Raw genomic sequence first — 62,549 nt, forward strand, 5'->3', positions numbered from 1 at the left:
TGGCTGAGGCCAGACGTCGCCCAGACTGGGCACAGTGGGAGGAGGGTATAAGGGAAGAGTTAGCGACTCTCCAGGCAGCAGGAACATGGGAACTGGTTGACCTACCAGCCGGCGCTAACCTTGTGGGCTCCAAGTGGGTCTTCAGGGCGAAGAAGGACGCCGCTGGCAACATTGTACGCCATAAGGCGCGACTCGTTGCCCAAGGCTTCTCCCAGGTCCCAGGGATCGACTTCTTCGATACTTACGCCCCAGTCGCGACCCTCGCGTCCATCAGAACGGTGTTGGCCTTATCAGCGCGCTTAGACTATGAGCTGCATCAGATTGACATCAAGGGTGCGTATCTAAACGGAAAACTCACCCAGGACGAGGTCATCTACATGCGCCAGCCACCGGAGTTCGAGTCAGCCACACACCCCCGCAAAGTCTGTCGCCTCCGCAAGACGCTGTATGGCTTGAAGCAGAGTGGGAGGAGGTGGTACCAGAGGTTGGTGGAGATATTGGTGGACGGGCTGGGATTTGTCCAATGCGCGGTGGACCAGGCGGTATTCTCCAAGCGACGGGAGAAGCCCGACGAGCACACGATAGTCGTGGTGCACGTCGACGACTGCACGATTGCAGCGAGGACAATGAAGGAGATAATGGAGTTAAAGGAGCAGATTCGTAAGCACGTGGAAATCACTGACCTCGGCGAACTCCATTGGCTTCTGGGAATCGAAGTTGTTCGAGCACGTGACGAACGGATCATCTCATTATCCCAGCGTACCTACATTGACTCCATCATCCGCCGTTTCAACCTCGACGAGCTTAAGCCCGTGTCCAACCCCATGGAGCCCAGCACCAAGCTCCACTCAGGTCAGTCCCCTTCAACTGGACCCGAATTCGCGGCCATGCGCCACGTACCTTACCGTGAGGCAATTGGCTCCCTCATGTACGCCTCGTTGGGTACACGCCCCCGACATCTCGTACGCCGTCACCACTGTCTCCCGTTTTTCCAGCAACCCCGGCACGGCCCACTGGGACGCCGTCAAGCGTATCTACCGCTACCTCATCGGCACCAAGGACCTGAGGTTGACGTATGGAGGAGTGGAAAAGACGCTGGTGGGCTATGCAGATGCAGATGGGAGTATGGCGGAGGGACGGAAGGCAATATCAGGGTACGCATTCCTGATTGACGGTGGTGCTGTTTCGTGGTCGTCTAAACGCCAGGACATCGTTTCGCTCTCGACGACCGAGAGCGAGTACGTGGCTGCCACGCACGCTGCCAAGGAAGCCTTATGGCTGCGCTCCTTCATCGGCGAGCTCTACGCTCCCCTCACCGATCCCACCATCCTATTTTCTGACAACCAGTCCGCCATTGCGCTCACCAAAGACCACCAATATCACGCTCGCACGAAGCATATCGATATCCGCTTCCATTTCATTCGCTGGGTCGTTGAACACGACAAACTACGCCTTATCTACTGCCCTACTGCCGACATGGTCGCTGATACGCTTACCAAGGCGTTGCCCTCGCCCAAGGTCAAGCACTTCGCTGTCGAACTCGGGTTGCGTCCGACTTGAGGGGGAGTGTTGGAGTACGAGTATGCAAGTCGTTACGGCCCGAGTAGCCGTGACGCAAGTACGATACCATTTTCTTATGTCTCGTTTCACTTTAGTTTACCTTTGACAGTATCTTGTTGCCACTGGCCAGACGTGCGACGTCTGGCAGACGTATATGATGCGCAGCTCGCGTCATCGTTTTCCCGCTGATTAGCATTCACTATATATTCACAGTAGCTATCTACCAGAGACCTCAGGCGTTGTCACTCAGTGTACGCGATCTGAGGTCAGTATATCCCTTAGCGCTTAGTCCCATTCATTTAGCTCACATCCTACTTAGAGTTCTATCTGTCCTACAGGTGAATATATAGGCGTTGTCACTCAGTGTACGCGATCTGAGAGTTCTATCTGTCCTACAGATAACGCATACACTAGGATACTAATTCTATAAATTAACGCCGACAGCGGTCAAAATAGTAAGCCCTTTCTCTGAGTGCATTCTTGGTCTGATTTATACCTTATGAAGCTCTTAAAGCGCACATCGCATGTGCGCGGCGAACTTAAGACGAAGATGCGAACCCTGACTCATTCGTTTTTTGGGTTCCGGTCAAGTGATTCGAGGGAGGTGATAAGGCATAACCGAGATCTGGCGGAATCTCTGAAAGAGGGTTCGGCGTTTGTTTTCAAGGTACGCAGCGCAATGATCTACACTACCTTTTGAGTTCTGACTGTTGGGTAATAGGACTGGACAATGAAGAGGGGGATCTACAAAACCGAGTTGCTGCAAGAAGGCATCAACATCATGTGGTTTGTGAACCGAAAAGACGAGGGCATCATCTACCATGAGTATTTCAACCCCATGCCTATCAAGGTTGTTGCGCTCGTGCTTACAGCCGTGAGTTGTAGTATTCTTACATTAAAGTCAACAGCGCTGATCATTGATAGATTGAATGTTGTATCGACGAGTGGTTGCAAGGCCTGAAGGAGGATATAAAATTCACATCGGCTGCTTACGGATCTGTCTACAGAGGTCATTTGGGATCGTTGCAGCGCTTTCACGAGCGCACGGCTCCTTACAAACTACTCGAACGAATTTGCGACAATCTCCTTGACACGGCTCGGTACGTCACACTTAACTTTCACAAGCCCTAGCCTAATGTTTCTGCTTTAAGCTTCCATGCAGGTGTTGACGCACCCACTGCGTCGTCGGCCGCCTTCTGTATCGATGATAAAGCATTTGAAGATGCGATTCGCGAGCATCAGCTTGAAGAAGAGCGTGGTGTGGATGATAACGAGAGTTGAGGAGTAGTAGGGCTAGCGAGAGCAGCAGCTGAGGGGAATGACGAGGAGGATCGAGCGAGAGCAGCAGTTGAGGGGAATGACGAGGAGGATCGAGCAAGCTATTAGTTTTGTTAGGGCATTTGAATTTAATTGTTTCCGTGCTATTTATTTTGTGTGCTACTACTGTCCCTACAGTGTGCTATATAGCTGCTAGGAGCTGGTGGTTGTTGCTTGTAGTAGTTCTCCTACGAGCTACAGTAGTAACTGGTAGTGCTACATGATTCTATGTAGCACTACGTAGCACCATGTAGTACGACATAGTTGCCTCACTTGCTACATACTGGGCAGGTGGCAACCGGGCTACACGGACTACCCTGACTATATAGCACTACATAGTGAGCCGGCTTTTTCCTGATGTGGCCGGCTATTGATGCGTGGCGTGTAGGAAGCTATGTGATAGGTTCGTGGAGAGCCAGTCGGACAATGACGACGATTCTCGATCTAACGTTTCGCAGTTGCCGGCTCCGCTGGGGTAATGTACGATTGGGGTAAGTAAGATCACTCTTAAGAATGGCCGATATTTTTATGGTTTCTGCAGTCCTGACTTTCGGACAAGAGGTAAGTTGATGCCATTGTCGGAACATCCATCTCACCCGGAATGGTTTATATAGATTGAACTCGTCTGGGTGAGCAGAGTCACCTCATAAGAAGAACATGAAAATGCAATGAATTTGCGGCAGAGGCAACGCTGGTCACTTATGACCGTTCTGTATCTCAGTGTACGTAACTTGCGTTGTAAGTGTGGTCGGCAAGTCGGGCTGACTCGAAAATAATCTAGACACGCTATCTTGGAATATCATATGTTGTGTATGTTTGGAATGCTAAGAAATTGACACTGCACTAATAAACAATCTCCCATAATCAGCTTCCAGATTTTAGGTATGTCTCCTCATATTCACCATGTTTATTTCTTCTCACCGGCGGCATGCAGGGAACATTCAGACAATACCGCTGACAGATTCAGTGAGTATTCTGAACCAATGCTTGCCATTCCCATCTTAATCAACTGCACTCCAATGCAGGGGTGAGTCTAATTCTTGACCAGCTGGTGCAATATAATGACTGCCGCAGCTGTGAGTTTCTTTGAGTGTGTGAGTCTCCGAGGCTGATTACAACTGGATTTGTCAGGCCTGATTGTATCCACTGCACAAAATTGGGTGGGTATTGTTGTGAGTGCGATGCTGGGCGGTGAGCTATGTAGCTACAGCGTGTCAGTGATATTGACTTAACAGAAACATCACTCAAGTCATCATGGTCACTCGATTACACGCCATGTATCAACAATCCAGAAAGGTGCTGATACTTCTCGTTGTAGTCTGCCTGGCTGCCAACGTCGGCGGCTGTGTTCTCAGCGTCATAGTCACAATGGAGTCTTCAGCGGGTAAGCTTGATTTTGGATGAAAGACTTACATGCACCAGGCTTATTGATGGAATGCCAGAGGAGCTCATTCTCTCCGGTAGCTATCTGTGCACTGGTCACGCACTTAAAGGAAATCTCCGACTTCTGCCTCCCATTACTTGGATACTCGCCATTGTATGGGAGGTCCTTGCGTTATGTCTCGCAATCTGGATTGCTGTAAAACACTTCCTTGAATTGCGACGACAGTCGACAGGAGGAATTATCGGAGACTGTTTCACGGTGTTGATAAAATCACACGTTGCTTACTTTGCGAGGTGAACTAACAATGCCAATGCGGTCCCCCTCTTCCGCTGAAGTTCTGCACCTCTTAGCTTTCTTGCTGTTTCTTGCTTCATGATTGGCGGAGAGTTGTCTCCAACGTTATCAGGGGTATGTTATTCTGTCGATGACATTCTGCATGCAACGGTTCATCGTTTCTACAGGACATATATTCCCTGTACACCCAGATTTATTATGGTTTGCTTCAAATTTTCGAGGTCGTGCAGCTTTGTGTGCTAGGACCACGCCTCATCATTAGCGTTCGAGAATATCACGCCAAGCTCGTGGCCGACTCCGACGCAGCAACTGGCATGACTTCAATTGCTTTCCAAGAGCGTGTGCATGTGTCAACTAGCAGTAGCGTGTAGGATGGGAAATGTTCGAGGCGATTACCACTGGTCGGGTACTCCTGATCAGGTGCTATGTGGGGAGCGGGGAGGATTTCTTGTGGTTCCAAATCTCGTCACTGTACTTGTTTATTTATGTAAGTGATATTCACAATATTTGACAGAGAGGTGGGTCTAGACAAACCGACCCATACATTGTTCCATCGCTACGTCTTTGTTCCAAGTTTCGTCGCAGTACTTATTTATTTGATGTTCCTAAGTATACTTAAGAAGGCGGTATGCATAGACAAACCGATACATATCTCGTCACATCGATGCGTAACTCCCAGCGAGTTGAATTAGTTAGCCACTCACGCTCGCACCGAGCGGTAAGCTGAAATTATTTGGAAGGGTCGCAATCTTACTTGAAATACAGTCGTTGAACTAGTTGCCGTCCCATCTTTCCTGTGTTATGACACCGTAATGCACAGATTCATAGTGGAGGCGAGTTACATGCCACCCATCAATCTCGACTGTGAGAAGGGTTGGGAGGGTGGAGAGATGTCACCATGCAGCCAAGTCGAGTGGTGCACAAACGGGCGTAGTCGGACACCAGGGATAGCTCATCTGCTGTGTACTCAACAAGGATCTTGACGGATAAACTCTCCAAAGCAGCCCAACAGGTCGCAATAGCTTTCAAATCCTGATAACTGACGGTTGACCCATAGCACTGTAGATAGCAGAATCAATTGATTTCAGTGTGTTTGTGAATCAGTAAACGCAATATGGATTGAGATGCTCAAATGACAGGAAACTATGAGGTAAATATCTACTGGAAATCAAGTACTTCAAAGCGCTGTAGATGTTCACACTTGACGATGCTCTCGTGACCCGATTGCGACATCGTATAAGTGGGCCTCATTTCGAACATCAGCAACGTTACCCTGTTTGCCTCCATGTTCATATCCGTTGCAACGAACTTCTCCTCAGTGGTCGTCTGAAGATACGGAAGACCAGATCCAAGAGGCTCCAAAAACAGATTCGAGCTTGTTGTCTCCCCTTCGATAAGTTGCTGATTGAGTCTAGATCCGTTCCCAGCCTTGAAGTTCGCCACTCGATGAGGGTTGAAGTCGCGAATGCGTAGTGGTCGCGGCTCACGCTCCGACATCCGGTCCCCGACCAAAGATACAGACCGAAAGCCAAGTACGGAGTGTTTGCAAGGATCGCGCGAGCGCTCCACGAATGACTGGGTGTGATTTGGACCCCAGCTGGACCAAGGAAGACTAGGGGAGTCTTCAGTTGCTTTTCCATAGCGACTCGTATAGGTTGACTCGAGTTGCAAGAGAGTATCGCGCTCGACGAAGAGTGTGAAACAAGGATCGATGGCGAAGCCCCCCCCTGAAATGTTCATGCTGAAAGCGATGATTTGGTTGTGTGTGTGGGCGGGGAAAGGAATGGGGGTGAAGTTGAGATCGCTGTATTCAAAGGGACTCCGCAAGGGTGGGAGGGAGAATTTGGCAGTGATCTGGAGGGAATTGGAGGAATGGACAAGGGAATATAACGATAGTTCCCTGGCGTTGGCGACGAGAATGTTTTCGTTCGTCAGGAAGATGAAGTCCTTCGTGTCGTCAAAAGCTTCGATGCACTACAAGTCCAGTTAATTCGTAAGTCACAATAACGACGTCAGGAGATTCACTGACCTGAAAGGCGTCCTTTGACTTCCAATTCCAGATCTGCAAAAAATGGGCCGCTCCATTCGCTCTGATGGCATTTCTGAATAAAACACCATAATAGTCCCCAAAGATCGAGGATTTTTGAATGAAGAAGTTGAACAACTCCAGATCAACCTCGTTGTTGAGTGCTTTGAGGACAGGTGATGCCGCTTCCGGATGGACGTTATCCTCTGAAAGGGATCTGAAACTGATATCAAACGCGTGATTCGCCCTTGACGTCCGTTATATAGATTGTCTGTGATACGACTTGAAAAAACCACTCACCCCTGGGGTGCTTCGGCAGTGGAAACCACGAGATCCTGCGCAGGCGAAAAATTGAAATGGGGGAATGGGCTGTCGACTTGGCAGCTCCACTGACGCATTGTTGGGGCACTGGAGTGGCCATCTGCCGGTTGGGGCTGGAGAAATATTATTCGCTCGATTTGTTCGACTTGGAGTCCCAGAAATGCGACTGGGAATCCCAGAACGCCGGACGACCATCGGTACATAACCAGAGGGCACTGGACAGGGTCCAGGGCGTTCGATGAGTACTGAGCATTCTGCCATGCAGATTCTCTTTGTCGAAGCGACTGACGGAGTCCTTGGACGTCAGTATCGACCGAACCACGCACAGTGACCGGAATTGCGTTAAAATATACGAGGTCGATTGAATACAGAAACTCCGAGGAAGAGTCAATCGCTTGTTGAACATAACTGCATATCTGAAGAGACTTGAGTTAATTTTTAAAAATATGAAATTTTGCCCTTACTTGACGAGCCCGTACGAGTTCGTACACATCTAGATGGCCGAAAATCTTGAACAAAATTTCGACAGGGCAGTCTAATAGTGTTAGGGTGGCTTGATTTAATTCGCTCATGGTTGATGATTTGGTACTGCCAGTGACCCGGATGTGAGATTCACTTGCAAGAATGTAGGACAGATCACACGAACCTTTCAAGTTGCTGGGTTGCAGTTTCGGCAGAAGCAATGACGAGGTCAAGGATGTGCAGTTAATAAATCGAGTAGATATCGACGACAACTGGGATGGATTTCTTGTGGAGGTGGACCATTTTATACGCTGTGAATGTAAACGCGGATAACCGTCATCGATCGTTTATCCGCATACCTTGTTTAGGAAATCCGGGTAACACCACAGGGGCTAACAACACGTGAGCATGGTTTGAGTATGATGTCATCCTTGAACTTGAGGGGTATACCGTAGACTACAAGTTCATCAGAATGAAACACGATAGAAATGCTGAGCTCTGGGAATGATATTCATGCTGGAAGCCTCATCACTACGTGATAGAGAATACAGTAAGTGACCAACATCGGTTCCTCGTAGCGCAATTAATTGACTGCGTCTTCAAATTCTTTGGGGTCCTTTGCAATTTCAAAGCGTCCAACAGCCACAAAAAGATGATCTGGCCAGTCCTGTGATCATTGACATATCAATATAATAGCCACTGAACAGAATGTGGCCCAGCGTCGGTGGCGTTCCGGGCCGTATTTCTTCACCGAACTCTTCAGCTGCGTAGAGCGCAGGTCTGCCAAGCCAGGGTTGCTGAGTTGGGCCGCTGAGGAGTAAAAGTCGAGGGTATCGTCTATGAGCGAGGAGCAGTGTGAGTGTTGATCGAATGAAACAGGAAAATGTGGAAAAAGTGCGTGTCATAAGGCAAGGCGAGTCTGAATGTGCAAAACGGAATGAATACTGCAAGACGTGTGCAATGACGAAGTAAAGAACGAGCGGACAAGTCAAAAAGTATACGAACACACACCTGAAATGCAATTCCTCCCGTACGCATACCATATTGGCGCGATGGTGTTGCACAACGTTTTCTAAATCTGTCGGAACCTTTCAACAGCGCCATGGGATAACCACGAACCAGTCATCAATGTTACCGGAGGCCTGCAGGTGTATCTGTGGTATCTCAGAACCAAATTGTGAAACTAAAATTGACGCTTACCTTGGCACCAAAAACCAGTCATCACTAATATCTGCAGCCTTTGTTCAAGGCTGTAAATTTCGCTGATTTTACACGACCCGACGAGCATCTCGCAACTAGCACAGGAACTTGAGCACTAGTGCAATACATCCAGCAGCTGCTGGCTCAGAATTTGAATATTTTTATTTTAAGCCGCAAGATTGAGTAGACTCATCCCCGGGAATTTGGGCAGATGTCGTCAGTAACACAAGACTATATAAGGGAATAAATTCCCACTCTGATGCTTCCAACCACCAGAAACCTTGTGGGAGACATGTCAGACGTCCATCCTTTGTCGATGATCTCGGCTATAGTCGTAGTCAACAATTGTCGCTTTTTTCACAACTCTTTACCAAACCTAGGGCCGGCTGACAGACTGTAACATGCATCAAGCGGTTAGTCGTCCTCGTTTGTTGGTACCTGCGCACTCATTCCCTGCCTGTATATGCAGCGTCTATGAGATGTCACGCTAGCCTTCGATAGGACATGCTGCGCACGTCAACTCAAGTCTCATGTCATGTTGATACACCTTTATACGGCATGTACTAGGGCTAGAAATGTGATAATTAAATAGATATCCACCCTCTGATAAAAATCGGGAGGTCATCATACTTGACCTTCTTCACCATGGACCTAGCACACGGAGCTTTGGTTGTGGCTCTCCTTGCGATAATCAGTATCACGACAAGTTTTAACAAGAAGAAAGCGCGAAGAAACCTCCCTTTGCCCCCTGGTCCAAGGCCCCTGCCTATCCTTGGCAACTTGCATCGCATGAATACAGTCTTTCCTTGGATCACATACAAAGAATGGAGTGATATCTATGGTCTGTTTTCCCTTTTTGTTCGACATACGATATCTGACAGAGTTTCAGGCGACATTATATACTCTCGTATCCTCAACCAGGACGTAATCATCTTGAACTCTGAGAAGGTAGCACGAGCGCTTCTTGAGAAGCGCTCTGGCAACTATTCTGACAGACCCCGTTTTGCTACAATGGAATTGCAAGTAATACGATGCATGCTTTTCAAACCTACTCACACTATTTGTCTTAAAGGTTTGGTATTGCATTCAGGACAGTGATGCGAGGCTACGGTGATGCTTGGCGCAGGCACAGGTAAGCATATATTGTACACTCCTTGGCTTGCTCCTGCATTAAATATTTTAGACGAATATATCATCAAGCCTTCCGCCCTGAAGCCGCTGTGATTTACAGACCTATGCAGCTCCGCAAGGCGCACCAGCTCTTGCTCAATCTTTTCCATGACCCCGCTAAATATGAAATGCATCTGGAAACTCACTCGGCATCCATCGTCATGTCTGCTGTTTATGACTATGACACGAAGCCCGATGATCCCCTCGTTTCCATGATTCAGGGGGCAATGCATAGAATCATTCATGCTGAGACTCCAGAAAAGGCGGCTATCATTGATTCCTACCCTGCCTGTAAGTATTGTTCACATTGCGAGATTACCTTGATAGAACGCAACCGTAGTGACCTTAATCCCTGCCTGGTTTCCTGGAGCATCATTCAAGCGACATGCTTTGGAACTGAAGAGCGTACTCAAGGATATGGTTGAGAAACCATTCGAATATGCGATTGACAGAATTGTAAGTTCATATCTTTCTTGGGCGCGTGACGCTCTGCTTAGGTGTTTAGTCCTCTGGGTTGTCTTCCCCCTCCATGGTCTCCGAAGGACTCGCACGATTTCAAGGCGATCCGTCCTTTGAGTTGGCCATTAAAGAGTCCAGTGCAACTGCATTTGGGGGTTGGTTTATTTATCCTCCTCATGCAACCTTCGACTGACTGTGGTATCAGCTGGTTCCGAGACTGTGAGCTCGCAAGCAACTTTGCTTGGGAGAAACCTCGATTGACTTTGCCTAACAGACACATTCGGTCGTACTCGTCTTTGTACAAGCGATGGTTCTCAATCCAGAAGTTCAGAAACGTGCTCAAGCAGAAATTGATCGTGTCGTAACAGCTGACAGACTCCCCGACTTTGGTGATCGTGATTCTATGCCATACATCGAAGCTATCCTGCGCGAAACATTGAGGTTCTATCCGATTGTACCTCTCGGTAAGGCGCTCGTGGAAAGTGTATGGTTCCCGATCCCTTGACGAGCATTCCCTTAGGCGTCCCTCATGCTGCTGTGAACGACGACGTGTATGATGGATACTTTATCCCCAAAGGTGAGCAGGGAGCTTGAGTGACAATTCCTTACCTTACATTGTCTCAATCAGGAACATCTATCCTGACGAATGTCTGGTACGAACAAAATCAATATCTAACTCTTCCCTCTCACAATCGCTGTGTTCCCAGGGCAATGACACACGACGCCACGAAATACCCTGCTCCTTTCGAATTCAAGCCCGAACGATTCTTCACACCCTCTGGCGACCTGAACGACGACCACGTTACTCCCGTTTGGGGATGGGGCAGACGCATATGCGTGGGGCGTTACGTTGCAGATGCGACTTTATGGTCTGCGATCGCTTCCACGCTCGCTGTCTTCGATTTCTTGAAAGCCACGGACGCAAATGGAAAAGATATCAATTTTGAACCTCGGTGGACTTCCGGAATTATGTCGTATGTATCTCCTACAGGTACTTGCGCGCATGGCACTGACAACTTGCAGGCGTCCCGTGAGCTTCCCATGTCGGATTGTCCCTCGACGACGTGACATGGATGTGGAGAAACTTACATCCCTGATTAGCGCCACTGCGTGATTGTGATTTCTACATGTACATTTAATTTTCTGGCATGTAACAATCTGGGTTGTAACATATTCTCTTGGTTTTATATTCGCAGAAGTGCACAACAAGTGCGCTGTCTATATCGGCGTCGATGAATTGCAATGCTTAGCTAGTGGCGTAGAGTTCCGAAATTCGAAGCAAGGTGATCCAGTGGATCACACCAGACGTGAGTCAATCGGAGGATAACCTTTCGGTCATTTCTGATCATTGGACATTAGCAGTCGTGGTGTTCATTGAGATCCTCGCTTATTCGACTTGCAAGTTCACACCAAAAACATTCAAACTTTACACCTCTCCTTCATGATTATTCGCACAACAATCATACAATCGGCTCCGGTCAAATACCGAGACTGGATTATACATGGCAGGCGCCGCAGTGTTTCAGCACTTGCACTCTCCTGGCTTGCATGCACACCTGCACATTATGATTCAGACTTCGTGCACAAGACGAAAAGACAGTGTTACTCACGAGTCGCCGCAATTGCAGCTGCTCGAGCCACACGAGTTTTGAGAAACAGGGACTTGAGTGACCTGAAAGATTGAGATAAGATACGAAATGCACTGCGAGAAGCCAAGCTTACAGCGTTCATGTTGTAATGGATGGGTTGATGGTGTTGGATTGTCGTTCCTGCTAACAATACGAGTCCTTTATAGTTCGACGTGTGTGGTCTTGTTGGCGATTGCTTATAAGAAACAATGTTCGGTTTCTGTGGTGTCTTTCCCTCCCTGGTTGATCTCTGCCATCATCCATCAGATTGTGCAGCACACGTGTATTGATTTATGTGCTTCCAAGGAGTCACTCGTGTCCGCCATCATGAACTTTAACCCCTAAATGAGACGAATCATTTGTGAGGGACAGGGATCAAGGTCATACATACATGCAAGGCTTAATAAATACGACATCTCCCCTAATTTCCCCTGATCCATGCCATCACAAAGTGACATCTTCGCCACCCTGAAGCCAAGGTTGGCGCCCAGCATAGCAAATTCAACACAAAGCAAAGAGTCATGAGGTCGTCCTTATTACATATAATAAAGTCCGCCGATTGCGCCCGCAGACAGAGCGAAGCGCTGAGTGCACGAAGACCATAGCTGAGTAGGTGATGGTGAGCAGCGCACTAGGGTAAATAGCGTAGTACAGGCCCCGTGGACGGTTGTCTGTAGGCACGAAGTTCAACATCGAAATGATTAGATGAGAAATCGCGCAGCCACATAAGCCGCTTCTAGTACGGTAAATGAGCGCACGAACCACCAAATGAAACAAAAGGCCTACATACCAAGAACGTCCAGACTCCGCTCGTTTACATATCTTGGATTCTAATCGTTCGATACGAACAGAAAGCGCAATTCGCTTGTCCGACGCTGCGGTCTAGTCCTCCTGCAGGTGTTTTCGTCTGGCCACCTGGTAGCACGGCCGTGGAATATTTTACCAGCGGGAGTTCGTTACTGACATAAGACACGTTGCAGCCTGTCGAGGACCATACTTGAAAGAGCCTGAACTTGGGAACAACTTTGGCGAGTCACTGAGACTGGACGACGACCGTCCGACAACCCAGTCCGAGCTGGATCTGAAGTTTAACACGCTATAAAAGTATTTGAAGTATGTGTGCCAGACATTGACATTGTGTACATAGAATCAACCTTCTTGCTAGTTTAGAAGACAGCGACGGGGTGTGGACTCGGACTTCTGCGTAAAAGCCGTGGGAAATTAGAATGTCAAAGTTCAGCGGAGCGGTATGCAACATCGACATCGACATATACTGTTGCTGCCCAACAATCGCATATCAAACAAGGGTTAAACAAAGTTATCTATAGTTGGTTGTTGAAATCGCAATTCCCCTCGAGAGTGTTGTTGTATGAGCTTCGCAGTATCCGGGTCGTGTACGATAAAGCACCAGAGCTCTTCAGCAGCTCCCGTCATATCCCTTAATGTCTGTGTGAGCTCTTGCGCTTGGAATAACAATTTCCTGGCCCCGTTCTCTTGCATGAGTTCTGCCTCCAACGTTCGGGCTTGCAAACTATATCCTTCTAAATGTTTCAGAGCGTCTGAAATGATTGATAGGCGGAGTTGATAATCATGAGAGTTCTTCGTCAGAGTAGAGTAGAGATGTTCGAAATAGTCCTCAGCATGAAGAGCCGTTGTCTCTACCACTGCCGTCTGAATGTCTTGTATGCGTTGTCTAGAAAATTTATTGATCATTGTTGGAATAGGGAAGCAACGGGAGCCCAAACACATACTGTAAATCGATCCGATGGACAGGGCTATCAGGCGGTGATGTCTCGTGTTCAGGAACTTGGTTCTGGCTATCGGGCAGAGATGTCGCTTGTTCGGTGACATGACTCTCAGGCTGTGGGGAATGTGCGGAGCTTGGCATTGATAAGTGGAGACAGAACTACACAAGAACACTGCGGTAACTCACAGCTGTGTGGCCTTCGCAGGCTCAGACTTTGATCTACCGAGCTTACCCGCACGTCGTGCTTTGTATTTGGCTGCCATTTTCACGCTTATTGTTTTTTTGTTCCTGTAACGAATGTCAGTTGATTACGACACAACACTAGACTGGTCTCTGAAGAGTGACCTTTCATAATAATCCTGTCTATATTTTCGCGCAGCAGCTGCCCTTTCTTCCGCCGTTGCATGAAGGCGGGGTCGACCCATTAAAAATACAGGGCGATGTGAGATGTGGAGTCGACTTCGGTGTGGGTTGCAAATTCATGAGATGCACTACATTTAGTTATGGGAGATTTATACTATAATTTGTAGGGATACTACAAAATGTCGCCAGTCACAGAATGTGACAGTGTGTCACAAAAAACGGCATGAAGTTCGAATTTTGAACGGAAGTCTATGGCAGGACTTAGTTACCGATTGATTAGTTCTCTTAGAAGATCTGATCAGAAACTACAGCTGTAAATTTACCAGGAAGACCGACGCCGCGACTTGATCAAACAACCTACAAAGATGTACCCATTTTGCTTGGCATGACCTGTTGTGGCATGCCGCGTTGCCCTGGTGTGTCCTTGTTCCAATATCCGTGCCCTCGCTTGATGGTCGATGAGGCTCCAAGCTGATGCAATCCATGTGTCGTCTTGGTTGGAGAGCTGTGTGTGGGCTGTGACGAGCTGTGAGCGCCAGCCAGCTGGGTCTTTCGGGCTACCCCGGCCCGTGGAACTGCGAGTTAGAACGCGGTAACCAAGTTGAACTGTACCTCCTCAACCTCCTTGACATATCATCCCTGGCTAGGATTTGATGCCCATGGTCATCCTTTGACCGCTCCAATTCGAAGGGTCTAGCCCCACCATACCCTGGACAGGTTGAAGAGTGGGGAAGTTGAAAACTTGAAATTGAGTGTGTGTCGAATATCCTAAGGTGGAGTCGTCAGAGTAGGCGGTGCTAAGCACAGGAGGACAGGCCGCGCGTCATGGCGAAAGTGGAGCACCAAGCAATCTTTGGAGGTGTTAATCTCCTGGAGTCGTAAAGGAGCAACAAGAAGGTAGGAGAATATTTCTATGACATCATGTTTCTCACGGCGTAGGCTCTTCCAGACTATGACATTTCAAGGCGAGCTGGACATAGCAAGGTACCTGTATCATTCCCATTGCAATCGTTCGAACAGTTCCAGTTCATACCGCAGCATATCCCATCAAACAGAAACACGAGCTTTTATCCTCTGTGAGTAGCATGTCCCCTGCAAATTCCGTAATTCAAGGGGCTTTGAGCTAGTTTGTGCCATTAACATTGTCAAATACGCGCCATAGGGCTACCATGAATACTAACAAGATTCTCGATAGTGAAAATCGCATGCAGACGCCTACCCAGCAGCAACACCAGCAAAATCAAGTTCACCCCCCTCCCGGTACATCACGCCGTCCACTGCCATCCATACAAGCTGGCCATCTCCAGTTCCTCCCTTCGAGCTCTCCTGGGGTCCAGACAAAAGGCCAAGCTCCGCATGATGCGTCTGGGACGTTTGTTGCCATTAGTCCTCACCCAAGCGCATCGCAAGGAGGCAACATACCTCCATCCTCATCCGTAGGAAGTCCGCAGCAGCACTACCCACCATCGTCATTCCAGCAGAATCAATATCCGGGACAATACACGTTATCCCAGCAGCCCCCACAATTCCCAACCGCGCACCCACAACCTTATCCATACACACACGCTCGTGGATATGCACCACACTTTCCTCTAGAATCTGGCCAGTATCAACAAAATCCACTAGGCTTCCGACCCATGATGCAGGCGCACTCACCACATGATGCGGGTGGGCGTTCCTATCCGTCTGGTGGTAATTCGGGAATGTACTTCACTGCACATAGCCCCACGGGTCACTCTCCGCTACCTGTACAGCAGCCTCCTCCGGGCGCCTCTGGTTCACATAGTACATTGCAGTACCAGTCTGTGCGCTATCCCAGTCCATACACTCCTTACCGTTACAACAATGCATATCAGCCAAATCCATACCAGTGGTACTACAGTTCACCTGTCCCACCTGAATTTAACGAGAGGATCCACATGCATTATCAACATCAGTACCCAATACACTTTCCACCTCTGCAGGATTCTCCTTCGACAGACTTGGAGACACGTTTTTCGCAAGCCTCTATTCATGGCGGACCTGCTTTACCTGTGCAGTCGACTGCTCCACCCGCGGTTCTGTCGGCAAGGCATCCACCTCAGGTACCTCAGGCTGTGTCAGCTCCCCCACCATCATCGGCTCCCGTGTCGAACTCTCCCGCTATGGTCACCCGCTCCGAACGTGCCCCATCAACAGTTACTACTCCACCTCGCCCTCGTTCTGAACGTCCCATTGTACGTCGAGTTTATCATCCCAATCCCCCCTCCCATAGATCCGAATGGGTGATGTGGATAGGGAATGTTCCAGGTGGTACCACCCATGACGAACTCTGGAAATTCTTGAAGCGCTCTCCTTCTATGGACAATGACTCGTTTGAGTCTGAAGACAATGGTGTTCTATCAATTTTCTTAATCTCCCGGTCAAACTGCGCATTTGTCAACTTTGACACGGAAGTGCACTTACGGTGCGCAATTGTGCGGTTCAATGGGCAACAGCTCCATCCACATGAACGGCGGGGTCCACGACTTGTTTGTCGAGCACGTCGCAAAGAGGATGATCTGCGTGCTGGGGTAGGTGGGCAACGGGGAGTGGGTGTGCACACTCGCTATATCCGTGAGCAATCTCAGCAGGGACAAACGGATAAGCAGGTTGCACCAAGTGAAGACGATCAGTCATCACCTACCGATCGCTTTTCGAACATATCGAGTGAGTCAGGACATCCACTAGCCGTGCCTGTGCCATTACTGTCAAGTGATGAGGAGGCTGCCCGAGCCCGCCCAAGTTTGCAATTCGGAGGCAGTGTCAAGGCTCAATCAAATAGTTCCTATGCGTCGACGAACTCTAGCTTTTTGTCAAGATATTTTCCGAAACGCTTTTTCATTCTGAAGTCTTTGACGCAGGTTCGTGTTTCAAGAGGATTACAAGTTGTGGTTTGTTTATGATGTTTTTGACCTTGTAGTCCGACCTAGACTTGAGTGTTGAAAACGGATTGTGGGCAACTCAAAGGCATAACGAGGCCATTCTTGACCAGGCTTACCGCACTAGCAATGAAGTTATCTTGATATTTAGTGTGAACAAGAGCGGAGAGTTTTATGGATATGCACGGTATGTAATGTTCTCTGTTTTTTCCCAGTACTGATTTCAATGACCTCAAAAGGATGGCCAGTCGGATATTACGGGGCGAGCACAAAGTTTCGTGGGCATCGCATGCAGACTCTTCGACGACCTCTCTTTCCTCGTCTCGGCGCGAGCACGGCAGTCCTAGCCTAGTTGCTACTAATCAACCCTTCTTCACGCCATCAGAACACCGTCTCGTCGAGGAGTCGCCGATGCCTTTCACTCCATATTCTGGAGGGTTGCTGAGCAATAAACCTTCTCCCATGGAGCCACACCGAGCATCTGCACCAGCTGCACTCGGACCTCGCCCGCGGCGGGAATTTTCGGCAGAGCCACCAACTCCTCTCAGTGACAGCGGGAATGTTAGGTTAACTGCCAGATTAATATCCAAGGATTTTGCAGATTCGACTCCCGACATTGTGCTCGACAAAAATGCGCCCGTCCGGGCGGTACGGAATAAGGGGAGCACAGATGGCACGAAGTCGGTGGGATCTGCCTTGCAAGCTGTGGAAGAAGAGAATAACAGTATAAGTAGCGATGATGGCGACGCTGGGGAAGAACAGCTGAAAGATGACGCGATGCCATCGATGACAAAGAACGTTGGGGACGAGGAGCAACAGGGTTGGGGACAGGCATTCAAGGTGGAGTGGCTCTGCACTGACCGTCTTCCTTTCCATTGCACTCGACACCTTCGTAATCCTTGGAACCATGATCGGGAGATCAAGATCTCGCGGGATGGTACGGAGGTTGAGCCAGGGGTGGGTCAACAGCTTTTGGAACAATGGCAGACACTCACTGCTGCGCCAACGGTAACGGACACAACCAAGTCGACCGCCGCGATACATTAACGTACGGCCAAGCCCATGTCAACGCTCTCATCGACCGCGGTAAACTCAGGGCACAGTGGGGAATCATTATGATTGACACGTTTACACGGTCTCAAGACCACGAGAAATCACAGCAGGCGCTGCAAATCATACGTAGACATACACCATTCATTTGACTCATTCATTCTCATCTTCACTTCATCTTCAGACATTTTACGACACAAATATGTATACTTGAATATTCACGCGACAAGAATTATCTGTTTTTAGTTTAGTAATCTTTGTGGGGCTTGTGTTTTGTGATACTGGGTCCAGTTTTCCTATCACGCCTGTCATGCAGCGATACTTTCTTATTAGCATATGTTATATACGCGTATGATAAGGGTCTCCCGTAGTCCGGCGAGCGGGTTTGGCGGGGTGATCGCGTTTGAGTTTGTGTGGTCGCCATTGCACACACCAGGCGAAGGCGAGTTTAAAACTCAGCTGGGCGTTGCCATTTCGGTGTTGCTTTGTCCAGCTGAGGTAACAAATCACTGATCACCAACCGCTCTTTTTACCTCTCATGCGATCTCAGCTGACTGTGCTACAAGCTGGGGCCTGGGCCGCCCAGGTTCTAAGATTGTCAACAGAACGCACACAACTTGGGACCGATGATCACACCGAGTCTTGAGTCCCAACGAGCTGGTCCAGGCGTCAGGTCTTTACAGATGTCACCGAACGAAAACCGGTCCGTAATCTACCTATGACGAGCCCTAATGGCTACATATTGATCGCGAACCTACCTCTTACAAATAGGACCCACAAGTTGGTCTCATGTTCACGATCTCCATTTGATATTTTAGCTAGTGTGCGTTGCAGGCTATCCTAGGCTATAATCGGTGTCCGATCGCCAGGGAACAACTTTGACGGAAGGCGTCTAGCAGATTCACTGCCCATTCGATCGGAATTTAAAAGCAGTATCACATTTAGGAGTCCTGCTCGTCGTAGCTCCAAGTGGCATATATCTGAGGTACGTACGCGAGCAATTAGTGCAGGTGAGACCAACCATTATGCAAACGCAGCCCTGAGCATGCGTTGATTATAAGGGTCCACGGCATGTACTAACATACTTCTGATATAGTATGTAATAATGTAGACAAAGGTAATGTCCAACGATCCATCATGACAGACATCAGATCTCAGACACCGACCTTTGCGATATCGAATCGTGCCAAGTCTTGACCCAATCCGTCACTCGACCCGCAAGTAACTTACCCTCTTCGTCTCGCTTATCCATATCGATACCTAACCTACCCCTCCTACGCATTTCCGCTTTCGCATTCTTGCCCAGCGACCATGCGTCCTCCACAGCAGAAGCCCACTCGCCAGTCTCATAAGCCTCTCGAGAGATTTCGATTCCAACTCCTTCCCGTGCGAGTAGCAGCTTCAGGCCATGCTCTTCCACGAAAATTGGACGTGCGACATAAACGAAAGGTGTGCAAGAGTCGACGCATTCCGAGACTGTCCCATATCCCTTTGGAAAAGCCATTAGCCAAGGAAAACAGCATCAAGGGGCCACATGACATAACGTACTAGTTTCCCAAGCAGAACATCTGCAACAGCTGTCAGATCGGGCATGTAGACGTATTTTGGGGCGACAAAAAACCTGTCGGGCGGTTTTTCGTCTGCTTCATCTTGCCCCCATTTTGATACTCCACATACAATCGCGATCCAAGACGAGTCCGGTAACAGCCGTGCATCGAGGTTGTCTATAGCATGATCGAGCGTTATATCCGACGCAAACGCATCGAAATATGAACGGGCGACGTTGTTCTTGAAACAAGACTCTGTTTTGGTCAACATCGCGCATATATTGTCACATGTAGGGCTAGGCACGGGCTTGATGACAGGAGGGCGAGATGGCGTTTCCATTTTCCTGAGAGCGTCACCACAAGGAGGGATCTCGGACAGTGGACTATCATGGATCTCTGCGGGAGAATGGTTTCGAGGTGTTCTGCTCCCTGGACTTGAGTGACCAGTGCTGCTCCCGCGACTGGAAGTTGGCCTCCGGAAGACCTGTCCGCCAAATGATACAATTAGGATCTTTGTCTCATCCGGATTGTGTAAGTGTTCAGGGACACCAATCGACGAAAGAAATTGGGATCGACCAACAGGGGAGTAAACTGTGTCTGGACTATTGGTAATACCACGAACAAGAAGGGGAGCTTGGATAATGCTACGCGCAAATGGTTTCTTCGTGTGCGAATCAGCGAAGGGTATCGAAGAATGGAGTGCATATGCAGTGGGTTCCTGGACAAGATGAGCCACGATATCATCTAGGATTGTATTGTTGTCCTGGTCAGTCCAGGGTGGCGCCGGTAATGACGGGGAGATCGAGAACGATGGAATAGGTATGCATCCAGGAAGTCGAACGAGAAGGTCTGCGCAGCGATAACCATAATATATTTGTTGAACCAAGGGCTTAAGCTCTTCGTCTGAGATCGGATAGTCCGGAGCGAGGTTATCAATCGCAATTTCTTCTCCTAGAGGCGCATTGACATCGACTTGGTCCGTAAATGTTGTTGAAAGGTAGCTGTATACGGAATCGAATGTGAAATTTGAGATAAGGATGGATGGCAAGCCCGCGGCATTTGCGGCTTCACTGGATAATTGATAAGCACAGGGTATGCTATGTGGAATTCTGAGCTCACCATCCAAGGAAGGCAGCGTCACTAAGGACACAGTCAACCTGTATGTCAAAGAGCCAATGCTTCTCTTGCGCCAGAAGAGATTCCTTGCGTGCTAGAAAGGACCTGAGAGCTTCAACACTCCTGTGACGGTCGACTCGGTATCTGATGGTGTAGCAATGAATGGGATGAGCTAATTGTAGGTTAAACCCACTCACGCCACGGGCTGCACAACGACTGGGTCAATCTCGGCGAAACGATAGAGGACCCCAAGACTAATACTGTCGCTGAAAACATGTTTTGGAGCAGACGAGATTATGTGTATCGTCATCTGAGAGTCGAGGTTAAGGAGGTGGCGAGCGAATGCAGAGACCCGCGTCGCATGACCATAGCCTATAGAAGAAAGAAGTGAGAATCGGTCGCTAGACGGGATTGAATACATACCATGCCCAGAGCAATAGTACGCGAACACGAGTGGCTTCTTCATGGGGTGGATTGTTGAGGACTGAGTACCCAGGAAAAACTTGACCTCGGCGTCTAGACTTTATAGACACCATACTCGCTAGCCTCGATCCTGATAGCTAAATGTCGAGAGGAAATTTTGGTTTGCGCTTAGACTGAGGCAGCTAGTGCTTGCTTATCGGCGGCTTGGCATGAAAGTCTATGCAGTTGAATGACGTTCAGAATCGCTGTTAGGCGACGAAAGTACTTAAGCACATGCCAGGCTAGGCCCGATGGTTCTGGACGAGCGTTTTTACGTTGACGCTTAACGGACCGAGTCCTCTGATTGGTGGGAAGGCCTCGGTTGTGATACACTAATACAAATTTTCGCGAGCAGCTCAGCGATCCAGATTGAGTTATTCAAGCCTCAGACGCGGCCGTATACGGTATGTACTAGGTCGTACATGAGTAGCCGGTTGCCAACTTGCACAACGCGGATTGTATGGCGTCCTCGAGGCTTTGTCCAATTGTTGCCTCCATAGTCAAGCCCTCGTCCTATTTACTACTTAATGATGAACTATCTGATGAATGATGAGAAACACACGCTTTTAGGATCTTAAGCTTCAAACTAGGCTCTCAAGGACCGTCGATGAGCGTAGATAAGAACGTGGTTAAACAAGAGCATATTGTTTACCAAATTCTCAACCACGTCCAACACTCAGTTCGCCCCGGCGCACATCTGTCGATTTGCTGGGAGTAATTGGGACTTGGTCCAGGCTTGTCATAGGACGGTGTGTCAAGCAACAGGTTAGACACGACATCAAGTCATCGCTTACCATACGTCATATGAGGGACCCTTTGACAAGTTCACGCCGACTGGTTCGCAAGTCATCATGAGCTTCATCTTGACTAGGGAACTTGATACATTCGAGTTACACGCTCTGTCACGGTGATCGTAAGATGTTAGCGAGTACCACATCCCGCTAGAATATACATTCCGACGAGAGGTTGAACTCGCGAAAATCTTACTAGATATTGTGATCAAGGCCGCGAGTAACCTTGATCGTTGGGCCCATCTCATTGCTTGTGCAAGAATGGTCGAGGAAGATATGCGGGGTTGGGGGGGTGCGACAGCAAGTAACTAATTAGCGACAAAAGACTAATCAACAACAATCAACAACACACAGTAGCTGATTAGTATACATACGTAAGCTATTGAGGTCCTTCTTTGTGGAAAAGTGCCATCATGATAGATTTCATGCCTCGATGCACTGCTCGAGTAGAAAACGTGCTTGACGCATGTCTAAGGGCATTAGTTCATATTCACTTGTTTCTCCCGAAACAGCCCGAATATAGTCCGAAGTTAAGTTCGAACTGCTTGTCAGTGTGCGGAATCAGGGTCAATTACAAATTGGACGTATTACACATGTCATGTACAAAAATTATGTGCTCCTCCGTTTAAATATAATTATACAGCTGGTCAAGCAGCTCGCTTCATGCGCTGAGGTTGATTATATCTGCGAGCTTGTCTGCTGTCATATCCCGGTGTCGGGGAACGACACGGCAAGGGAGAGATTCGGGGTGTCTGATTTATCTCATCGGTTAGCTCACTACTCCGTGAATTAAGGCATGGAACACGACACTCACGAAATTAATCCAGTGGACCATTGAAAGATAGGGTCTACTTCTTTGCCATCACTGTCCAATGGTCTCATAAAACGGAAAGTTGCTAGCAGAGACACCATAGCAATCCACAAGGAAGCATCGGCAAAATACCTCCCAACACATACTCGGCGCCCGAAGCCAAAAGGAAATTCGACAGTGTCGTCGTTCAGTTGTCCATTAGCCATGAAAAACCTCTCCGGCTTGAAGTCATTAGGATTCGGGTATCGAACTTTGTCTTGTGACATGGCCCTGTAGCAGTCACTTTAACACAACTCAAGACCAAGCGAGTACCACGACACACCAGATATTTGCCATAACAATTGCACCTACGTGATGATTAGCATCAGAAGTGACGAGGTATAGGAGATATCAGACCTTTGGGTATGTAATGATCATTGTATACGTCGCTGTCTGCAGTATAATGTGGCAAACCTGATTTTGCCCCATGTCAGACCCTGACATACGATGCAGGAGATCAACCCACCAAGAGGGAATACAGGATGCCATCTAAGCGTCTCACGTAAGACTGCTTCTACATACGGCAACGAAGATCGATCTTCAAAGGTAGGAAGCCAGTCGGCGCCTCCAACGGCCTCAATCTCCGTTTGTGCACGTTTCTGTACATCTGGATAGAGCATCATAGCAAGAACAAAGACAGTGAGCGTTGACGCAGTCTAGATACCCGTCAGTTCGTGGGAGGTACGTTGATGTAGATAAGCGGGACCGACCGTTTCAACTCCAGCTGGATACAAGCATGGATCAGTGTCGTCACACTGTAAAACGAATTGCAGCATACCAATGAATGCTGTAGCAGAAGACGACTTTAATGCAAGCTCGAATTCATCCGCATTACCGTGCGTCTCTATCCGCTTATATGACTCCGAGATCATACACGGATTCGAAGTTGCGGTCATCTACACCTCATGTTAATATGGATTCATTCTTATTCGGGATAAGATGCTTACTACACGTTCTCGTGCATACCGGAACGGGATGTCGACCATCGCGGTAGCGTTCTTTTGCGATTGGACAGCGAGTCTTTTGAAATTTGCTCCAGGGAACCAAGAAGGCAGTTTTAACACTAAGCTGAGTCAGAGATTATTTTCTGGAGACGTAAATTGATAATAACTTACGAAACGGAAATGTCTCCAGAATGGCTGAAGTTTGGGGGCTTGCCACCTCTAAAAAGACCTTGATCGCCTTTTCAGCGGTAAGTAAAAGTGGGTCGTCATTCCGCTGGGCCTCGTAATCGTATACAGCAGACATTATGATAGATGAGGCGAAACTGGGGTTACCGCGGTTTTATCATTACGCTTGCCGAGGGATAAGCTATCACTTACAGTTCGATGTGGCGCTGGTAGCGATCAGGAGTTTCTATGATGCCCTGCAACATCTGACGAGCTTTGCGAAGTTGAATAGGTAAGTAATCCTTTGCAGCCTCGGAACGGAATGATTGATGGAAAATTCGTCGATGCAATCTCCATTCATCGGAATACCTTAACTGGGCACTATTAAATTCAGATCCAATTCTATGAGGGCATCAGATGTAAATTTAGAAAGTTGACTGGTTCCCTTACGCCTTCATGGTAGAGATCGGTGGCCTGTCAGAATAAATACTAGAGCGATGGTCCAACAGTGCTTTGGCGACTTCCTGCGATTGCAGAACAATGATTTGGCGTCCGAACAGCTTACAGTAGATGATATTCCCTTTAAAAAAGTAAGGAGGCTTTATTCTTGGAAAAATGACGGACCTACCGCGTGTCGATGCCCACTGAGTGAAGCTAACCCATGGCTGACTGCCGTTGAGGTCGAGCAGGTTACCTAGCACCGGCAAGCCCTTGGGGCCAGGAGGAAGGGAGAGATTGGATGAACCTTTGCGTCGAACTCGGTAAATGGCCAGAAAGAGACATATGATGGCAGGAATATAGATCATGGGAGTGAGGGACATCTCAAATGATGATAAAGATCCATGCATCACAAGCAGCTTTAATATCTTTGAAGCATGCTATTTGAGTCTAGAAAAAAACAATTGTCGCCATATTCATGTTAACACCATGCCCTCCTGGGACGGGAATTCAATTGCCCATATTCTGTCATGACGGCTTGCGCCCTATGAAGGAAAGGCTAGGTCAAGTCTCACAAGGAGTTGTCCCGATCTGTGTATTTTCTTTTTGCACGGCATGCACAATTGAATATACGTGAATACTCGCATCAAAGAGATACGTCAGCGACGATGACACCCGTCTCCCACGAGATATCCCTGCGAGTCCCTACGGCGGTTCCGCTGTCAGTTGGCTGAAGCTTGGCTTGACACTTCATGAAAGGAATAAATGAATTACTTACGATGACCAAATTGAACACAAATAGTAGATGAAAACCGAAATTGTGGCAAAGTAGATGTGCGAGGCGGAGGGGCGGTGAAGGAATCCACAACAAGCCTGTCAATACTCTCGGTTACCGCTCATCGACCTGGCCGAATGAGTGGTAACCGATGATAGGATCGTCGCCGGAAGGCGATGTATTCGGTCCATACCGAGTAATCTGTAATGATACGAGGTGGAATGAAACCGAACTGAGATCATGAATCGAGCAATAAACCTTGTCTGCAAGATTCGTTTCAGATTTCAGTTAACCTCCACAACTGAATCTTACCAAGTACCCATCAGGCAGCCTCGGGCTTCCGCAAGGTAGTCGATTGAAAGGTAAATGAAAAGAAATGAGAAACTTTTTAAGTATCAGCTGAGCTTGCGCGGAAATGGCTCAAAATGGCTCAGCGAGCCCACCACTGGCAGTATTCAACTATTCTCACGCCTCACGTGGACGTGAATAGACCGTTCCTCAGAGTCCGAGTCAGTGAGTCGTGTGACCCACTAGCAGCGAACCTTCGATTCGCGACATTTCAGCCAGCCAGTACTTAGTCTCTGGTCTCATCGCACGATGAATAACCAAACTCCCCGCTCTGTGTCGCTCGAAGTAAGCACTATGCGGCACATCAACCAGCTTCCGATAACATCACTGGACGATGCGACCGAACGGCCTGCATCAGTACCTTTGGTGAATCGGCCGGCTCTCCAGTTGCCATCTAGAGATTTAAAAGCTCTCAGAACATCTCGTGTCGCGAGCGAATCGAAAATATCAATGACAGGGAAACAAGCTGTCGCAGCTCTTGATCTCATGGGCAATCTGAAGCGAGCAGAACCATCCGTTGTCAAAACGAGAACAGGAAGCGTGTTGTCCCGAGGCTTCATCTTGAAAACCGATTATTATCCGTCTGGTTCGCTTGATTATCATTGGTTGTTGTGAAGTTGGTTCACAAACTAATGACTTAACAGGCCGAGGTCTTGATCTCGATTTGAATGTCCACGGTGCCCCCAACTTTAGGGCATCACGGCCAGGCAACACAAACGTTTTCGGAGTTGCACAACCTCGCACACAAGGTCTTCGAGCGATTCTATCGGTTTTACGCTGTCGACCTGGCACTGTCGGTCCGTCTCACGTCGTTTGGTTTTCTACGCGGGAAGAGCCGATCGGTAAGTTTTTCTTGCAGTCTTCAAATGATCATTATGCCCAGGTTAATACATGAAATTTCGCACGTCCTATTCATGATGTTGGGTGACGCATTTGTTCTTCTGTCTCTCCGTCTCCATCGTAGTGTATATATCAGGACGACCCTTCGTGTTGCGCGATTCCGCTGAACCAAGAAGAACCCTATCATTATCCGATCGCGCCGAAAATCTAGAAGCCATAGAAGAACGTTTGAAAAACGACATTTTACAGGAATCAACAAAGTGATAAAATATCCGAAATCGCTTTAGTGGCGCACAGCACTGATTCTGTTTGACCAGGTATGGCGGCCTAATATTAACTCACAATGAATTGCGTGAGCAATACAACATTTTACTTCCACCGGACGCTGAATGTCAACTTTTACAGCTGCCGAGAGCGGCGATGGCGCCGTTTTGCCTACCTGGACCCATGTTGACAAGGTCAACGTAAGAACATCACGAGAACTTTGGGACCAAATGCGTGCAGATGGATGGAATGTAGAGGTACGCTTTTGTCAGTCTTTCATCTACTCTCCTGGTTTCAAGCCTCGCGCTATACTCTCTCCATCATAGTACCACCGGTATGTTGACTATACGTCCTGGCACCCGGGTCACATTGTTGATCTACTGTTTCAGTATCCCTATATCCCCCGACCGTCCCATCGAAGTGAGCACGTCATACTTCCGACTAAGACTTGCCGCTTACACCACCCAGGACAACTATTTAGATGCGTACCTACGTGTTATTAAAAACACAGATCCGGTCCGAAGTGCCCTTGTATTTTCTTGTGGTATGGGTGCCGTCCGAACTACATTCGCTATGGTTGCAGCCGTGATCGTCAGGAGGAAGATGTTGCTCACTAGGGGCTTAGAAGACCCATACGCGAGTAGGTCATCTTTGTTGAGCAATTTGGGTAACGGCAGCTCCGGAATCAGTACGGTAAGTTGACAATCTTTTCCTTGTACACAATTCTGTGACACATTCTTTAAGCCTACAAATCAGGTATGGCGCGAGTATGTCAATCAATTACGCTTGTGTCTTGATTAGCTTGTTATTTCCTAAGGCATCCACTGATATCAAGCTGGCTCAAGCGCTGGAAAATGCTAGTGCGCAACAGGACCAAAACAAGTCGTTGCTGAGATTGACATATGTGTTGCAGCGACGTACGTATCATCGCGACCTTACTCAGGAAATAACCTTATCTTTCGTAGATCTCCATTCGCAGTCTGTGATTGCCTTGCTCATGGCGCAACCCACACTCTTGGAGAACTTACGCAAAGCGCACCAAGGCAACTATGGAGTAATACTGAGTTTACTTGGGTGTTTGGATCACGGCTTACGGGCTAAAAGACTAGTTGATCGCGTAATCGATGCATGTAGGTGCACCATCATGCTTCATTCCGATGTCTCAGATCTCGCGCCTTAATCATGACATTGTTGTATATTGGGAGTTGGCTGCTAACCATGTCTTTACGCCTTAGGTGATCAGGTCACGAATCTTCGGGAAGACATCCTCACCCACAGGGTCAAGTATTCACTCACAACAGCCGATAGTGATGAAAGCAAACAAGAAGATCATTTATCCAAGGCTCGCGGAGCGCTGGAGAAATAGTACGTGCCTGATCGTGACTATACCGGAACTTCAATAACTGCTACCCCATATCGATTAGTTTCTTTATGATTACCTTCGCGAGCTATGTTGATTCTGTCGAGGACTTTGAGATAACCTTTTCGGATTGGCTGAAGGTACGTTGTTCTCTATCATTGATAGAATATTCCCAGGTTGACGTCATGTTGGCATCTTGATTGCTAGGCGAGAACAGAAATTTGGAAGTAAGCTGCCACCAGCATTCAGTGTCTCGGAAGACATTGAATGACGACCTACATATTTACAGTCAGGTCATGTTCCTCCGCAAGATATACGGTTCGAGACTCAACATCTTCGCGCCCGTCAACGACCTTTCCCTTTTGTCGAGATCAGGAACGGAAGATAAGTCCCTGGTGGCTGGACAGAAGAACGATGTGGAGATTGCCGGAGGGCAGCTGCTCGGCGATGAGTATAGCGACCACGTTGTTAAGGTTCGTTCTTTGGAAATAACGTGTACCGCTCGGCCTTATTAATTGCCGCAGAATCGGAGTGGAATCATTTTGCGAGAGAGGTACGTCACATCATGCGTTTGCAGCGTGTCTGACTTCTTATTTCTGTCAAAAAGCACGCTTCTCAAATCAGACCAATGGCTTTCAGAATCTCATCGTGTTTCCGACTCAGTCCGCGGGGCTATTAACTTTCGTAATATACCCGGGACTAACATCTATGCGAGTGGCCAACCGACTGAATCCGCAGTCGACGAGGTGGTGCATCGTGTTAAAGAAGCGCATCCCGATGTAAACAAAGTCGTGTGGGTGACATTAAGAGAAGAGCCCATTGTTTATGTCAACGGTGCACCTTACTGTTTAAGGCGCGAGCGCTTCTCCCTCAGGAACATGAAGGGTTCGTCCCCAGGTTTCAGCTCTGACATTGTTTCTGAAGATCCGAAACGTTGCAGATTATGGAGGAATTTCTGCATCGCGGCTGGAAGTCTTGGAAGAGCGCCTCAAAGATGATGTCCTCGCAGAGCTTGAAGCGTTTGGGGGAAGGTGCGTCTTAGTTCTCACAGTTTCAAATTATAACTCACATACCCTGAAAAACAATGAAGGCTGCTTCTTCACACAGAGACCCCAGATGGATCTGTGATTCCCATATGGGAAGAAGTACACCCTTCAAACGTCGCAGTGCTAAAGGACATTATGGCATCCCGCAAATCTAGACATGGCTTGGATCTCCAATACGTTCGGATCCCAATCACATCCGAGCGTCCTCCCGATTTCGCAGACATCAGTGAGCTCATGGACCTTGTTCTTCGCACAGACTCTTCCAGTACGGTTACGGTCGTCAATTGTCAGCTTGGACGAGGAAGGAGTACTCTAACTTCCGTGAGTACAGGTGGAAGCGAAAGGCTGTTATTTATTGATATTTCTTGCAACGCAGGTGTTAATTGTCCTCATTCAACAATGGCTGCAGGACAGTCGGACGCTTTCTCAGTGGTCGCCTCGAACAGAGTCTCGCTCACTGTCAACGTCGATGACTTCTGAAACTTTTCACGATAAGCCTACAAATAAGCGCCTTTCATATCAGGTCATCAATAGTGCGTCTTCAGCCTTTCCTTTTGAGGCATACCACTGAAATATGTATAGATCTCCTTCGAATCGTCCGAAAAGGTTCTGCAGTCAAGAATACTGTTGACGAGGTCATTGATCAATGCGCGATCGTCATGAATCTCCGAGACTCTATCGAAGACGAGCGTATTTTGGCTGAGGAAGCGACTGAAGAGAAGCAAAAGCGCGTTCATGCCTCAAAAGGTAAAAAAACAACATTTTCCCTTTATGCTAGTATTGAACAAATTCAGGGATGCACAATTTGCGACGCTACTTTGAGCTCATTCTGTTTCAGGCGTACCTGCGATCTACTGAGCCAGATACGATGCAGTCATTTGAGACGTTCAAGAGTTTCATTGAGAGTCGACCAGGTATTTGTCATTCGTGTGCCTCACTAAAGCGTTCCACTTACCAATACGGCATAGTCATCAAGACGTTCGAGAAGGAACTCATTGCGGAAGGTTTGCACGCCCTCAAGCCACTCGAGCGTGCGGACATTGAGAGTGTAGCTCGTCCTGATGAAGTCAAACGAGTAGTAGTAACCCGATCTGGCAGCATTCTCTCTGCGTCTACCATCCTCAAGAGCGACTTCTTCTGCAATCTGCAAAAGATGTCGCTCCCTGAGTGCGTCCTTTCATAAGTTCAATGGCATGAATTGAAGTGATTTTCTTGTATAGGAGGATCGAAGGCTCTCCTAATTTCCGTCGCGTGCCGCTGACGTTGAAGCTGGCTTCTTCTCGGACTTCTTCTCCTGTAGATCCGGCTGATGAAAAGATGGTGTGCGGAAGGTGTGTTTCTTTGAGATATGTCATTTGACGTTCGTTAAATCTGGTCTGCAGCGGAATGCCTACAGTTCAAGGGTAGGTTTGTAGCGTGTTGATGGAATGAACTCTCACCGCGTCGTGTCCATAGTTTGCGGCGAGCCCTAGCACGCGTTGATGCTGATCCACAAGGACACAGCATGGTGTATTGGACCTCCTTGCGAGAGGTAAGGATAGGAATGTCGTTGTTTGCTTCATAATGGCTGAAGCGACATAGGAACCGGTTATTTATATTGCAGGCCGCCCGCATGTTCTGCGGATCGTAAACAAGCCACTCGAAAACGTAGAGTAAGTGCTTATCAACCACGTTTGACAGCAGGCTGATTTCACGCAGATCAACTGGGGTCACAACAGCCATGGTGGAGGCTATGGAGGAACGTTTCAAGAAAGATGTTATACGTGAGGTCAGAATGGGCGATGGACGTATCCTTCTGCATGATGAGGTGGAGGAGCGCCCTGGCGTGTTCACTATCATACCCATATGGGAGACGGTGGATGAGGATGATATTATGACCCCAAGAGATGTTTTCGATCTTATGGCTAAGGAGGGGTTCAAGGTCAGTGCGACAATCTTCAACTCTCAGGTCTGCTGTCGCTGATTATATACGCCAGATCAATTATGGTCGAGTTGCTATCGTGAGGCACCAGGATTTCGTGTGAAATAAGCGCTCATGGGAATTCACAGACCGACGAACAAGCACCGTTGCCTGATGCTCTGTCACAATTACTGGAACGTGTCCGGTTTGGATACTCAGAAGCGGACGACTTCATATTCAATTGTCAGATGGGCCGTGGTCGCACGACCACTGGGATGGTCACAGCCTGCTTGATATCAACGACGATGAACTGGCAGGGCGAGGAGAACTGCATTGACACACAGGAAGACCTCAACTCTACTGAATTTGACTCCATTGATGGTCCCTCAGAAGAACAGGCTTATCGACAAGGTCTGATTACCAGTTAAGCCCGATTATTCTGTCTCTGACGATATGTTGTGATAGGGGAGTACAAGACAATATTACAACTTGTCGGCGTTTTGTCTCACGGCAAAATTGCAAAGCGCCTGACGGACCGCGCCATTGATCTTATGCAGGACGTACAGAATCTTCGCAAGTCAATATACGAGTAAGTGAAACACCCGTATCGTGCCTTGTATGGCGCTGATGAACTACATAGCTACAAACTAAAGGTAGAGTCTCTGGAAAAGGGAAGCGCGATGCAACGGAAGTTGATGAACGTTGCGGTGAATTACCTGTGAGTTGTTTCCATGTGTGGTCCACGTAGCTACCTGACGCGCACCATGCGCAGATATCGCTATGGCTTGTTGATTGTATTTGCCAATTATCTCATTGAAATACGGGAGATGCAGGGAAGGGAGACGAGAGGGTTTTCGGATTGGCTCCGAGAACATAGAGAAATTGCGAAGCTGTTGGGGAGGAGGTCATTGGACTGAGGATGGGCGCCCTCTCCATGATGATGATGGCAACGACGACTTACTTATAGTATCGCACCGGTTTTGTTTTGTCTCCATAAATATCCATGCCCATATGTTGTTAACGTGTACCTGCTGCGTGCGCAGCACCGGACGGTTGAGTTGTCACTGTCACAGTAGGTCACGAGGGAAGAGTGGCGACAGTGAACACTGCCACCGGTTGTTCCATCAATCAGTTGCTCTGCTTTTTACCAGACTTTCTTTCATTCACATTTACCTGCGTCGTCGTTAGTTCCCTCTTCGTACGACACACCTCTAAACGGCGACGACGATACCACCTACGACGTGCTGACCTCAAAAAAATACCATAGAGAACGCTCATTAATCTTCGTATCACACGATAGACAGTCCGCTTCAGCCCGCACGATGAAGAGCGCAATGAAGAGCGCGACGTCGCGATGTCTGTTGCTTCTTGCAGTGGCATCTTGTTTTTTGCTCTCAGTCGCACATGCTCCACATCAGCTACTTGAAGAGCGAAACCCCAAACTTCATGTGCGCCAGCTAACTCTATCTGGACCTCCCGTGGGGGCCACGACTACGACCCCCACAACCACGCAACCCACTACAACCCCTACAACTACAACACCGCAAACGACGTCGACACCGTCGACCGCTTCAACACCTCCTACCACTACCGCCTCCCAAACGACGACTACGCCACCGGCGGCCACCACCACCCAGACCACTTCTACACCACCCCAGACCACCCCCACCACTCCTACCACGGCTGCTCTTCCGCTGTCTACCTCGGTACAAGTCACCACCAACTCTGTTGGTCAGGAGATTACCAGCACCATTGTTGTTACACCCACATCCAGCGCGACCTCGTCGAGCACACCATCTTCTTCTTCTACTGCTAGTAGCTCTAGTGGTCTTGGCACGGGCTCCATTGTTGGTCTTTCTGTAGCGGGTGGTGTTGCAGTCATTGGTATCATCTCATTCTTCATTTGGAAGTTCACTAGGAAACGCTTCTCAGACTTTGATGACAGTGCGTTTTCTGATTTGTGACTTTTAAATCTATCATGATCTCACGATGTAACAACCGCACTAGATGAAGCAATCAAGTGGCCAGAACTGAACACGCATGGTTCCGACGTTCATGCGTTGCCAACCAAATCTACGGGTCGGTCAGGTTTCGGTGCAGAAAATGACTCTGAGGTGAACCTCGCACGTGCACCCAGTCCCGGTGGATACGCCCATTCCGTAGCCGCCAACTCACTTCCGGAAACCTACACCAATTCACCAGACCCATACGCTGTCCCTCCTCTCCCACACCTCAACCCCAACCAACCCTACCACGACGACCCTGGGACCTATGGCCAACCAGGCTACTATGATCCTTATAGAGGCCCAGTTCCCAATACGTTTGGCGACGGTTTCTCGGATGGTCATACTGCAGAGGCCATCCAGATGACGCGGATGGCCCGGACCAGGAGTCCGGGTCCACAGATGGCGTATGATGTGCAAGGCCGCGCATCCCCAGGTCCGCAGGCGGGCATGGGATATGCCCCCGATATGCGGTCGGCAAGTCCCGCAATAGGTGCTGGCAGGGTATCGCCGGGCCCGCAAGCCGCATATGGGTATGGGCCGCGATGAGCGCTTTTGGGGGCAAGGCGGACGTGGGGAAACGGGGGTGAATACGAGAATAGGACAGAGTTGCTGGATATTTGCTAGATGTTTTGCAGAACATGGGAGGAGGGGAGATTTTGTGGATGGAATGCTAATGCACGGCTGTTGCCGAATCGACATGGACATACTACGACGGACTGTTCCTGGTTCGCCATTATGTGGTTGGTCACGTTCCAACACTCGTCTACGACATGTGCATGACCTTGGGTTTATTTTTGTTATGTTTCATCTAGCGTTTCGGTTTTTATTTGCCGTGTTCCGTATGATCATCTTGATTGTTTCACGCAGACTACTGGCCCCCGGACTCGTCAGCGCCATCAACATTGTCACCTACATCATGCTTTCGGTACATCTATCTCCATCATTTTTACTAAGACGCTCGCTGCAGCACATACGAATTCCCTTTTATTTTTCTCATCATGTGTTATACCGTCCATCAAATCCACATCCGTATCCAAGGAATACCGATTTAGTGATCCCAAGCATAGCTTACGGGAAATTTTTACCCCGAGTGATTGCATGATAAAGAATGCAGGAACCGTAGCTATCATCCGAGTGGTAAACCCGACTACATCGCTTGGTAGGTGCATTCTACACACTTACAAGTACGGTACCACGACAGAACTTTAATCAAAAAAATTACTGCTCCCTCAAGGTCGCGTCTTTCTCATTTCAGAATGGAGGCCGCTGCAATGGCCTTCGGGTCAGTCTGACTGAAGCGCGTGAGCAAATCTCTAGCTTAGAAGTAACAAAGACAGCTTGTGAGTCGGCCATCGCCCGTTTATGACCAGGGGGAAGAGAATGCGAACAGACTGGATGTCTGGGATGGAGAGTAGGTTTGCTTCTGCCCAACTGGCTTTGTTGGCACACGCGCAGCGATGTATTGACCTGAACTACCGCCAAGTCGATTGCAAACTCGGAAAGATGGTCCTCGTATGGGCGATGAAGGTTTTATTTGTTTCGAATTCTGGTCCTGCGGCCAATTCTCAAGAATGGTATGCTTGAGACTGGCGGATAGGAAGCTTGTAGTGGAGTCAATGCCCTTGTGAATGTAACATTGAAAGCGGGCCCACGACTCCTTCTGTTAGTTGTGCACGTGACAAGCAAGTCCAAGAGAGGAATTTGAAATTTGTTGCAATTCGTTACTTGCACGTCGAGACTGTCCTCATGAGCCATTAATGCTCTCAGACCGTACGTTACTTGCGTGACCACCCACCTTTATCGCTGGCTGCTCTAGAAGCTACCTAAAATACTCTTACGTACGAGCGCCCTGTCGATAAAACAACGCCAGGCAATTCTCAGAGCTTGCGGTTCTTACCAGTGTGATGCGAAGTGCCGCTTATTATGCAAGTACAGGTTTGCACGGAGTAACTGCGCGCCCGAACTTTGAGCGTCCCTATAATCACCATCTCATCGACACCGTCTTTGGTATCCTTCTGGTATCGCCCCATGATGCTGATTTCGGTTAAAAACCCTGGGTGGTGGTATATCTAGTATGAACACCATCTTCATCTTCATATTACGTCCACCGAGTTCGCTGCTCCCTCACACCCATCCTCTAAAAAGATGACTCTAGTCTTAAACGATCCCAGTCTCTGGCCGGCCATCAATGCGCACCGTATTTACAGCTATTTTGCAGGTTCGTGGAGAGTCAATCGGACAATGACGGCGATACTTGATCTAACATCTCGCAGTTGCCTCCTCTATTGCGGTCATGTACGATTGGGGTTAGCAAGATCACTTTCAAGAATGGCTGATGTTCTTATGGTTTCTGCAGCCCTGACTTTCGGACAGGAGGTAGGTTGATGTTATTGTTGGAGCATCCATCTCACTCCGAATGGTTTATAGATCGAACTCGTCTGGGTGAGCAGAGTCATCACAACATGAAAATGCAATGAATTTGCTTTAGAGGCAACGCTGGTCACTCATGACCGCTCTGTGTTTGAGTGTAAGTGGCTTATGTTGTAAGTGTGTCGGCAAGTTGGGCTGACTTGAATATATTTAAGGTGCGCTATCTTGGAATTGTATTTGTTGTGTATGTTTGGAATGTGAAGCAATTGGAAATGCACTAATCAATGACCCACCACAAGCATCCAGATTCCAGGTATGTCTCCTCATATTCACCGTCATTATTTCTTCTCACCAGCGGCATACAGCGGATGTTCCGACAATATTGCTGACAGATTCAGTAGGTATTCTGAACCAATACTTGCCATTTCTGTCTAATCAACTGCACTCCAATGCAGGGGTGAGTTTAATTCTTTACCAGCTGGTGTAATATAATGACTGCCACAGCTGTGAGTTTCTTTTGATTGCGTGATCCTCCGATGCTGATCACCACCTGGATTTGTCAGGTCTGATTATAGCCATCTTGCAAACTTGGGGGATTATCATCGTGAATGCAATACTGAGCGGTGAGCTATGTAACTACAATGAGTCAATGATATTGACTTGACAGAACATCACTCAAGTCATCATGCTTACTCGGTTACACGCCATGTATCAACGATCCAGAAAGGTGCTGATATTTCTTGTTGTAATATTGCTGGCTGTCAACGTCACCGCCGGAGTGTTCGGAGTCATAGTAACAATGGAGACTTCAGCAGGTAAGCTTGATTATGAATGAAAGACGTCCGTGCACCAGGCTCATTGATGATTACTAGAAGTGTTTATTCTCTCCGGAACTTACGAGTGCACTACTAGCCACAAAGGATATCAAATTGCCTCCATCATTTGGATACTCGACGTATGGGAGGTCCTCGCACTATGTCTCGCAATCTGGATTGCTGTAAAACACTTCCGTGAATTGCGACGACAGTCGGCAGGAGGGATTATCCGAGATTGTTTCACGGTGTTGATGAGGTCTCACGTGGTTTACTTTGCGAGGTGAGCTCACAATGCCAACGTGGTCCCCTTCTTCCACTGAAGGTCTGCACCTCTTAGCTTTGTTGCTGTTTCTTGCTTCATGATTGGCGGAGACTTGTCCCCAAAAATAAAATGGGTATGCCATTCTGTCGATAACCTCTGCATGCAATGGTTCATCATTTCTACAGGGCATGTTTTCCCTGCAAACCCAGATTTATGGGAGTTTACTCCAAATTTTTCAGGTTGTGCAGATGTTTGTACTGGGACCACGCCTGATCCTTAGCGTTCGAGAATATCACGCCAAGCTCGTGGCTGACACCGACACAGCAACCGGCATGAATTCAATTATTTTCCAAGAGCATGTGCATGAGCCAACTAGCAGCAGCGTGTAGGACGGGAAATGCTCGATGCGATTACTACTGGTGGGGTACTCCTGGCTAGGTGTTATGCGGGGAGCGGGAAGAGTTTTTGTTAGTTTTATGGCTGTACTTATTTATTCAAGTTGGTGATGTTCCGAAGGTTTGAAAAAGAAGTGGGTCTGGACAAACCGCAAAATAAAGCTTTTCATACATTGTTGTATCGCTAAGTCTTTGTTCCCAGTTTCGTTACGGTATCTATTTATTTGATGTTCCGAAGTATATTTCAAAGAGCAGTATGTATAGACGAACCGATACATTCACGTTACATCGATCCATAGCTCCCGGAGAGTCGGATTGGCCACCTACCCACCCTCGCACCGAGTGGTAAGCTGAAATCATTTGGAAGTTTCGCGACCTTACTTGAGAAAGACAGTTCCTTCTTTCCTGTGTCATGGCATCGTAATCCACAAATTCATAGTGTGGCAGGTCCAAATCGTGAGGAACTCTATTTGAGGCCATCAGACTTGAGAATATAAATGATGGGGGCGTCCTTGAGTTGATCGATCGTCAACATTCAGGTATGAGATACTTGAAATTCTAGAGTGAGCGAAAGGTCGAATTGGAAATTGGAAAGACCTACGATTGAACGAGGATGAGGGGAATTCTGGCGTATACAGTAGTGTGTCGCATCCGACAGGTTCCATATCATTTTGTCCCACCTGGGGGGGCGATGTCGATGACTTGGACCGTAGTTAGTACTCCTACTTACAAGTTTCAGTGTCAGACAAACTAGATACCAACGGTTCACACCACATAGCGAATCTCTGGGACAATGTAGCCTTAGCGCTGGATATCAGTCTAGTGAGTGTTTGAAATGTACCGATTGACAAGTGCGCGCTGCATACTTATTTCACACGCTCACGTATTCTTCTCCAGCACATTCCGACGTTTCCTCTGACTCTCTATTTGAAAATTTACGGTTGTTGCTGGTCAAATGATCGCTCTGTGCTTCATGGTTTGAGGATGTCGCAACCTCTTAGAAAGGCGGTTCAAACCTCGCAAGGTGATCAAGCGTGAATATTCGAATGCTGACGGCAAATTCCGACTTCGGTTACCGTTGTGACAGAGTATTTGTTTTGCCACCAAGTTCCTACTCCGAGTCATTTCGGCTATAAAGCGGTGGACCTTAACGTATCTGAACACCACCACGTCATACCGCGGGAGAATAAGGGCAAAGACGCACCTGGATACACGCTACAGGATGGGGGGAGAAAGGCATAAGTAGTAATTCTCCGGGACTTCTATAAGGCTAATAGTTGAGCAGATCAAGCAAGCCGGCAGTCATACTTAAGGATAGTACTACAATTTGACGTCCATCAAGTTCGCCGCACGCTCACATCCATCCTCAAATAACATGACCATAGTCTCAAATGATCCTGTTTTGTGGCCGCTTATCAATTCATTTCGTATTTCTAGCTATTTTTCAGGTTTGTGGAGGGTTAGTTGACCGTCAAGTCTTGATCTGACGTTGGCTGCGGTTTTGTAGTTGCCGCATCCGCTGCGGTGATGTACGATTGGGGTGAGCAAGATAGCATGAAAAAACCGCTGACATTCTTATGGTATTTCTAGCAATAACACTCGGAAAAGAGGTGGGTTAATATACTATCAACGGATTAGCTATCTTCCCAACGATTTGTTTTCACAGGTGGATTTGATCTGGGTGAGCGGACTTCTACATCAGAAGACGACGTGAACATATCAATAATTCGCGGCAGAACCAACGCTGGAACCTGATGACCGTTCTGTATCTCGGCGTATGTAGCTCGTACTGGCATAAGTATGATTGACAAGTTGTGCTGACTTGACGATACTCTAGATACGCTATCTCGGAATATCATACGTGATGTATGTTTCAAAAGTTAATCAGCTGGTGTTGTGCTAATCGGTCGTGTATTACAATCAGCGTCAGCATACTGTGTATGTACCCTCACATACACCTTGTTTCTTCTGACCAGTGGCATGCAGTATTTGTTCCGACAATTCCGGTGACAGATGTAGTGAGTGTTCTCCATTGGTGCCTGTTATTCACGTCCAACCAACTTCCCTTCTATATAGGGGTGCGTGAGATTCTCAACAAGCTTCTCCGTATAATGACTGCCACAGATGTGTGTTTCGAGTATGTTGTCCTTCGAGCCTGATCACTAACTGTATCTGTCAGGCCGTGTGATGTACATCACCCTAATTTGGACAGGTGTGGCCGTAAATGGAATGCTGGGCGGTGAGCTACCCAGCTGCAACAATACCTCAGTGATATTGACGTGACCGATATACCGTTGAAGTCGTCATGACCCTTCGGTTATATGTTCTTTATGAGCACGCCAGAAAGCTGCTGATATGTCTCGTTGTCATCTTACTGGGTAACAACATTGCTGGCGGAGTGGTTAACGGAATATTAACGAGCCGTATTTCATCCGGTACGCCTATGGCAGACAGTGCAGCAGCTTTATTTAACGAGTATCAGTGGAAATCATTCTCTCCGGCACCTATCAGTGCAATACCTACTTTGAGGGAAAGGACACTCAGATGGCCACAGTGACATGGACGTTAGGCACTGCATGGGAGGTTCTCGTACTGTGTCTCGCAGTCTGGGTTGCCGTAAAACGCTTCCGTCAATTGCGACATTCACCGGCAGGAGGGGTTATGGGGAGCCTTTTCACGGTTTTAATAAAAACTCACATGGTCTACTTTGCGAGGTGAGCTCACAACGTGAATGTGGTTCTCGTTCCCGCTGACATTCCTTATGCAATAGCTTTATTGGTGTTTCTTGCTTTTTGTTGGTTTATTACTCTCCAAAGTTCGCCACGGTATGCTGATCTGACACTCACCCCTTGCATGTAATCGTGGTTCATCATTTTAATAGGACTCGTATTCCTTGGGGACTTATATTTATCTTGGAATTCTTCAAATTTTCACAGTCTTGCAGTTTTTTGTGTTGGGACCACGTCTCATCCTTGGTGTCCGAGAACGTCACGCTAAGCTCAAGGTCGAATTCAATACAGCAATCGGCATGACTTTACGGCGCACGCATGTGTCTACTAGTAGTAGTAGTAGTGTGTAGCACGAGTAATGCTCAACACGATTAACAAATTAACAGTTGTCGAACACTCTTTGGGAACTCTTTTGTTACATCACTTCAGGCTTTAGTGGCTTGCCCATACCCACACTGAGTAGCAAGCTGGGACCATGAAAAACATTCTCGCAACCAATCAAGTACCTTCAAGTGACGCGGTATGTCGATATCCTTCTGCGATCAAACCTACTTACGAATTTGATATGCCCTATGTAATGATGCCCAGCATGTAAACTCGCTTTCACTATGAATCTGTGCACTACGGTCTCACAACAAAGAAAAGAAGGGATGACGGTTGAACGTTGAATGACTGTCTTTCAAGTAAGATTGCGAACCTTCCAAATGATTCCAGATTACCGCTCGGTGCGAGCGAGCGTGGGTAGCTAGTCCGACTCGCTGGGAGTAATGAATAGATGCAATAAAATATCAATCGGTTTGTCGTAACATACTTCACTTTTAAATATACTTTGGAGCATCAAATAAATATGTACCGCGACTAAACTTAGAACAAAGACGTAGTGATGGAACAATGCATGGGTCGGTTTGTCCAGACCCTGTCGAATCTTCAGAACACAACCAACTTAAATAAGTACAGCGACGAAATTTGGAGCCAAACAAAATCCTCCCTACCCCCACATAGCACCTGACTAGGAGTACCCGACCACTGGTAATCCCCTCGAGCATTTCCCGTCCTACACGCTGCTGCTGGTTGGCACATGCACATGCTCTTGGAAAATAATTGAATTCATGCTGGTTGCTGCGTCGGAGTCAGCCACGAGCTTGGCGTGATATTCTCGAACGTTAAGGATCAGGCGTGGTCCCAGTACAAACATCTGCACGACCTGAAAAGTTTGAAGTAAACCACCATAAATCTGGGTTTGCAGGGAAAACATGCCCTGTAGAAATGATGAACTGTTGCATGCACAGGTTATTGACAGAATGGCATACCCCTGTTATTGTTGGAGACAAATCTGCGACAATCATGAAGCAAGAAACAACAACAAAGCTGAGAGGTGCAGAACTTCAACAGAAGAAGGGGACCACATTGGTATTGTGAGTTCACCTCGCAAAGTAAACGACGTGAGATTTTATCAACACCGTGACGATGTCCCCGATAATCCCTCCTGCCGACTGTCGCCGCAATTCACGGAAGTGTTTTACAGCAATCCAGATTGCGAGACATAGTGCGAGGACCTCCCATACAGTGTCGAGTATCCAAGTAAGGGAAGCAAATTGATGTTCTTTGCCGTAGTTGACAGTGCATTCGTAGGTGCCGGAGAGAATGAACTCCTCTGGTACTCGTCAATGAGCGTGGTGCGCGCAAGTCTTTCATCCATAATCAAAATTACCTGCTGAAATCCCCGATATTGATACCATGACGCTGAATACTCCAGAGGAGACGTAGACAGCCAGGAAGATTACAACGAGAAGTATCAGAATCTTCCTGGATCGTTGATACATGGTGTGTAACCGAGTGGCCATGATGACTTGATTGGTGTTTTGTCAAGTCAATATCATTGACTCATTGCAGCTACATAGCTCACCGCCAAGTATTGCATTCGTGAGGATACTCACCCAATTTTGTGAGATAGTTGAAATCAGGCCTGGCAAATCCAGTGGTGATCAGTCTCAAAGGATCACGCACTCAAAAGACACTCACAGCTGTGGCAGTCATTATATTACGCCAGCTGGTCAAGAATCAAACTTACCCCTGCATTGAAGCGCAGTTGATTAAGACGGCAATGGCAAGAATCGACTCAGAATACTCACTGAATCTGTCAGTGATATTGTCGGAACATCCACTGTATGCCGCCAGTGAGAAGAAGTAAACACGGCGTATATCAGGAGACATACCTAGAATCTGGAGGCTTGTTGCGGGAAATCATTGATTAGCGCAGTGCCAATTGCTTAGAATTCCAAACATATACGGCATATGATATTCCAAGATAGCGCACCTAGAATATTTTCAAGTCAGCCCGACTTGCCTACCACACTCACAACGCAAGCTACGTACACTCAAATACAGAAAGGTCATAAGTGACCAGCGTTGCCTCTGCAGCAAATGCATTGCATTTTCATAGTGTTCTTATGACGTGTGACTCGGCTCACCCAGATAAGTTCAATCTATATAAATCATTCTGAGTGAGATGGATGCTCCCGACAATGGCGTCAGCCTACCTCTTGTCCAAAAGTCAGGGCTGCATAAACCATAAGAACATGAGGCATTATTGAAATGATCTTGCTCACCCCAATCGTACATGACCCCAGCAGAGGCGGCAACTGCGAAATGTTAGATCGAGAATCACTGACATTGTCCGACTGGCTGTCCACGAACCATAAAAATAGCTGGAAATACGCCATGCATTAATGGCCGGCCAGAGACTGGGATCATTTGAGACTAGAGTCATATTGTTAGAGGGTGGGTGTGAGGGAGCGGCAAACCTGGTAGACGTACTATGAAGATGGTGTTCGTACTAGTTATATCACCACCCCGCGCTTTTATCACCGAAATCAGTGTCATGGGGGCCATACCATAAGGATACCAAAGACAACGTTGATGAGCAATCCATGATTGATATGTTATCAATATACGACACACCATCCTATAAGTATATGAACAGGAGGACACTGCCAGTGGGAGACAAGAAGACTTCTGGTTACGATCGTGGAATTTTTTTTCAAATTCTATATGTACGTACCACAGCTGCTTCATTTTTTTTTAAATTGATTGGCGATATTTTTGACGAGCGCCGGCAGCAGCTCATCCAAGTCTCTTGACAAGATGCCCATGGTCGCGTTGTTCTGGCACACCGTCAGGAAAGTAAAGACATGAGCACTACTGCCAGTGATTGGTGATGAGGCGTATTCAGTGTAGTGTGGTGTGCTGGTGGTGTGGTAGGATTGCAACGTTAGTAGTTTGTGCGCGGTCCTTGCGTAGGCTCATAACATATGAACTGCTGTTCAAAGCCGAATACGAATGGCGCCTGGAGTTCCTTGGTGCATCTTGCAATCGCAACGGTAGTGAACTGGAATGTGGGCATGGTGTCTATGTTCTATTGATCAGTCGACCAGTCTTGACACTGGGCAATATGACACGGTCTTACTTGTTTCACTGTCATCAGAATAGCCACTATATCGTTGCTCGAGATCCTCTTGTCTTGGATCACATTCAGTGGCGGCGGTGTATGGAATCACCCACGGATCAGATACGGTCCATATAGAGAAGATCATTGGAAGAGTGCGACAATTCTATTGTGGGACAACTGTGGAATAAGGTAGCGAGGGCGACTTTTGATGCTGTTGTGATGGGTAGTATGGGCTTGTATAACTTGCGATGAGCGTACCTATACAATAACAGCGTCGATATCTCGCGAGCTGCATGATCCAACTACATCAATACCACGGAACTACGACACTCGAAAATTCTTCATGGTCCGTCTCGACTCTCCATCTCTTCCACGCACATAATCCGCAAAGAGACTCGTCCCATCTAAAACCTGTGACACCGTATGTTCGGTGACTGAATCCAAGAATGCAGAAGCTGTACATGGTGAAAGTCAGTTGGTGAAGTGCGGAACGATACAGATGGGATATTGGTACTCAGCGTGAACACTTTGCATCGTGGCCTGGGCGCTGTTTTGTTCAGTTTTTTTTTGCGAAGATGGCGGGTACGAGAGTCACGGTTAACGTTTACCAGTATTATAAGTATCTGCTGAGTACGTGACCTGACTGACAGGCAACCTGAATTCGATGATATGACGAGGAACGACACAAGTTTGAGACCCTTAGCAGATCCTCAATAAGCAGTACTAATACTATAGATCAGTGAGCAAAGGACCACACAGCAAGTACTTGCGGTTTAGTAACCGACTCCGAGTCGGAATTTGCCGCGTTCACGCTTAACCGCGAGCTGGAAGCAATTGTGGTAGAAATCGTTGGTGCACGTTGATGAAAACTCTCTGCATCATGCATGCCCGCGGTGAGCCTCTTTCATGCATAGAAGTCGACCCTCACTTCTTCTACAATTCCTGGTATCTCCTACCGACGATCCCCTCGACGACATTATATCTGCTACTAGGCGACATGCACCCCAAAAGTCGCGTATCGGGGCACCGTTTTGCCTCCTGCATCACTCATATCGTCTTATACTGCCTCTAGTTCCACTCATTCCCTTCTGAGCTCTCCCAGAAATAGTTTTCAATCTCTCGCCTTCTCAGTCTCCAAACGTTCTGGTACGAAGACCCTCAACCATATTCACATACATCATATCTAAGTATCGCCGCTCCCGTGCCACCCATATAGTTCTCAACAGCGATTTGCAAGACTATAGTTCACAGAAACCCTGAAATAGGGAAGGGAACACGAACGTACGCGAATTCCAGCTGCTGCTCAGTTCGTTAAACAATTTTGTGAATGGAGATGAGATGAGGAGTGGGCAGGTATGTAAAGTCAGCTATCATTCCAGATATAATTGATAAGATACGTTTAGTCTACGAACCTAATCGCACAGGCAGCTTTGCACCACGATACCCAAATTACGCTGGAAGTCGCCAAAAACATGGTTCATCGTACAAACACGAAGTTCCGAAGCACTTGGTGAGACTTGATACACGATCACTAAACGATGCCTAATGAATTTGACTGCAACTCCATTCCTTCCTACATTCAGTTCGAGCGCCGAAGGATTTTGCTGGTTATGAAACCTTCCGAGTGCATAGTTTTCAGTTTGCCGCTCGGTGAAAACGTGGGTGGACAGCTGGCGTGAGGTGATGCGACCATTTACTCAACGGCTCGTGCAACTTATGGTCACAACACTACCCAATGGTACAACCGGATTCTCATAAAACACCAAGGTTCTAATACTCCGGTGGCTCAGTGCTCAGAACTTGTACTCCCGATCCGAGCCTGCACGATGAAGAGCACCCATGAAGAGTTCGACGTCGCCGCAATGCCTACTACTTATTGTACTGGCGTCTTTTCTCTCTGTCAGTAGCACACAGTGTGGCCTTCATCAGCTGCTTGGAGAGCGAAAGCCCAATCTTCATGTGCGCCAAACTTTATCTGGACCCCCGCTGCTGACGACTACGGTCCCCACACCCACGCAAACAACCACAATCCCTCCAACTTACCACAATCGACATCAACACTGTCGACCACCTCGACACCACTACCATACCCCAATTGATGACTACGCCACTGCCGATCACCTCGCAGAGCAATTTCACACCCACCTCAAACAGCCGTGATGGAGCCCCCTTGTGTTCTGTATGGCCATCTTGGCTATCTCATACCCCGGACTGATGTCGGCGCCATCATCGTTGTCAACTATGTTGCACAATGCTCCTTTCGGTACATCTATCTCTCCATCATTTTGACTAAGACGCTCGCTCCAGGATATATGAATTCCTTTATTTTGTACTTCGTGCGTTAAACTGTTGATAGAATTTCAATCCATAACCACATCCAATGAATACCGATCCCTGACATCCCAAGCCTAGCATGCGGGAGGTTCTTGAGCCTTCACAATCACGATGGGGGTTGGCCTTTTCGCAGTATCGGCCTTAAAGTAACTCTTTTGCAGAGGCCAGCTTACTTTGCTTGTTGAAGATGCCCGCTAGACCTGCGTGAGATTTTTCGAGGAAGGTCGTTGCATCTAGTTGGCAGGCTCCATGCTGATAGCCCTGGCTTCATACTGTCCTCTGTACAAGTAAGTCGATGTCTCAAGAAAGTACTGAAGCGTGTCACCAGAAATGACGAGCAGGACGATGACCCTATGAATTATCAGACGAACAACTAACGAATATAAAATACTGTGTTATCGATTCATACAAGTATTGTCTCTTTCAGATCCACTTCGGAGCATCAAGTAACTTGTATGGATAAGTAGGACGAAATTTGGATCACAAATTCTCCTGCTCCCTGCGGAGCACTCGACCATCGTTAATGAGCATCTCTCATGCTACACACTGCTGCTAGTTGCCACACGCACGCGCTCCTGGAATACAATTGAATTCATGCCGGTTGCTGTGTCGGAGTCGGACACGAGCTTGGCGTAATATTCTCTAATGCTAAGGATCAGGCGTGGTCCTAGCACGAACATCTGCACGATCTGGAAAATTTGAAGGAAACCAAGAAAAACCAGGTCCGGGGAGTATTGGTCCTGTAGAAATGATGAACCATTGCATGCAACTGTCAATAACAGATTGGCATACTGATAACGTCGGAGACAATTGACTGCCGATCTCACAGCCAGAAACAACAACAAAGCTAAGAGGTGCAGACTTTCAGCGGCAGAAGGGAGCTACGTTTGCATTGTGAACTCACCTCGCAAAGTAAGCAACGTGAGTTTTCATTAACACCGTGAAACAGTCCTTGATGATCCATCCCGATGAATGTCGTCGCAGTTCACAGAAGTGTTTTACAGCAACCTGGACTGCGAGACACAGTGCGAGGACCTCCCATACAGTTGTGAGTATCCAACTGATGGAAAACAGTAGTGCGTTATCACTCTCATAGTCAATAGCGCACTCGTAGGTGCCGGAGAGAACGAGCACCTCTAGCCTTTTTTAATGAGTCTGATGCGCTTATGTCTTATTAAGCTTACCCCCTGAACTGTGTCTCGTTGCCAGTATGACGACTACGCCGACCGCGATGTAGTCGGCCAGGAACATGACAACGAGAGGTATCAGAACCTTTCTGGACCGCTGATACATGGCATTTAACCGAGCGATTATGATGACTTGCATGAAATGTCAGTCAGGTCAATATCACCAAAGTATTGCAGCTGCACAGCTCACCGCCCAGTATTGCGTTCACGACCACAGTCATCCATATCCCTCCGAGTTTCATAACAGCGCCTGGCGAAATCAATTTGTGGTCAGGCTCGGAGGATCACCAACTCAAAATACGCTTACAGCTGTGGCAGTCAAATCAAACCAACTTCAGGCTGGAACGCCAAGAATCCTACTCACCCCTAGCACACAGGAGTATAGTTGAAGGAAGGGGGATGACAGGCATTGATTATAAGTACTCACTAAATCTGTCTTCGGGATTGTTGGAACACTGTCTATATGCTGCCAGTCAGAAGAAGTAAACACGGTGGTAAGAAGACATACACAGAATCTGGACGCTGATTGTGACAGATAATCGATTAGCGCAACACCAAGTGCTTAGCCATCTAAGCATACATGGCATATATTATTCCAAAATAGCGCCCCTGGAATATTTTCATGTAAGCGCGACTTTCCAACCACACTGATAGTACAAACTACATACACTCATATATAGCACAGTCATGAGAGACCAGCGTTGCCTCTGCCGTGAATGAGCTGCATTTCCACATCGTTCTCCTGATGCAAGAGTCCACTCACCCAAATCAATTCAACCTGTAAAAGCATTCTTAGCGAGATGGATGGTCTCAGTAATAGCATCAATTTACCTCTTTTGCGAGCGTCAGGACTACATAAAGTTACAATAAGGAGTCAGTGATTTATATGATGTGTTGCTCACCCCAGTCGTATATCAGCCCAGCAGACGTGGCAACTGCGAAAGCGCAGCCCAAGGTCAGATATCACCGTCATCATCCGAATGGCTCTCCACGGACCTACAAAATAGCTGCCAATATGCCACGAATTCATGGGCGGCCACCAACGAGGATCGTTTGAGACTATGATCATACTGTTAGTGTGATGGAGGTTGTGTAGGAATTCAGGTGCTGTACGAGCGCTGAGGCCTAGCGCAGAGCGCCGACTCCCGAGGCAGTACGTACTACGCTAGATGATTACTAAAAACCTTACTATATATGCGAGCAAGGTGGGGTTTGTTACATGTAAGGATTCTCATGGTCAATTGGCCTGTGTTTATCGGATCGTTGAATCTATCAGGGCTGATGGAACTACACCTTGTTCTGAATTGCCTGCAGGGTACCAGGTATCGCCAGCGAAGTTGGCCAGTGCGCCTTTCAAATCCAGTGGATCCCAATTTGAATGGCAATTCATGCTCAACTTCCTTTTCTGCCAACCCTGCACAGTTCAAACCGCCTCGATCCCAACACTATGCGGCACCGCGATCATTGATTACAGCCATAGTAGAATCCCAAATAGAGAGGCAGAGGAAATGGCTGAATGATATACGTGGGTAAGTGAAATTCGGTTGCACTAAATTTATTCGAGAGGACAAGGGAACGTTGAATGACAAATTTTTGCTGCAGGGCCGGAACAAATTTTCAGATTTCACCAGTGACCACACCAAGACCACACACATGATTTCGCAATAAGTCGCTTATGTCGTGTCCATTAGATCTATCATGCAAACACACCGCCCGATGCCACAACATCAGTTTCTCATTTGCCTTCAACACTTGCCATTAATTCAAGATGTCCCCTGCCACGACCTTCTTCGACCGTTGGCAATCGCCTCAACTTGAAGCACCCGAACAAGACATCGATCATCTCGATTTGTCACTGCAATTTGCTTTCTGGACCGCTACTATGTAGAATCTCGAGGTCTCGAACCTTCACGGAAAAGCCTCCACGCGAAAATGATCGAACTCGATAAGCGACACGATGCCGATATCCAAACCTCGTACAATCATCTGGAGGCACGATGAGACGATGAGAGCTATCGCCAATTTGAATCACGTTGGGAGGAGCCCATGATCGGAAAGATGTGCTGAATGACTCTGTAGCATTTGTTGATGGTGCTTTTCTTTGTCGTTCAATCTGAGGAGATTCTACAGATGAACGTTCGGAGAACTTACTGAGCCAGAATGAGCAGTGAGGACACTCGTCTTAAATATATTGAAGAATAATTCGCAAGACTGCTCTTTTGTGGGTAGCGAGTGAAGCGCATGCGTATGAGCTACATGTGCCTCTGTCGGATAGTGGGAGTTGGGTGAGGAGGAAGCCTTTTGTAAAGAGGTAGATGCCAGCTAGGTGAACCGTCACTCACAATTGGAGAGAACTCATCTATGATTTCTTCGTCAGTGATAGCGTCGGAGTCCTACCGACTGAAGAACAAGAAAAATGAGAACAGCAGGGCGAATGCTGGTGCTGCGGCTCAGTGATGCGATGGCAAGTATCGTTCGAATACATAATCTTGCCACGAAAGCCTGCGAACACAATCTGCTAGATATGTAACAACACCTTGCATATCACTGGCTTGCACTAATAAATATTCACATTGAGGATTATTGCAGAAGCAAAGATATGACATCTTCTACTCAAAAACGTAGTGCTGCAATAACGTACGGGGCGGGTTGTCCAGACCCACTTCTCTGTCAAATCTTCAGAACATAAATAAATAAGTACAGCGACGAAATTTTGAACCAAAAGAAACTCTCCCGGCTCCCCGCATAGCACCTGACCAGGAGTACCCGACCAGTAATCACCTCGAGCATTTCCCATACTACACGCTGCTGCTAGTTGCCACATGCACGCGCTCCTGGAAAGCAAATGAAGTCATGCCGATCGCTGCGTCGGAGTCGGCCATGAGCTTGGCGTGATATTCTCGAACACTGAGAATCAGGCGTGGTCCCAGCACAAACATCTGCACTACCTGGAAAACTTCACGTAAACCAAGGTAAATCTGGGTTCCCAGGGACTGTGGGTCCTGCAGAAATGATGAACCGTTGCATGCAGAGGTCAATGAGAGAATAACATACCCCTGATAACGTTGGAGACAATTCACTGCTGATCGTGAAGCAAGAAACAACAACAAAGCTAAGAGGTGCAGAACTTCAGCGGAAGAAGGGAGCCACATTGGCATTGTTAGCTCACCTCGCAAAGTAAACCACGTGAGATTGTATCAACACTGTGAAGCAGTCCCCGATAATCCCTCCTGCCGAGTGTCGTCGCAATTCACGGAAGTGTTTTACAGCAATCCAGATTGCGAGACATAGTGCGAGGACCTCCCATATAGTGCCGAGTATCCAAGTCATGGGAGCCAGTAGTTGGATATTTCCTGCAATGTCAACAAAGCATTCGTAGGTGCCAGAGAGAATGGCCTCCTCTGGTATTCGTCAATGGGCCTGTTGCACACAAGTCTTTCATCCATAATCAAGCTTACCTGCTGAAGTGTCTGTTGTTGTTATGATGTTCAACACTCCGACGGCGATGGTGACAGTCAGGAAGACTACAACGCAAAGTATCAGCACCTTTCTGGACCGCTGATACATGGCATGTAATCGAGTGATCACGATGACTTGCGTGATGCTTCTGTTAAGTCGATATCACTGACTCATTGCAGCAATGTAGCTCACCGCCCAGTATTGCGTTCACGACGATACTCACCCAATATTGCGCGATGAATACAATCAGGCCTGACAAATCCAGGTGGTGATCAGCATCGGAGGATCACGCAATCAAAAAAAACTCACAGCTGTGGCGATCATTATATTGGACCAGCTGGTAAAGAATCAGACTCACCCCTGCATTGGAGTGCAGTTGATTAACATGGGAATGGCGAGCATTGGTTCAGAATACTTACTGAATCTGTCAGCGATATTGTCGTAACGTTGTCTGTATGCCGCCAGTGAGAAGAATTAAACACGGTGGATGTGAAGAGGCATACCCAGAATCTCGATGCTTGTTGTGGGAGATCAATTATTAGTGCAGTGCCAATTGCTTAGCATTCCGAACATACGCAGCATATAAAATTCCAAGATAGCGAACCTAGAATTATTTCAAGTCAGCCCGACTTGCTGATCACACTTACAACACAAGCTACGTACACTCAGATACAGAGCGGTCATGAGTGACCAGCGTTGCCTCTGCCGCAAATTCATTGCATGTTCATGTTGTTCTTATGATGAGTGACTCTGCTCACCCAGATGAGCTCGATCTATATAGTAAACCATTCTGAGTGAGATAGATGCTTCGACAATGGCATCAACCTACCTCCTGTCCGAAAGTCAGGGCTGCAGAAACCATAAGAACATCACCCATTCTTGAAAGGGATCTTGCTCACCCCAATCGTACATGACCCAAATAGAGGAGGCAACTGCGAAATGTTAGATCGAGTATCGCCGTCATTGTCTCACTGACTCTCCACGAACCTGCAAAATAGCTGTAAATACGGCTCGCATTAATGACCGGCCAGAGACTGGGATCATTTAGAACTAGAGTCATCTTGTTAGAGGATGGGGGCGAGGGAACAGTGAAGTTGGTGGGTACTAGATATACCACCACCCTAGCTCTTTCATCACCGAAATGAGCATTATGGGGGCGATATCCGTTCCTGCATTGATTGACCGAAGAAAGTTGAGGTCCTGTAGAAATAAACACTCGATCTAGGGTCCCTTGATTGAATCAACATATATGTTGGTTGTGAAGCTGCAAACCAGTCACACGCACAGAATGTTTCAACACCGCAAAAGATCGAATATCTGTTTTCATTTCGGCGACTTATATGTATACAAATAGCAATGACAGGGCACTGGGAGAAACGAATACACATGCTTGCGATGGCGGAATGTTCTTCAAATTGTACAAGTTCGTTTCATAAAATGTTTTTGATGAGTGTCGATCGGAGCGCCGGCAGCATTTCATTCAAGTCCCTTGGCAAGATAGTCGTGTTACGTTGGCACGCAATCAGAAAAGTCAAACAAATGCCTAAAACTGACAACTCACCTGCAGCTGGTGATGGCATCAGTGCTTCAGGTGCCGTCGGGATGGAATATTACTTGCATAGCTTGCAATGTGCACACTTGAATCGGACGAGGTCGTTCTGCTACAAATTACAATTACATTTTTGGTTCGATCTGTGCAAAACTAAATCTGCCCTTGTTCAACTTGTGTACGTAGGTGGATATAAACGCACCCCGGAACTCCTACCGATGATCGATCCATCTCCAATTTTTCCACATATAATCCGCAAACAGACTTGCCTCATCCAAAGTCGTTTCTACATGCTCGGAGGCATTCTCAGAAAGCGAATGAAGAATGCAGAAAATGTGTGGGGAGGTGGATTATGATAGCGGATACACGGCAGGTGTACTGTCAGTGATTGGTGGTGAGGCGTAATTAGTGTATCAAGGTATGCTGGTAGATGGTAGAATTGCGGCGTTGGTGGTCCGTGCGTGGGCTCGCTGCTATATCAACAAATATGAATTTGATGTTCAAAGTCGAACACAAATGGCGCTTGGAGTTCCTTGAGGCATCCTTGAATCATGACAACAACGAACTGAGATGTGGATATAGTGTCTGTGTTTTATTAGATCAATCAACCAATCTCGACGCTGTGCAGCACCTAATAATGATCCGGTCTTACTTGTTTCAATATCATCAGAATAGCCACTTTACGAGATCTTTTTGGTCTTGGATCATATCCAGAGGCGGCGGTGCATGGAATCGCCGGCGGATTAGGTATGCAGAAGTTCGTTGGAAGAGTGCGGCGATTCTATTGTAGGACGGCTGTGGAATAACGTGGTGAGAATCAATTTGGATGCTGTTGCAATGGGTGGTAGAGACTTGTATAACCTGCGTTGAGCGTACCTTTGCAATAACAGTGTCGATATCTCGCGAGCTGCATGAGCCAACTACATCAATACCACAGAACCACACCGAGTCGCCGTCTCCATCAATATCTCTTCCACACACCCAAAAAGAGACTCGTCCTATATAAAGTCTTTCCGCATGGTCCGTGACTGAATGCAAGACTGCAGAAATTATCCATGGTGAAAGTCAGTAAGCGAAGTGCGGGACGATGCAGATGGGATACTTTGTTAGAAGCGTGTTTGAAATTTGATGATTGGGGTGGGGTGAGGATGCGGATGAGAAAAGCAACCGGAACGGCACACCTCGCCGAATTGTTGTCGAGCGTCGTAGACTTCGTTCTTGTTCAAGGGCTATTTTTACTACAGTCCTTCCGGAAAGTCTTGACTCACGTGTTCGAAATGGTTCAAAAATAGTGAAAATGTCGAAAATTCAATTATTGCAATTTTCAATAATAATGACATTTTTTGAATGTGCGAAAAAAAATATTCTGGAAAAGGACAACTGTCTATCATACAGCCGCAACGATCATGGCACACCGGCGGTTTGGGAGTTTTTCCACAGGCAAGACTTGAATCAAAATGTGGTCGAGAAATTATCCATTTCCGCGTTGAATTTTGACACTGAAACCATAACAAATTTTGACTGCCGGCAACTTGACACGGCAAAACAACACATTTCGATACAAATTTTAAGTCCATCTAAATGTATATAATACTTCAAGTGTTCTGCTGACATAAATGTTAGTATAAATATTAACTTTTGCAACCAGTGGTAATTCATGGTAATTACAAAATTTTAGCGCAGAGGCAAAATATTATATAATAACGGGTGTTTGCCCATTCCAGGAAATTTCAGATTGTCTCCCGGTAAAATGAGGTTCGAAAAAATATATAATTTTGACCAAGGAAAATTACAGTGGGCACTCGTTGGGCATTCATCGGGCGACTCATCGGGCACTCGGTGGCCACAGTCACTTCGATTCGACTTGGAGATAGAAAGATTGTGATTTAAATTTGTTTGTGGTAGCGCTGACATTTGAAGAATCACACTCGCTCCCTCAATTGCACGCGTTCTTGGCCGAAAGAGATGATGGTGTATGAGATTTCGCAGGATCAGTAATGTTGTATACGAAAATTGTATACGAAAAATGTATCACAGTATGTACGAAGATGCAGCGCGCAAAGTAACACAGTGGTTGCAGTCTGGCCGCGTCTTGGTCAGGCCAACCGGGTGACTCAAGGTGCTTGTTGTAGATCTGGATGACAGAATCGTGCAAGTGCAGGAGCTTCATACCCATGTCCTTCCTGTAAGCAGGCGACTCCAGCATGAAGTTTTGTACGACATCTATCACCATTTGATTTGCAGCCGTGCATTCATCCCCCTCCACCCCTTCGGCCAAAGCATTCTCCAGTGTAATCTGCCATTTTGCAAGTGACGCCCGGTCTTCAGGGCGGACCTTGGAGTATCTATGCGAGAAAAATTGAGCGAGTTCAATGACAAGATTGTCGAGTGGCTTGCAGCCGACAAATATATCTTGTGGGAGGTCGGTGTTCGCGACGAGGAAATTGGATTTCGCGGATCCTCCAGACCCCTGCAGTGGATCAGCGTCGAAGGTATGCGCGATGAATTGCGTCCGGTCAACGATGCTCATGTAGCTTGACGCGTACATCAAAGCCGTCCACAGAACGACGTAGAAGCTCGATTTGAGGTCGTCCTCAACAGCATGGATGGCGGTCCCATTCTTGACAAGGTGAGCAGACATGAACTGCCAGGTTCCCTTAGCGACAGCAAAATCAGTACAAATTACGAGTTTGGGCATGGAACTAACATACTGTGCGAGTCGTTTGTCGAGAACCCCTAATAGTGAGCAACTTTGCTAGGTCCCAGTCGATAAGGAAGCCCACTCCTCGGTAGATAACGATATTCCCGACACTGAGGTCTCGATGTAAGATTTTTGCGTTTTCGTACGCATCCTTGTGAGCTGCGTGGCTAATGAGATTAGGTGATATGCGAGATTGAGAAATACACACCAAACAACGCATCGCGGATAGACTGGACAAGTTGATGAGATCTTGCATAGTCGTTCAACTTCTCGCCCACAATATCAAGAACCAGGCGGTGAAGAGTATGCGGAGTGATGAGCTTCTTGGCGACATCCCTGTTGGGACACGCCCATTCGGCGCTTCCAAACTTAGCAGTCTGGGTGTTTTGCTGAGGGATAGGGTGGATTACATCGTGAAATGCAATGCATGTTGCGACATTGCGAACTTTGTGTAACTTTAATAATTTATAAGTTTCGCCTTCCGGTAGGACATCCTTTATCGACACGCGCCACGAGTCCTTGAACATTACGACCTTCTGGTTCAGGAGATCAAATGCAGGGCACGTGCGAGTCCAGCGGCCAACAGGTGGAAAACCCTTTGCAACAGGCTGGGGAATAATCAACGTCAACCAGCCAGAGTCCTCAACAGCAGGATCCTCAGGAACTGCAACTTTGAACATGCGCGTAGCGGTGGGAAGTTTCAAGGCCTCCCTTGCAAGAGCAGCATCCTCGGTGCTAGCGGGCGTGACAGAAGTATCAACGCCACACATCTCAGGCGATGCTCGCGCATAACGATAGAAGAAGTCGGCTAAGTGTGGGTCGTTGTAATTGAAGGCGTCCGTAACGATAGCTCCCTCCCTGTCCCATCTGATGATGCGGGTGCGATATTGAGCGCCGAGCTGAGCGCTAGCATAGCTCGTTATCTGGCCCAATGTATCGAAGGCCTTCTCGGTCACAGATACAATATGCGTATCAGGCCCAGGATCTTTGCTGAATGCGTCATATCCATCATTCCATTTGAATTCGACGTTGACTTCGAGTTTGGAGATATCGCAGCCTTGAGATGTTCCGTCGGCGTATACACAAACATCCGGCTTGACGTTGAATGTGAAGGCCGAACAGTTCTTCGTGTCTGCACGGTTGGACGAGTTCACAAATGATAGTTGGGGGGCGAAGGGTTTTATGCCGTTGATCTGGAGTTAGATTGTCAACGATTCACTATCCTTAGATGCAGGGTCACTCACGAATAAATCGTAAGCAGCCTCCTCTCTCTTAACGGATTGTATGTTGAATGCTTCAGCGTTGGAGGCCGAAGTGAAGAGTGAAGTGAAGTCCGAGGGGTCATGGTTTTTCGGATTCGGCAGGAACTCGTCTAGAAAGTCCTCCACTGGCATCGGGCCAACAACATGGTCTTTTATCTCCTTGCCCATAGCGTTCAGAGTGTCGACTCTGTTACGCTGAAAGCGTAGACTCAGGTAAGAGCTCTGTACTAAGTCTTTAGTGTAAGACGAAGATAATGCAGAGGTTCGTTATCGTTATCGTTGGGGTCGATGCTTGGTGACAAGAGTCAGCAAGCGAAGACAAAACTAATGGTATCGATCAAGTAAAGACACTTAAGACGAAGAGTCTTTAGTGAAATCGTATACGAGAGCTGTCTTGCTCAAGGAAAGTCTATCAGAAAACTGAGTAGATTCAAGTTAGAGAATACAAGACAAGACGATCGACTACTTATAGGAAAGGTCAGTTCAGGGCAGGGCTACCAAGGCAATGGTAAGGGTACAGGGTACAAGATAAGAGATACGAGATAAGACGGCGATCAAGGATGCTGTACAAGAAGGTGATAAGACGTCATATGGTGATACATGATAGGAGAAAAGATATGGGGGTCCGGTCCGAAGTATGTTATCGTAACATTACCTCCCGTTCAAAGGTTTGAAGTCACCGACTTCAATCATCCTGGTTGGAATAATAGATGGGGTCAACGTCAATATCTGCCAGCATGGCGATGGCGTCGAGTTCATTCTCTTCCCGTTCTTCTGCAACACGAGCACGCTCATGGTCAAAGGCAGCTTCGAGTTTAGCCATGTCCGTATGGAACCGATCAGCAGATTTTCCGCGACGAAGGAGCTTCTTCCCCTTGAGGATGGGACAGAATGGGGTAAGGTGCTTGGGGGCGTATTTGCCACAAATGCGGCACTGGTACCTCTTGCAATGCTTCTGTTTATGCCCCCAATTGTTGCAAGTGCGACAGACGCAATTGAAGGGATAGGTTTGAGTCGTTTCTCCGGCTTCATACTGTGCTCTCTCGACGGAGTATTGTGCGGCGGTGGTACATCCTGGTGCGGCTTCGAAGTCGTAGTGTTTGTAGTGATGTTGGCTTAAAGGAAGCCCCATAGAGAAAAGCAATCTAGGCTTCATCCGAGTAAGCCTTTGCGCTCTGCGGAGAACGTCCATCCTATCGTCACGATCGACGGGCGTAGTAGGAGGTGGGACAGGGATAGGGACCTCGTTTTGCAATGGGTAGCAAAGCGAAGGTTCAGGGGAGAGTGTCCTTGACTGGGACGGGGAGATATTAACAGGAATTTGCTGCTCTTCTTCTTCAGCTTTGGGGGGAGGCGTACTGGGAGGAGATAATCCGAGGAACGAATAATAGTCCTGAGGTGGCTGGGCTACAGGGGGGGGTGTGTATGGCACATAGAGCGAGCTGCTACGTTCTACTGCTTCTTCATCTTCTTCGATGATTAGGGGAGGGGTCGGAGTCATATGTCTCATTGCTGCGATGAATGGTTCGGGAGGTGGATTGAACTCATTTTCATCCTCTATCCTTCTGATTGCGTCATCGAAGTCAACTGTGAGTCGGATGGCATTCAAGACTGCATTCTTGATCTTGCTTTGGTTGTATCTGATGGGGATTGCACCAAGACTGGTGGAGGAGTCGAGTTGGAATTGCATTGCTGCGGGAGTGAGGGCGTCTGCTGCCCGGAAAATGATGATGAGTTCTTTGAGGGTGGCATTGCCGACCCTCTCTACATAGGCGTCAAGCCTCATAGCATACTGGATGTCGAGAATAACGGCTTCCCACATGGCCCGATGCTGGCCAGGGGTCTGGGGACGAGTAAAGGGATTGTTTTCAAAGAAATTGGTGATACTGTGGTCGGAGCCATAAGAGCAGCTGGAGTGGTCAGACATGTTGGTTTCGAGTTAAGGTAGGTTTAAAGGCCTAATGCTCTAGAGACGAGCTTGAGTCTCTTCTTATAGGCATCGAGAAGCTCCGCTGCGTTTTCAAGTTCCGTTTCAAGGATCCATGAGTTCTCAGATTCAGGGTATCCAACCCAAGATACGAGATAACGACGTCTTGTGCCTGCCCCTTTGTGCGAGAGTATGGCTTCGATTTCGTAATGCTCTTCTCCGTTGATAAGGTCAGGAGGTGGCTCAGTGAAGTTCGGGCCGTGTATCTCTGTCTCTTGATAGGAGGATAGTTCAGAAGCATGGAATGTGGAGTGAACTCTCCAGGTTTTCGGTAGCTTCAATTTGAACGTGATAGGCGATAGAACTTCTGTGATTTCGAAAGGGCCGTATCGTTTGGGAGCTAACTTCTTTGAGGGAAGTCGTGTGATGAGGTGTGCTGCGGAAAGCCAAACTTTATCACCTCGTTTCCATGGTTCATACTTCTGTCCATGAGATCTTTCTGCCATTCGTTGTTGAGCAAGGCTATGAGAAGCTAGGGCTTCTTCTCTGATCTTCTGAAGGTGTTTGATGCGGTCTTCTGCGGCTGGAAGAGTGGAGTCAGGGAAGGCGTGAGGGTATCCGCGAGGTTCGTATCCCATCATAAGGGAGAATGGAGAGGTGTTTCTGGCGCTGCCTTTTCTGGAATTGTGGACGAATTCTGCCATGGGAAGGTGATTGGCCCAATCATTAGGGTTTGTTCGACAATATATTCGGAGATAGGTTTCTAGTTCTTGATTCATTCGTTCAGTTTGTCCATCGGTCTGAGGGTGGTAGGCGGTAGAAAGGGCGACTTGATAGTTTAGGAGCCTTCCAAGCTCTTTTGCGAGTTTAGAGGCGAACTGTGGTCCTCTATCGGAGATAATCTTGTCGTAGAGACCAAATCTAAGAAAGACTTTTTCAAAGAAAAGTTGGGCTACTCCTTCTGCGGTGATCGTTTTTCTGCAAGGGCAGAGAATTACCCCCTTTGTAAGGCCATGGTCTACCACGACCATGATAGAATCGAAGTCAAGAGACGGGGGAAGGTCGGTGATAAGATCAACGGATACCTGTGAAAAGGGGCGAGAAGCGGTGGAGGAGATCGGTAATAATGGAGGGGTGGTAGGATGCGTATTCGGCTTCATTTGTTGACAAGTTGCACAACCGTCAACGTATTTCCTGATATATGTTCCCATCCCGGGCCACCAATAGGCTTTCTTCACGTTCCACTCCGTGATAGTGCGGCCCGGGTGTCCGGCCGTAGGATGATCATGGTGGAGGGTAAGGATTCGATGACGGAGATCAGAGGGTACATAAGCACGATTTTTGTAGAAAAGGACATCATCCTCGAATTTCCAATCAGAAAGTGCAGATTTCATAGGGGGGGCGCACACGCCGTTTAAGGCGTCTAATGCAGTGCGAATAGTAGCATCGTCAGATGCGTCATGAAGGAGTTTGAAATCTTCTGCAAGTTCAGCATCAATGAGGTTGACAAACAGCGAATCGGGAAGGAGGATAAGATCTTCGTTATCGGATCCAGAGAAGGCGTGATCAGATCGACGGGAAAGAGCATCGGGGGCGGCGAGTTTGGACCCGGGAACGTGGTGGAAGGTGAGATCAAAGTTGCATAGTGTAAGCTGCCAACGAGCTTGCCTCCTAGTGAGTTTCTGTGCAGATCTGAAATAAAGGAGGTTCTTATGATCGGTGAAGATGATAACCGGATGAGGGTTTCCTTCGAGGAAATGTCTCCAAGCTTGTAAAGCGCGGATGACAGCAAGGAGTTCTCTGTCATAAATCTGATAATTTCGTTCGGCTGGATTTAGGGATTGGGAAAGATATCCGCAAGGATGGTACGCTCCATTTTCATCTGTTTGAAGGAGTATTGCTCCAGTAGCAAATAACGATGCATCTGTTGCAAGAGCAAACTGTCGAGTAGGATTGGGATTTCGGAGGACGGGTTCAGAGAGGAAGGAGTTCTTCAGCTTCTGGAAGGCTTCCTCACAAATGCTTGACCAAGAGAAGGCATTGTCCTTCTTTGTGAGGTCAATCAGTGGGCGTGCAATATCAGAGTAGTGGGAAATGAAGTGTCGATAGAAGTTGCAAAATCCAAGGAATGATCGGACTTCTTTGACTGAGGATGGGGAGGTCCAATCGCTGATCCCTTTCAGTTTTGCTGGATCCATAGCGACTTGTCCCGGTCGAATAATCATTCCGAGATATTCAACTTCTTGAGCGTCAAAAGTGCATTTCTCTGGTTTGAGAAAGAGTGATTCCTTCCTAAGTTTCTGCAAAACTCGTCGAGTTCGCTCTTTCTGCTCCTGCAAGGTGTCCGAGAAGATTAGGATGTCATCCATATAGACAATGAGCCATCCTTCGTTGATTTCAGTTGCGAAAGTCTGATTCATGTATGCCTGGAAGGTTGCAGGAGAATTGCATAGTCCGAAAAACATGACTTTCGGTTCAAAGAGGCCGAAGGAAGTGGAAAATGCGGCTTTCCATCTATCATCAGGGTGTATGAGGATATTGTTGTAGCCAGAACGAACATCTATCTTGGTGAAGAATTTGGCATCGCTCAGCTTTGCGATAAGAGGAGGAATTAGAGGGAGAGGATAGGCATTCTTCACGGTCCATTCGTTAATGTACCTGTAATCTTGACAGGGTCTTAACGATCCGTCCTTTTTTCCAACGAAGAAGAAGCCAGATGCTTGTGGAGATTTTGACGGGGTGATAAAATCCTTTGCTACATGTTCGTCCAGAAATGCTTTCAAAGCATCGGTTTCTTTCGGGGATAGAGGGTAAGCCCTCGATGATTTCGGAACGAAGCCTTCTTTGGTGTCAATTCTATGATCGAATCCAGGGCGAGAGGGAGGAAGTTTGTTCAAGCCATCTTTTGCGAAAATATCCGCAAAGTCATGGAGATATTCGGGAACAAGTTCTTCGAACGTTTTCTTTTTCTTTGCTTGGGCGTCTTCCATAGCAAACTCCTGTGCTTTGTTGCTTGTTTTGGTGTATTCTTGCGAAGCAGCAAGTATCCAAATGTTCCTAAGTGGAGTTTGTTTGGCAAGGATTTCTTTCTTGGAAGTCCCATCACGGGTTAAGGGAGAGTCGAAGGAGATGTTCTCGATTATTCGAACATTGGTCCCATCCGTAGCATATTCGATTAGTACTTCGTCATCGGATAGAGGATAGGTGGCGATATCATCCGGATGTGGGAGGAATTGGGTGTTTCCAACCCATACATCTTCCATAGCATTGAAATTAGGGAGTTCGGGGGTAGTTTCTTCAGGTTTCTTGGATTTCTTTTTCTTCTTCTTGATTTCTTCAATACAATGTTCCTTCTCATTGGAGAGCGTTTTGAGAGGATGAAAAGAATCGATTTCTTCTTCTTCGATAGTCACTTTCTTGGCTTCGAATAGGAAGGGTTCTACATGGTTTTTCCTTCTTTCAAGATTGATCTCGGTCTCAACGAGTTTAGATCGGGGTGATGAAGGAAGGGATATCGTGTTTTTAGTCCAGTCGATGTCTGGATTCATGGCAGAGAGCCAAGGCTTCCCAAGGAGGACATTGTCTCGAGCAGAGAGCTGGGTAATATTGAATTTTCCCCACATGCATCTTTTGTCAAGTCTGATGGGTAGAACGCAATAATGGGAGACCATTCCCGCTTTCGAGTTGCTTCCATCCACGGTGGTGATATGGAAGGGTTTTCGGAGTTTGTGGAAGTTAATTTTGTGTTTCTTGACGAAGTCTTTATCAATAAAAGAGCCTCCTGCTCCAGAATCAATGATAGCGGTGGTTTCAACGGTTTTCGTGCTTTTTGTAGAGAAGAGTGTCACCGGGACACGGAATTCATTGCTTCGTCCTACAGTCTTAGTATACAGCACGTAAAGGGAGGAGTCTGACGTTGATACAGATCCTCTGTTTAAAAATCCACTCGATTGGTATCCATATCTTCTTCATCATCAGTTTCATCATCAGGGGTTTTAGCCCTTCCCTTTCCTTTCCCTTTTCCTTCAGACGCTCCTGCGGCTCTAGTCTTGGTTTTCTTGTCAGGACAATCCCTTGAACGATGACCTTGTTTCGAGCAATTGAAACAAAGACCTTTCTTGAAATGGTCATCACGTTGTTGGGGGGACAAGGTCCTATCCACATCCATTGCATCAGGGTCGCGTTGATGGTGAAAGCTAGGTTTAGAATTGGCTCGTCCTTGACCAGAGTGATTCCCAGATCCTTTCCTAGATTGATTATTGTTCCTGTTTGCATTTCGGAACGCTTGTTCCATCTGCCAGTTGGCGCTCTGCTGGGTTGCTGCAGCGAACCATTTGTCTATGGTGTCGGGAACCTCGGAGAGTCCATGAATGGCCTTCCTCAATCCATCTTTCAATCCTCTCCTGAAGAAGTATTTGAGCCCGATTCCTTCTTTCATTCCTGATAACGCAGAAAGGAGTTTGAACTCGGCAATATATTCAGCAATTTCTCCAGTTTGCCGGAGTCTTTCTAGTTTGTTCAAGGCGTCGGTTTGAGTATCAATGGATTGGAACGCGGTGTTGAAACTCTTTTCAAAGTCTGCCCATGATCCAAAGGATGGGGTTGCTCCGCTATACGCATTGGTGTAGAATGTTTCTGCCCAAAGTGCGGCAGTTCCTTCAGTCATATAGGCGAGGGCAGTGATGATCTTCTTCTTGTCATCGGTGTAGGTATCGGAGTTGGCAAAATGATAAGCCTTAATGCTAAACAACCATCTTGTTGCTTGGGAGGTATCACCATTGAAATCTTTAGGAGAACCGATCTTGAGTTCTGGGACTTTCGACATGGTCAATGGTCCTACTGGTGGTGGGACCGGTGGTCTGAATGGGTTCGGGGGAGGAACTGGTGGAGGTCCAACAGGTGTCCTGGGTGGGACAACGAACCCACTTGATGGAGGGGGGGGAGGAGGAAAGAACTGTCTCGGGGTGGGTTCTGGGATGTCGTCGGAGCTTTCGGATGAGCTATCAGAGGTCAGGACAACGTCGTCGGAATCTTCTCTCCGAGATGAAGACGTGTTGACAGTTGGCCCTCAAGATATGAGGAGCCGAAGGAAAACTTGAATCTTTTGTTACGCTGAAAGCGTAGACTCAGGTAAGAGCTCTGTACTAAGTCTTTAGTGTAAGACGAAGATAATGCAGAGGTTCGTTATCGTTATCGTTGGGGTCGATGCTTGGTGACAAGAGTCAGCAAGCGAAGACAAGACTAATGGTATCGATCAGTAAAGACACTTAAGACGAAGAGTCTTTAGTGAAATCGTATACGAGAGCTGTCTTGCTCAAGGAAGGTCTATCAGAAACTGAGTAGATTCAAGTTAGAGAATACAAGACAAGACGATCGAC

General features: G+C 47.5%; 12 protein-coding genes across 12 annotated transcripts; 6 read left to right on the forward strand and 6 right to left on the reverse strand.

The window, feature by feature from the left end:
- Window positions 1-2,059: 2,059 nt before the first annotated feature.
- DEU56DRAFT_930543 (uncharacterized protein) lies at window positions 2,060-2,925 on the forward strand (the record flags this gene model as incomplete). Its single annotated transcript, XM_041358696.1, has 4 exons — window positions 2,060-2,227; window positions 2,282-2,434; window positions 2,485-2,660; window positions 2,712-2,925. 4 exons carry the CDS (start codon window positions 2,060-2,062, stop codon window positions 2,839-2,841), a joined length of 627 nt encoding a protein of 208 aa, XP_041202079.1. The 3' UTR covers window positions 2,842-2,925.
- Window positions 2,926-5,645: 2,720 nt separating this feature from the next.
- On the reverse strand, window positions 5,646-7,655 carry DEU56DRAFT_146364 (uncharacterized protein). Its single transcript, XM_041344767.1, has 5 exons — window positions 7,549-7,655; window positions 7,367-7,490; window positions 6,882-7,318; window positions 6,585-6,828; window positions 5,646-6,529 (listed from the first exon to the last, which is right to left on the reverse strand). Exons 2-5 carry the CDS (start codon window positions 7,472-7,474, stop codon window positions 5,714-5,716), a joined length of 1,605 nt encoding a protein of 534 aa, XP_041202080.1. The 5' UTR covers window positions 7,475-7,490; window positions 7,549-7,655; the 3' UTR covers window positions 5,646-5,713.
- Window positions 7,656-9,209: 1,554 nt separating this feature from the next.
- On the forward strand, window positions 9,210-11,307 carry DEU56DRAFT_895574 (cytochrome P450; the record flags this gene model as incomplete). Its single annotated transcript, XM_041356391.1, has 12 exons — window positions 9,210-9,405; window positions 9,454-9,636; window positions 9,669-9,696; window positions 9,748-10,025; window positions 10,075-10,190; window positions 10,240-10,348; window positions 10,399-10,412; window positions 10,468-10,657; window positions 10,714-10,770; window positions 10,822-10,846; window positions 10,901-11,167; window positions 11,217-11,307. The coding sequence occupies 12 exons, from the start codon at window positions 9,210-9,212 to the stop codon at window positions 11,305-11,307; spliced, it is 1,554 nt and encodes a 517-aa protein (XP_041202081.1).
- A 1,687-nt stretch (window positions 11,308-12,994) lies between these two features.
- Window positions 12,995-14,070, reverse strand: DEU56DRAFT_146539 (uncharacterized protein). The gene is made up of 4 exons (XM_041344768.1): window positions 13,914-14,070; window positions 13,755-13,856; window positions 13,573-13,701; window positions 12,995-13,514 (listed from the first exon to the last, which is right to left on the reverse strand). The coding sequence occupies exons 1-4, from the start codon at window positions 13,991-13,993 to the stop codon at window positions 13,130-13,132; spliced, it is 696 nt and encodes a 231-aa protein (XP_041202082.1). The 5' UTR covers window positions 13,994-14,070; the 3' UTR covers window positions 12,995-13,129.
- Window positions 14,071-14,663: 593 nt separating this feature from the next.
- DEU56DRAFT_838805 (YT521-B-like domain-containing protein) lies at window positions 14,664-18,244 on the forward strand. The gene is made up of 7 exons (XM_041354894.1): window positions 14,664-14,685; window positions 14,747-14,828; window positions 14,881-14,915; window positions 14,987-15,007; window positions 15,059-16,813; window positions 16,873-17,018; window positions 17,071-18,244. The coding sequence occupies exons 5-7, from the start codon at window positions 15,101-15,103 to the stop codon at window positions 17,876-17,878; spliced, it is 2,667 nt and encodes an 888-aa protein (XP_041202083.1). The 5' UTR covers window positions 14,664-14,685; window positions 14,747-14,828; window positions 14,881-14,915; window positions 14,987-15,007; window positions 15,059-15,100; the 3' UTR covers window positions 17,879-18,244.
- A 784-nt stretch (window positions 18,245-19,028) lies between these two features.
- On the reverse strand, window positions 19,029-21,010 carry DEU56DRAFT_747920 (uncharacterized protein; the record flags this gene model as incomplete). The annotated part of the gene is made up of 5 exons (XM_041349309.1): window positions 19,029-19,370; window positions 19,430-20,498; window positions 20,548-20,688; window positions 20,742-20,916; window positions 20,968-21,010. 5 exons carry the CDS (start codon window positions 21,008-21,010, stop codon window positions 19,029-19,031), a joined length of 1,770 nt encoding a protein of 589 aa, XP_041202084.1.
- Window positions 21,011-22,458: 1,448 nt separating this feature from the next.
- Window positions 22,459-24,562, reverse strand: DEU56DRAFT_747902 (cytochrome P450; the record flags this gene model as incomplete). The annotated part of the gene is made up of 11 exons (XM_041349306.1): window positions 22,459-22,549; window positions 22,612-22,878; window positions 22,931-22,955; window positions 23,005-23,061; window positions 23,114-23,303; window positions 23,412-23,543; window positions 23,595-23,710; window positions 23,763-23,914; window positions 23,970-24,158; window positions 24,207-24,336; window positions 24,385-24,562. 11 exons carry the CDS (start codon window positions 24,560-24,562, stop codon window positions 22,459-22,461), a joined length of 1,527 nt encoding a protein of 508 aa, XP_041202085.1.
- Window positions 24,563-25,485: 923 nt separating this feature from the next.
- Window positions 25,486-31,754, forward strand: DEU56DRAFT_838821 (inositol hexakisphosphate-domain-containing protein). The gene is made up of 33 exons (XM_041354895.1): window positions 25,486-25,903; window positions 25,962-26,159; window positions 26,282-26,417; window positions 26,475-26,509; window positions 26,563-26,678; window positions 26,748-26,755; window positions 26,811-26,841; window positions 26,890-27,114; window positions 27,166-27,177; window positions 27,239-27,338; window positions 27,387-27,551; window positions 27,657-27,786; window positions 27,846-27,921; window positions 27,989-28,008; window positions 28,071-28,254; window positions 28,306-28,334; window positions 28,389-28,666; window positions 28,722-28,812; window positions 28,872-29,148; window positions 29,204-29,360; window positions 29,410-29,574; window positions 29,622-29,741; window positions 29,796-29,994; window positions 30,048-30,158; window positions 30,210-30,230; window positions 30,283-30,358; window positions 30,409-30,479; window positions 30,526-30,748; window positions 30,804-30,827; window positions 30,877-31,138; window positions 31,193-31,316; window positions 31,368-31,445; window positions 31,500-31,754. The coding sequence occupies exons 1-33, from the start codon at window positions 25,567-25,569 to the stop codon at window positions 31,642-31,644; spliced, it is 4,224 nt and encodes a 1,407-aa protein (XP_041202086.1). The 5' UTR covers window positions 25,486-25,566; the 3' UTR covers window positions 31,645-31,754.
- Window positions 31,755-31,774: 20 nt separating this feature from the next.
- Window positions 31,775-33,463, forward strand: DEU56DRAFT_146900 (uncharacterized protein). The gene is made up of 2 exons (XM_041344769.1): window positions 31,775-32,671; window positions 32,735-33,463. The coding sequence occupies exons 1-2, from the start codon at window positions 32,050-32,052 to the stop codon at window positions 33,277-33,279; spliced, it is 1,167 nt and encodes a 388-aa protein (XP_041202087.1). The 5' UTR covers window positions 31,775-32,049; the 3' UTR covers window positions 33,280-33,463.
- Window positions 33,464-42,265: 8,802 nt separating this feature from the next.
- On the forward strand, window positions 42,266-42,987 carry DEU56DRAFT_838866 (uncharacterized protein). The gene is made up of 3 exons (XM_041354896.1): window positions 42,266-42,294; window positions 42,366-42,712; window positions 42,771-42,987. Exons 2-3 carry the CDS (start codon window positions 42,522-42,524, stop codon window positions 42,943-42,945), a joined length of 366 nt encoding a protein of 121 aa, XP_041202088.1. The 5' UTR covers window positions 42,266-42,294; window positions 42,366-42,521; the 3' UTR covers window positions 42,946-42,987.
- A 2,638-nt stretch (window positions 42,988-45,625) lies between these two features.
- DEU56DRAFT_918963 (uncharacterized protein) lies at window positions 45,626-50,792 on the reverse strand (the record flags this gene model as incomplete). The annotated part of the gene is made up of 22 exons (XM_041358200.1): window positions 45,626-45,826; window positions 45,879-45,933; window positions 45,991-46,222; window positions 46,271-46,405; window positions 46,464-46,523; window positions 48,254-48,386; window positions 48,425-48,571; window positions 48,616-48,666; window positions 49,102-49,275; window positions 49,328-49,385; window positions 49,443-49,674; window positions 49,732-49,797; window positions 49,925-49,984; window positions 50,042-50,069; window positions 50,152-50,183; window positions 50,236-50,249; window positions 50,308-50,336; window positions 50,396-50,434; window positions 50,491-50,505; window positions 50,562-50,581; window positions 50,632-50,664; window positions 50,720-50,792. 22 exons carry the CDS (start codon window positions 50,790-50,792, stop codon window positions 45,626-45,628), a joined length of 1,887 nt encoding a protein of 628 aa, XP_041202089.1.
- A 2,425-nt stretch (window positions 50,793-53,217) lies between these two features.
- On the reverse strand, window positions 53,218-55,412 carry DEU56DRAFT_930583 (uncharacterized protein; the record flags this gene model as incomplete). The annotated part of the gene is made up of 4 exons (XM_041358697.1): window positions 53,218-53,937; window positions 53,993-54,141; window positions 54,191-55,175; window positions 55,227-55,412. 4 exons carry the CDS (start codon window positions 55,410-55,412, stop codon window positions 53,218-53,220), a joined length of 2,040 nt encoding a protein of 679 aa, XP_041202090.1.
- Between the last annotated feature and the right edge of the window lie 7,137 nt (window positions 55,413-62,549).

This window comes from Suillus clintonianus (genome assembly GCF_016758775.1).
Source record: "Suillus clintonianus strain FC179 chromosome Unknown DEU56scaffold_149, whole genome shotgun sequence".
Taxonomy (NCBI): domain Eukaryota; kingdom Fungi; phylum Basidiomycota; class Agaricomycetes; order Boletales; family Suillaceae; genus Suillus; species Suillus clintonianus.

What these genes read in the sequence shown, in the direction of transcription:
- DEU56DRAFT_838805 (XM_041354894.1), top strand. Translation starts at nt 15,101, where the DNA reads ATGAATACTAACAAGATTCTCGATAGTGAAAATCGCATGCAGACGCCT. An exon ending in TTCTGAAGTCTTTGACGCAG is followed by an intron (nt 16,814 to 16,872) that starts GTTCGTGTTTCA and finishes TTGACCTTGTAG; the next exon opens with TCCGACCTAGACTTGAGTGT. An exon ending in GAGTTTTATGGATATGCACG is followed by an intron (nt 17,019 to 17,070) that starts GTATGTAATGTT and finishes TGACCTCAAAAG; the next exon opens with GATGGCCAGTCGGATATTAC.
- DEU56DRAFT_146900 (XM_041344769.1), top strand. Translation starts at nt 32,050, where the DNA reads ATGAAGAGCGCAATGAAGAGCGCGACGTCGCGATGTCTGTTGCTTCTT. An exon ending in CTTCTCAGACTTTGATGACA is followed by an intron (nt 32,672 to 32,734) that starts GTGCGTTTTCTG and finishes CAACCGCACTAG; the next exon opens with ATGAAGCAATCAAGTGGCCA.
- DEU56DRAFT_838866 (XM_041354896.1), top strand. Translation starts at nt 42,522, where the DNA reads ATGAGGCGTATTCAGTGTAGTGTGGTGTGCTGGTGGTGTGGTAGGATT. An exon ending in CTGGAATGTGGGCATGGTGT is followed by an intron (nt 42,713 to 42,770) that starts CTATGTTCTATT and finishes ACACGGTCTTAC; the next exon opens with TTGTTTCACTGTCATCAGAA.
- DEU56DRAFT_146364 (XM_041344767.1), bottom strand. Translation starts at nt 7,474, where the DNA reads ATGAGCGAATTAAATCAAGCCACCCTAACACTATTAGACTGCCCTGTC. An exon ending in AACTCGTACGGGCTCGTCAA is followed by an intron (nt 7,319 to 7,366) that starts GTAAGGGCAAAA and finishes AAGTCTCTTCAG; the next exon opens with ATATGCAGTTATGTTCAACA. An exon ending in ACTGCCGAAGCACCCCAGGG is followed by an intron (nt 6,829 to 6,881) that starts GTGAGTGGTTTT and finishes ACGGACGTCAAG; the next exon opens with GGCGAATCACGCGTTTGATA.
- DEU56DRAFT_146539 (XM_041344768.1), bottom strand. Translation starts at nt 13,993, where the DNA reads ATGGGTCGACCCCGCCTTCATGCAACGGCGGAAGAAAGGGCAGCTGCT. An exon ending in CCTGCGAAGGCCACACAGCT is followed by an intron (nt 13,702 to 13,754) that starts GTGAGTTACCGC and finishes ATCAATGCCAAG; the next exon opens with CTCCGCACATTCCCCACAGC. An exon ending in GTCCATCGGATCGATTTACA is followed by an intron (nt 13,515 to 13,572) that starts GTATGTGTTTGG and finishes TAAATTTTCTAG; the next exon opens with ACAACGCATACAAGACATTC.
- DEU56DRAFT_838821 (XM_041354895.1), top strand. Translation starts at nt 25,567, where the DNA reads ATGAATAACCAAACTCCCCGCTCTGTGTCGCTCGAAGTAAGCACTATG. An exon ending in GGAATCATTTTGCGAGAGAG is followed by an intron (nt 28,335 to 28,388) that starts GTACGTCACATC and finishes TCTGTCAAAAAG; the next exon opens with CACGCTTCTCAAATCAGACC. An exon ending in ATTATGGTCGAGTTGCTATC is followed by an intron (nt 30,828 to 30,876) that starts GTGAGGCACCAG and finishes GGGAATTCACAG; the next exon opens with ACCGACGAACAAGCACCGTT.